This window comes from Pocillopora damicornis, chromosome 2 (assembly GCF_964200805.1).
Source record: "Pocillopora damicornis chromosome 2, jaPocDami1.2, whole genome shotgun sequence".
Lineage (NCBI taxonomy): Eukaryota > Metazoa > Cnidaria > Anthozoa > Scleractinia > Pocilloporidae > Pocillopora > Pocillopora damicornis.
Genome location: NC_142671.1, coordinates 10,038,756 through 10,106,616, shown reverse-complemented (window position 1 = coordinate 10,106,616; position 67,861 = coordinate 10,038,756). Strand labels below are relative to the sequence as shown.

At 38.5% G+C, this 67,861-nt stretch overlaps 10 protein-coding genes across 14 annotated transcripts in view; 5 read left to right on the top strand and 5 right to left on the bottom strand.

Moving 5' to 3' along the window:
- LOC113670851 (MIF4G domain-containing protein B) overlaps positions 1-992 on the top strand; it is a 2,355-nt gene extending 1,363 nt beyond the window's left edge. Inside the window, exon 2 of the mRNA XM_027187040.2 lies at positions 708-992. Coding sequence (XP_027042841.2) covers positions 708-890 — 183 coding nt within the window. The 3' untranslated portion in view covers positions 891-992. The remainder of the gene's footprint in view (positions 1-707) is intronic.
- Positions 993-1,666: 674 nt separating this feature from the next.
- Positions 1,667-11,952, bottom strand: LOC113670850 (uncharacterized). 2 transcript variants are annotated; one of them, XM_089195383.1, is made up of 6 exons: positions 11,259-11,574; positions 10,545-10,601; positions 9,296-9,428; positions 8,778-8,911; positions 7,677-8,559; positions 1,667-1,799 (listed from the first exon to the last, which is right to left on the bottom strand). In XM_089195383.1, the coding sequence occupies exons 1-5, from the start codon at positions 11,427-11,429 to the stop codon at positions 7,681-7,683; spliced, it is 1,374 nt and encodes a 457-aa protein (XP_089051509.1). In that variant the 5' UTR covers positions 11,430-11,574; the 3' UTR covers positions 1,667-1,799; positions 7,677-7,680. The 2 variants fall into 2 exon arrangements, with proteins under 2 accessions (XP_089051509.1, XP_027042840.2); XM_027187039.2 differs by lacking the exon at positions 1,667-1,799 and having other exon boundaries at positions 6,242-8,559; positions 11,259-11,952.
- On the top strand, positions 2,496-6,394 carry LOC113670852 (uncharacterized). The gene is made up of 5 exons (XM_027187041.2): positions 2,496-2,888; positions 4,475-4,531; positions 4,712-4,823; positions 5,181-5,305; positions 5,688-6,394. Exons 1-5 carry the CDS (start codon positions 2,727-2,729, stop codon positions 5,883-5,885), a joined length of 654 nt encoding a protein of 217 aa, XP_027042842.2. The 5' UTR covers positions 2,496-2,726; the 3' UTR covers positions 5,886-6,394.
- A 653-nt stretch (positions 11,953-12,605) lies between the features above and the next one.
- On the bottom strand, positions 12,606-17,397 carry LOC113670854 (riboflavin kinase). 2 transcript variants are annotated; one of them, XM_027187042.2, is made up of 4 exons: positions 17,185-17,397; positions 15,002-15,153; positions 14,664-14,766; positions 12,606-13,628 (listed from the first exon to the last, which is right to left on the bottom strand). In XM_027187042.2, the coding sequence occupies exons 1-4, from the start codon at positions 17,306-17,308 to the stop codon at positions 13,510-13,512; spliced, it is 498 nt and encodes a 165-aa protein (XP_027042843.1). In that variant the 5' UTR covers positions 17,309-17,397; the 3' UTR covers positions 12,606-13,509. The 2 variants fall into 2 exon arrangements, with proteins under 2 accessions (XP_027042843.1, XP_027042844.1); XM_027187043.2 differs by lacking the exon at positions 17,185-17,397 and adding an exon at positions 16,525-16,709.
- Positions 17,398-17,507: 110 nt separating this feature from the next.
- LOC113670849 (uncharacterized) lies at positions 17,508-24,468 on the top strand. The gene is made up of 7 exons (XM_027187038.2): positions 17,508-18,072; positions 18,813-19,019; positions 19,672-20,020; positions 20,583-20,647; positions 21,436-21,575; positions 22,056-22,143; positions 22,511-24,468. Exons 1-7 carry the CDS (start codon positions 17,586-17,588, stop codon positions 24,088-24,090), a joined length of 2,916 nt encoding a protein of 971 aa, XP_027042839.2. The 5' UTR covers positions 17,508-17,585; the 3' UTR covers positions 24,091-24,468.
- A 1,246-nt stretch (positions 24,469-25,714) lies between these two features.
- Positions 25,715-30,002, bottom strand: LOC113670814 (uncharacterized). Its single transcript, XM_089195384.1, has 2 exons — positions 29,568-30,002; positions 25,715-26,525 (listed from the first exon to the last, which is right to left on the bottom strand). The coding sequence occupies exons 1-2, from the start codon at positions 29,629-29,631 to the stop codon at positions 25,915-25,917; spliced, it is 675 nt and encodes a 224-aa protein (XP_089051510.1). The 5' UTR covers positions 29,632-30,002; the 3' UTR covers positions 25,715-25,914.
- Positions 30,003-30,995: 993 nt separating this feature from the next.
- On the bottom strand, positions 30,996-33,352 carry LOC113670813 (uncharacterized). Its single transcript, XM_027187006.2, has 2 exons — positions 33,111-33,352; positions 30,996-32,504 (listed from the first exon to the last, which is right to left on the bottom strand). The coding sequence occupies exons 1-2, from the start codon at positions 33,172-33,174 to the stop codon at positions 31,858-31,860; spliced, it is 711 nt and encodes a 236-aa protein (XP_027042807.2). The 5' UTR covers positions 33,175-33,352; the 3' UTR covers positions 30,996-31,857.
- A 9,741-nt stretch (positions 33,353-43,093) lies between these two features.
- On the bottom strand, positions 43,094-47,096 carry LOC113670874 (uncharacterized). Of its 2 annotated transcripts, XM_089195380.1 has the most exons (3): positions 46,999-47,096; positions 46,209-46,379; positions 43,094-44,799 (listed from the first exon to the last, which is right to left on the bottom strand). In XM_089195380.1, the coding sequence occupies exons 2-3, from the start codon at positions 46,267-46,269 to the stop codon at positions 44,183-44,185; spliced, it is 678 nt and encodes a 225-aa protein (XP_089051506.1). In that variant the 5' UTR covers positions 46,270-46,379; positions 46,999-47,096; the 3' UTR covers positions 43,094-44,182. The 2 variants fall into 2 exon arrangements, with proteins under 2 accessions (XP_089051506.1, XP_027042885.2); XM_027187084.2 differs by lacking the exons at positions 46,209-46,379; positions 46,999-47,096 and adding an exon at positions 45,406-45,645.
- Positions 47,097-48,143: 1,047 nt separating this feature from the next.
- On the top strand, positions 48,144-55,856 carry LOC113670778 (uncharacterized). Of its 2 annotated transcripts, none has more exons than XM_027186970.2 (5): positions 48,144-48,671; positions 50,920-51,027; positions 52,512-52,637; positions 53,418-53,531; positions 54,859-55,856. In XM_027186970.2, the coding sequence occupies exons 1-5, from the start codon at positions 48,605-48,607 to the stop codon at positions 55,083-55,085; spliced, it is 642 nt and encodes a 213-aa protein (XP_027042771.2). In that variant the 5' UTR covers positions 48,144-48,604; the 3' UTR covers positions 55,086-55,856. The 2 variants fall into 2 exon arrangements, with proteins under 2 accessions (XP_027042771.2, XP_089051507.1); XM_089195381.1 differs by lacking the exon at positions 54,859-55,856 and adding an exon at positions 53,688-54,100 and having other exon boundaries at positions 48,366-48,671.
- A 445-nt stretch (positions 55,857-56,301) lies between these two features.
- Positions 56,302-63,352, top strand: LOC149049838 (uncharacterized). The gene is made up of 5 exons (XM_089195382.1): positions 56,302-56,875; positions 58,413-58,520; positions 60,000-60,125; positions 60,916-61,029; positions 62,358-63,352. Exons 1-5 carry the CDS (start codon positions 56,809-56,811, stop codon positions 62,582-62,584), a joined length of 642 nt encoding a protein of 213 aa, XP_089051508.1. The 5' UTR covers positions 56,302-56,808; the 3' UTR covers positions 62,585-63,352.
- Positions 63,353-67,861: the final 4,509 nt, after the last annotated feature.

The following is a 67,861-nucleotide window of genomic DNA, read 5'->3' as shown; positions in this document are numbered from 1 at the left end:
TCAAAAATCCCTAAACTAACATTTCCATTTACGAACTAAGACCTGAAAGTTTGGAGATGTAATTGGAATGTTGAATCAATCGGTCACATGTGGCCTGTAACTTGGTCACCAACTCCAAGGTGGCATTGATAAAGAAACCCTGACAATGTTCTGTGCTTAGCTGTACCCTCTATGTAGTTGCCCTTCCCCCCACCTTGTGGGGGAAGGGTATGGCTACACAGACGCTACTTAGGGATCCCTGCAATATTTCAATTGGTTTATCATGCAATCGTCTTGTTAACATTTGCAATTAGCTGCTGTTTGAGATCAGTGGAGGCGCGTAATTGCCACTCAGATCGAAGAGAAACTGGAACCCAAATAGGTCAAATAGGAAACACCAAAAACCACATTGGATATCAAATCCAAAAACCCATTAATATTTTTAGCAAAAACCAAAAACCAATGGCTAAGAAACAGAAAATCAGAAAATAAGAATTTTAATTAGGACTTACTGCTGCCTAAGATAATTCAAATTGGAAGCTTCTTCCTCCTTGTCATGGTAGATAAAGATATTTTGAAAAGATGAACCTCTATATGCAAGTGAATCTTTCATGTATCTATCTTCAAACCTTGGTCTAAGGAGACAGTCCTTTTTTCTATCAGTGGTAGTCATGTACATTAATTTGGCTAACTTTGTGTAACTACATTTTGCTGATTCTTTTGGACAGGAGAAAGCAGAGGAACTCTTGGGAATGATGAGAGACACTATACTCTCTGATAACTCATCTGCCAAAACAAGATGTCTGTTATTGGAAATGCTTGAGTTCCATGCAAGACAAGGGAAAATTTCTTCAAAAGTTGAGGGCTATTTTAGTGATAAGCTAGCTGAAATAATGGCCAATGAATTATAGTATTATTTGAAACTTCAGAAATCTGGCATAGCATAAATGCCTTTTGTTTTGGAATACACAAATATGAAAACACAAGAAATAAAGATCTTTCACCTTGGGAAATTGCGTTTCTGTAGGAAGTACAGAGTATTTATGTGAAATTTTTTATCTTGGTTAATACAATGTGTGTAGTTTCTTAGGAAATAACATATGATCATTTGTTCACAAGTGTTTCAAAATCTTAACAGACACTTTACTGCACATGTGAACCACTTTGAATCACTGCATATGGTAATATATGATTTTGTGACCAAAACACAGGTTGGGTGGCTCAAGTTATAACCTTCGTAAGGGCTTTTGTGTTCTCTGGAAATATATTTCAGTCACAGTGCCTCTCTCCACCCAAGAACATGGGGGGGGGGGGGGCATCTATATGCAATGGACTAGTATTCTATAGATGGGGAGTACAGTTCGGGACTCATCTGGCCTAGCCCAAGCTTTTATTGGGAAAGAACAATTATAGATTACTGTATAAGGGCCTTACAGAGAAGCACAAATAGTTCCTCTCCAGCTAGCATATGACCTATTTAAATCAATAAAGTTAGAAAAAAGAGAGAGGGCTAAAGTTTATTATACGATAAAATGCTTAATGGTGGAGTAAGGTCGAATCGGAAGGGAAAACATTTGGCTTGGGGCCATATCGTATGGACCTCCAGCTAACAATTCTCCTATCCAGTCCTCCCTTTAAGTCAATTAACACGCGGTATTTTAGGTTATTGAGTTGAAATTCTTTACTTTCATCAACTGCATGTGCAAAGAAACTAAAGAAAGAGAAGACTTTCGTGTAGGAGACCTTTAATTTACATCTTCCATGTTCTCTTCGTGTGACTTTGTTGAGGTATTCGTTTGAACGGTTCGATTCTGCAAAATCTAAAAATAAAAGAAAAATAGTTGCTTTTATTTCTGTTAAGCGATAGGTGATATACATAGCAAAATAGTCTTAAAAGAAAGAATGCTGGCCATAAAAAAGGAAAGGTTAGAGATTCTGCTTCCATTTTCAAAAGTTTGGGAGGATCTTTCATACTGTAGTTTCGGATACTATCCGTTGCTACGGCATGGTCGCACCTTCGCCCAAAACAAAAAACAAAACAAAAAGAAAACAAAAAAAATATATTTATTTTAGCAATTAAAATACATATCTAACAGTCCCTACCCGTAAAATACCGAAGCCAATCGAGGCGGGAGGGAAACAAAACTTAAAAAAAAAAACCTTCAGATAAAATTACTAGTTGACACACACAAAAAAAGAACCTAAAGACACTTAAATAATATTGCTATCGTATTTTCAAATACTGAATATGAAGTCCTCTTTTTCACTTAATCCGAAATTAATTTATTTCCAATCAGTAGTGTGTGACTGTTCCTCTTGTACTGTCCTACAAACAACACCAAGCCCAGCAATGTAGAACGTTCACCGAAGAATAACACGGCGACTCAGCTGTGCAAAATTACTCAAGAAATTAAGAACACGATCTAATCTTTTCAGTGCCGAAGTGATAAACTAAACACCGATTCTCTTCAGTCAATCTGCCGTGTTGCTATGGAAACCTTGAGAATGTGTCATGTAAGACGTGATTACATTATGCAGCGATAATTACAACTTCATCAGAAACATACTTTGCATTTTCGATAAGAAAATTAGTGCAAATAAAAGCAAAAGGAAATGGCCTTTGTGCCCTTGGGCGAATATGAAGTGGACGCTTTCATTAGGCCCGATGTCCAAGTCTTGCGTGATTGACTCTGACTCTGGCAGATATATTTCCTGAAAGATTAAGTTTACCTCAAACAAGAATTTGAATGGCGTTTCAAGAAAACAGAGCGAACCAAGTCGTGTGCACAGGGATCTCCCAGATTGTTCTGGGATTTTGTGTCTTCGCCTTGAGTTTTGTTCTGAGCAACAGGAGCGATGACCTTGGGAAGATTTTTGAAACCGGTGTTACTTATTGGGGAGCTGTTCCCGTAAGTATCGTAGAGACGCAAGCAGCTTTAGAAGAAGAGCTTGAACATAGATTTCCCCCTATCTATTGTAAAAAGTTTTTTTTCAAGCCAGATAAATTTCGCTTAGAAGCAAGAAGAAATCACATGAAGTAACACAAAGTTCATTTCTATGCCTGGATTTTCTCACAAAATGAGCAACGACTTTTTTGTTAATATATAGAAACGTTTAAACTAGATCTATTCTTGTTAACAATAACAGCTGCACAGTAATATTTACACTGGAGAAAAAATATTTCTCATTCGAACAACAAACACGAATTTTACTTTATTTTAATTTTCCATTAATACTCTGTAAAGCTAAAATTTTTCTCCTGATAACTTCTACAAAGAAATTCAGTTTTAGTTTGCTACTTTTGGAAAAGCTTTTCAGAGCCGAAGGAAAACTAACGCTCACATCGGTTCATCTTTTCATTTGGGATCATCACACCTCTGTTTGCTTAGCAGCATTTTGAGTCAAATTTTTACCTCGTAAATTTGATTCTCACTCGAAAAACAGAAAAATTGATTAGTTCTTGATAGACTGGTCTTCTAATTTAGTCAGAAACGCATAGTACTACGCTGAAAATCTCACTGAATCGTCGATAAATTTTCGTCAGTGTAACTCTTTCAAATTACGTCCATTAATTTTTAAACATCTCATCAGAATTAAATGTCATCTTTTTCCAACCCACAAAAGGTTATTTTAATGCTCCATAGGCTAATTATGTAGCTCGTGCTTTTGTAATAAATCGATCTCTTTAAAAAGAAAAATTATCATTCAAAAATCATACCATAAGCTTCCTGCATTCACCTACAGTGATTGAACGAAATTTCTACTGTTGATTTTGTCAAAACGTGCAATTCCTGAATGTCAGTATAAATCGTAAGTTTCTTTTAATTACATAGATCATTTACATTTTGATAGAAATTTTTGCAACTTCGACTTGGTTCATTTATTGACAACTTGTTAACAGTTTTCACCGTAAAATTTAAATTGTCCTGTATTTTGCCATGCAAGTGGACCGCTGTTAGCTTAAAATCCATCAGAGATAGTGTTAACTTTCCTGATAAAATTTAAACGAGAAAAGAAAGTAAAACTCTGCGGGTTGTTCACAAAGAAATATTTTCTTTTTGGCAAAAATATCGGATTGAAAGCACGACGTAAAAGATCGAAAAGACAAATACAGCTTTGAGAAAACACATTAGCGTGTGTGAGTGGATAATGGATCGACTACTGAATAAATTACTGTTTCTTACTTTTGTTTCCTAGTTATTAATCAATCAATCAATCATTTTCGCGCTGAGAAGGGAAAGTCGACCGACTCCCTTAATTTTCATAGACTGTATGAAAACAGAAAGGTAATCAGTCGGTGATGTCCATGACAAATTGCTTTGCTGATTGGGCCTTTTGGTCTCTTACAAATCTTGTGCTGCACAACAAAAGATCATGAAAAAAAAAAATAATAATCGCAGGTTTGCCATAAAATCCCTTTTCGTTACCAAGAAAACGGCCAAACGGGCCGATGGGACGTGCAATACTGTGTACTGAACAGTTCGAATAATTTCAGATCGTCGTCGCTGGAAGTTTTGGAATATTCGGGGGAATAAGTGGCAAATTCATTGCGGTAAGTTTTTGACGTTTTTCTACGTTTTAACGCTTGATTGAGGCTTTCTCGTGATAACCGTGTCTACGAAAGTTTCTTCACACAACTCGATACTATTTCTATTGTATATTTACAATCAACCAGTTATATTCGTCAAAACTCACTCACTGAGAACGTATTTCTTGACATTTCTGTTATCAGACAGGTGTTTTTTTCGCTGCTAGTGTCATTTCGTGTATCCTCGGAGCAATCGTTGCCGCGTGCGTGGGAATCACGCTGACTGCGCGGAGATCAGCGGGTGAATGTGAGCACGGTGAGCTTTATCCGCATGATAATGCCTTGAGACTCTTAGGTTGTTTCTCGAGACGTGAAAGAAACCTAAAAATATTCCTTTGGTTCAATAGAAAAACACTGAGGAGAATACTGATGATAAACCTAAATTAAAAGGGAATAAAATTCAGATAGGAAGCCAGATCGTTGCGGACTTGAAAATGACTTTCGACCAGGATTCTGCGCCCCACTCTCTCGATCCGCTAAACAGAAATACAACTTGTAAATAAGTTTTAGAATTTGTGGCAGTCTAATCACACGATCACCTTGGCTCTTAACACTTGAAAACTCATTTACTGACAACCCTTATAATGGATGAATTTGTTTCTCATACGAACAGTACAATGCCCGTATGACACAGAATCAATTCTGATGATCGCCTTAATAAGCATCTTGATTCTCGAGTCTGCCATTTCCCTGTCAGGCGTGATAGAATCATCTCAGCTACTTTGCTGTGCTATTTCGGTAAGTTGCAGAATTGAGAGATTTTCTTTTGCCTTAGATAATTTAGCTCTTTAAACAAGCGGTAAAAATGGCAGACAACATTGCCAAGTTGAAGGTGAATGGTTATAATGTTAATTGTAAATACCGTGGTGCATTGCACTGTGGGACAAAAGGAACCTTGCAATGAACTCCGTTTATTTCGCTGGTTGCACCTGGATGAGATGGAAAATAGCTCCGGCCAAACGAACTCAGTTTTATCTGTAAGGTCCTTGGTGTAAAATTTAGAGGACTGAACGATTAACCATGTCTTACCACTCGAAAAGCTTATGGCAGGTTTTATCGAAGATGTCTGCATGATATATCGCACGCTTATTTTAACACCATGACATTACCTCTGCTACAGAGTGGCGATCAACTGGCCATTGTGTCACTAGGAACTCCGGAGCACGTGGACAGAAAATCCAGACTCAGTCGTAAACGACAGTCAAGTAACCAAAGCGTTTATTCTATAGACTTCGATGCGATGGTAGGGAGCTCAAGCATGTCACCAGTGAAAGACAACGGCTTTGGAAATGGAAAACAATTAGGAACTGTAGTGTGATGCTTTAGAAGCTTGTTGTTTCAGCAAATTTAAAAACTCTTCATACCTCAGCACCTCATCCACATATTAATTAAGTTTTACTCTAGGTTATAGAGCAGAATGTACCAACACGTTGACAGGATCCGACCCAGTATGGGGCCCTTCACCAGCCGGGTTGGAATCAAAGGATACCTTCGCCTTTTAATTAGCACCTTGGAGGTACTTTGCTGATTTGAAAACTGACGAAAAGGCAAGGGAGAGTTCATTCAAGAAATAAGGAAGGTGCTTTTTAAGGTTTCCCCGGATCTTGGCTAGATGTTATCATTTTGAGAGTTGTAGGACCACATTCGCGCATAAAGACAACACGAAGCTCATCCTAAAGTTTTAACAGCGGCACTTTTCAGCTGCTCTTTTTATTCGTGATCAGTTTCCCCAAACTTAACCCGTTGACAGACTGAAAGAAGGCTTTAAGTGTGACATATGTGTGCAAGATTGGACGAACGTGGCTGAATAAACACAATCAAAACACATGTCCTATAATGTCTTATTGCGTCCATGAAAACGAGCAGAAAGAGGGGCGCCTATTCTACGTCAGAGGGGGGAATTCAGATTTTGATCAAAACGGGATTCGAAGATTTAGGGATTATCAAGCTATTCGTGCGAAAACTCAATGATGGTTTTTCTAAATCCGTTGGAATTAGCAAGTACATCTAAGACTCCCCTTAGCTACACCTTAGTTTATCTAGCTAATTACACATTTTTTTTTAATTACAAAGATCCCCAAAAACACCTCTGTGGAAATTAATTAAGATTTTTCAGTTGAAAGAGCGTAATTTCGTAATCATACGTCACACTGATTTCTTACGCTTTTGGGGGGAAATCCCGAGCATTTTACATTTAGCTGAAAGGATCAAGGATCTGTACCTGTCTATTTATTCTTCTCCGTCCTTGCGCACAGACATTGGCACCGTTCACTTTTTTGGCTAATCAATACTCAAAATAATTCCGCCTCTCACATCTACAACTACATAAGAGAAAAGTAACCAATTTGTGGTTTCCTAGGTATCTAAATTGTAGACGTGTTTGGGTTTTCCGAGCGTAAGAACTCTTCCTACGCTTTCTGTTTTTTTAAAACAATGCGTGAAAACAAACTGGCTATGTGATCAACCAAAAAAGTACACAACTGATGTTATTCGAATGGTAAGACCACAAAATTGAACTGGAAACCCAAACAGGAACACTCGTGTGGATGAGGTCCAAGGTCAGTGTCAATTTCGAAGACATGCTCACTAAAAAAAATGGCACTCCGACTCTAAGTCAAAACAGTTCAAATCAAGGAACTCCTTATAAGGGTTTAACTTTGAATAGCCTTGGACTTAATTCATGAGATGAAAAATGAGAGACCTTGAACCTTAACTTATAAAAACTCATTACAACAATACTTAACGTAGGCTGCTAATTTATGAACGAATAGTTTGCCATTGTCTATTTAAAGCTTTGAATTGTGTATGTCCTTTTAACGACGACATCAGAAATTTATTCGCATAAACATTTACAGGAATGGTTGCATAAGCAATAAAATGGGTGTAAAAAAATTGATGATGGCAAGAATGCTTATGAATGCTGAAGAGATGAGAAAAAATGGAGTATATAATCATCTTATATCGAAACGTGCTAAAAGTCTTTCTGCGCCCTGTGTTTCTTGACGAAACGTTAGCGGAGTGACTTTTATTGACCTAAGCGAGCGAGCTCATAGCCTCTACATCATGTATTCGATTTCTGCGTTGTACAAAAGTTTGGCAATTTACACACCCTTTTATGCAGACGAGCTATCTGTCGTGTTCGATATACCTTTCACTACTCTGCCACTGGCCAATGGCACGTGACTTTTTCCAAACCGTGTCGTTGGTGCTCTGGAAACTTGATTCATGTTTTGCTGCTGACATATGTGCCTACTGTACCTCATGAGGTCACGGGAAGGTCTGTGTTCGAAAGGCTGTCTGCGATTCACGTCTCTGTCTGTGAGTTGCGCATCGCCATGTTTATATTTGTTATGAGGTGGTCGGAGATTCTTGGGTTGGGATTCACCTTTGCGAGGTTCACTTGACTCTCGATTGCCATGGTCAGGTTGTTTGTATCTGGGAGGAAGTCGCGTATTGTCATGAGAGTTCTTATGGTAAAGTGCTCGGTGATTCTGCGGTCTAGGATCAGTTTTAGATGGCTGATTTTCTGCCCAATTGTTACCTAACGACTGCTTGTGGATGGGCGGAAGTCGTTTATCGCCATGTGAGTTTTTCTGGTGAAGTGGACCCAGATTCTGCGGCGGTTTAGACTGAGCACTAGGTTTAGGAATTCCTACCTGATCACCCCGGTAAGGTGGTCGCTGATTGGGCGGAAGTCGCATATCGTCATGCGGCTTCTTATGGTGAAGAAATCGGTGATTCCGCACTTTATTTTGAGACGGATTAGTTGTTACCAGATCACTACCGTACGGTTTTCTGAGATTGGGTGGAAGACGCTCATCACCATGTGAGTTTTTAAAGTTTGCTAGTCGTTGATTCTCTGGTTTAGGCTCAGTTTTACGTGGATGATTTGCAGCTCTATCAAAAAATTGTTGATGCTGATGTTCTACTTGGTCTTCATTTGTTGTCTTAGTCGGAGATAGTTCGGGTTCAAAGGCTGGATTATTTGCTTCCTTTGGAATAGTGGAAATAAAAAATAGAAAAACAACGTTAAAAATGTTAAAAAGAAGAAGTTAATGGTCGTGTCGTAGGGATAGATCAGCGGGTAGAGATGTATCAATCTCTAAAATTTTTTTTACCTCAGAAAAATCGAGTTAATTGAGAAGGAGACTCGATAGAGAGGAGAACATATCAAAGCTTTTATGGTAATTAGATGTTTACCGTTACTTACCTGGACTTCATTGACGTTATACGCAGATATTTGCCTGATGACGGCATATGATAAAATTCCCAAAGGAGCCAACGTAATCGCTAGAACAGATAGTCCTGACATAGCAAGGGTTGTAGCGTATCTGTGGCAGTAATCTGAAACAGGACATACGCATCATATGATTATTGTTCGTGCTTAAACGATATTTAACGATATCAGAGCTGCGTATTTAACATTCATAGACAGAGAAGGCGATAGAAGAGTTTAATAAGTAATGAGCAGCAAAGTAACGTCTAGTGCCGGAGGAGGAACAGAGACACAAAGACTCAGTTTTAACTTAGGCAAGAAAAGTTTTGCCATGTTTTTACACTTCCATGTTCCAGTCGACATCGCCGCCCTAGACTTATCACTGGTTTGCTTATCAGCCCTTCCCTTATAAGGAAACCACCTATAGCTCCTCCACCACAAGTAATATGCGGTGTCAGTCCGGTTTTTAGATTACATAAACGCAACGTACAACAAGAATGAAGTAAGCTTACAAGATCCCTGGTAGTTGGAAAGACATTTAGCCTTATGAATATTTCTTGATTTAACCTCTCTCCCCATGAAAAGGAACATAAGATGAAGACCAAAGACTCCTGTAACCAAACAAAGACCCATGTGCAGCGAAATCTGTGGAAAGAAGGACAGTAGGGTTGCATACGTACGTATTGTCTTTGCTTCTTCCCTCTTTCATTGCAATTATGACACAAGTCAATGAAGAAAAAAAAAAAGGAAAGCGAACGCGTAAACCAGTCAAGTGATATTGGCTACATAAACACTGATAAACACGTCGGATTTAAGTCATGCAAGCGGTAATAAGGTCGGGGGAGGGGGGAGGGGAAGGGCAGCGAGTATTGGGCTGCGGGGTTATGATTCCGGAATGGGTTCCTATCGGTCATTTTCCTCTTCGAGGACTTAAACACAAGGCCCCAGTTGTTGTAAGGTCGGATAACGCTATCCACTGCTAAGATAAATCTCTATCCGGTAGATAACGCTATACGTTTCACCATCACTTATCCGCTGGATAGCGATTTATCCGTTGGATATTGCTATCCGCCCTATATACAACTGGGCCCTTCAGATTACAGAAACGATCCGACCTGGGTTTCACTATAGGCTTGTATATTTTACACACTCAAACTCTATCTATTGAAGCATCTATCAACCAGGCTAAAATGGCTGATTCTTTTTATTTATGGGTAATTTCTTATGGAAATTTCTTGGTTGTTAAGTTGAAGGGAAATGGGTTGCCGCCATGAATTCTTAATGCAAAGGTGCAGCTCAGTTTCTGAAATCGTGACCCTAATTTCAAATCATAGCGTGCCGTATTCTGTATCAGTTTTTAGAGAGCTGGTACTTGAAATTTTAATGGATATGCAAAACCATTAAGCTTTGTAGAACTGAGAAATAAAGCCTCGCATCAGTGGCAAAGTCATGAATTCATTCAAACATTCAGCTCGAATGTTTTATGTTCGTTGCTGCTCTTTCTCTTTTAATTCATTAGGAGTTGTTTAAACTCACTCGTGGTCCCATTAAAAAATTTAATTTAAGCCGCACTATCATCGTCAAACCTACACGCGTTTTCAGACCGAAACGGCTTACAAATTGTGCTCTTTGGGCGGAGCATTCCCAAGAAGCTCATGAAGGAAAGGTCTCCACTCCCTCGAATTCCCTGCCGGGCACTTCGGTTGGAACTGAATTACCAAGAAATTCTTTTTCGATAGAATACAAAACATGTTTACGTACCAGCCAACGTTTCCTCATTCGTCCTCCCACCATACCTGAAAGCCCTGCAGTTAACATCTAGATAAGAGAGAAAAAAAGAAAGAAAAATTACAGAATATTTTTGTCCCCATGCATCCCACACTCCACTCCTTTGATTTATCGTACTTTATTATTTTCATGTCTTTACTGCCTCTTTCAGGAAACAGGAATGTGCACATCTCGTGACGTTGTGTTTTTATTACATTTCATTTTTTCTTTCACTTGTCTTTGCAGTCTTCCATTATTCTTTATAATTCTATGGATTCCATTTCCACTCAGCAGGTGAAATTTCACTGAAAGGCTTTGGTAAAATCTCTTGAAATTTCAATCAAAAGATGGGAAATATTTCGCGTTAGTTAATTCGAAGTTAATTTTTGCTCTAGTGACCTAATATCACATTCGATGAGAAATATAAGTTTTAACTCTTATGTGATCGTTTATTTGTTTCTCACGGAAGCTCTTAAATTCAGCTTGCTGATTTCTGAGTCTAAAAGAGACTTACTGGTACGATAGAACTTTCGTTGATTTCCTAAGTACTAATCTGTCCAAAAATCGATCAATTTAAAGAAAACAACTCCATGAAACGTCATTGACGTTTTAAACCTGACAATGGTTTTAATACAATTTATTCTTTATAATTACGGTGCGCAAAGGATTTGACAAACACGTTTGTTATTGATTTGTTGTTGTACTTACTGGTATTGCAGCTATCATCGGAGGAAGACTAGGACTGTCCTTGTATTCTGACAGTTTCATCGCTGCACCAAAAGTTGACAATCCTAACGCAAACCCAAGCAGTCCCGATGACAGAGGAAAGCGCCATGCATTTTCACCTCTCACACAAGACAGTTCGCTCCCCGAACACATTTTTCTACAGCTCTTAATAAAGCCGAGAGACGTTTTCGGTTTCAATGACGAAATTTCTCTATCGTATTTCCCAGATATTACATGCTATCGAGTTTCAGGAGCTTGAAATGGCAGCGAGCATTTTCGTCGAGCACATATCACGACTGTCAAAATCTCACATATATGGCAACCGTCACCATCAAAAGTCACATATCAAGCCAAATATCTTGTTGATCTCGTATCGAAGTCAACATTTGGCGCTAATCAGCAAATTTGTCAAATCACTTCTCATCTCCAAAAAAAAAAAGTCATAAAATCAGTTGTGGTTAGATTCAACCACTTACAAATGGGCTTCGTTACGTATACATTTCTGACCATTTTTCTGGGAAGGGAATTGACACGTTATGTTTCCCTAATATCCCAGGAATAACAAATGATCCTTAATTATGAAATGTTAGCGATCGCCACTTCATAAGTCAAGGGCAAAAACATTTTTGTGTTGATAAAGGTCTTTGTCGTACCGATGTTAGATGCAGGACCACAGGATAACGTATCACGTGACATGCATATTGCTCAAGAATGTCAATGGCCGTCTAAACTTGGGAAAAATCCGTACAAACACTCGACATTTTTGCAGAGATCGTCAAATTCGAATCTTCTGTCAATTTTTTCTGCTGTTTAATTTTTCAATTCATTCCTGTTCACCAGTGCTTAGGCCAAAAAGAACCGTTTCCGTAAAGATAAGATTTCAAGTTTGAGGAAGCGGAAGTGATATTTTTATAACAAAAAACGTTCGCACGTATTCACTCTGTCTACAACTCTTTGACCTCTTACTCCTCAAGATTTGACTGAAGATTTTTTCTTTCCAGCTACTCTACACTTCATTGTGTTTCAGCATAGAGAATTTCACGTTACATTACGACAAGAACTCTGAGAACTCTTCGTTCGTGTTTAGGATGTAAAAATGGCTTACACGGATTGCAAACAACGTTCTTAAAATGTAGGCTTAATTCTTCAAAAGGAACAAACCACGAAAGTGCAGGAACCTTAGAACGACGGTGGAACCTCTTATGGTAAAAGATAATAATTCTGATGATAACATGCAATTATCACAAAGGTGAGTGCAAACGTCCTGTTCTGATAAGACTGCTCGATATCTATTGAAAAAGTGGACTTCATCCACAAGCAAACACTGCATAATCAAATCAGGTTTTTTTATTTATATATTCATTTCACAAATAGAAACAGCCCAATTCTTTATTTCCTTGAGAACAAAAACCACTAGGATAAGGTTTGAAACTTCCAATTGATTGAAGTTGAACTATAAATATATCCTTGATTGATGAGATAATTTAATTAATTTAACTAATAAAAGGTTTCGCTTAATTCTTTGTTATGATAACTTAAACACTCTGTTTTAGCCAAACAGGCAGACAGACAGGCCCTGAACAAACTGTCAAGATGAAGAAAGTCCATCGTTAATTATTCCCGTTTTAAATGGGCTGAACTGATCACATAGTTAAACACATAATATTTTTTCCTAATACATATTGTGCACCAAAATAATAATGGTAACTACTTCTTGGCACATCTCAAGATTATAATACAACATTTTTTGAGCTCAGTTCTATTTTGTAGATGGCTACAGTTTTAAACAACAGTATAAGAATTCAATTTATCGATATCTTTTTTCCTCGACCCTCAATCATTGGGTGAACCCTATCAAGTGTACAGCGTACTTGTGCATGATAAGTTTCCATTCTTTTCTCATCAGTGCAACCCAAAACATTCTCAGGTTTATGTATAATATTTTAGTGTTATTGTTCAAGCATAAATTAAAAACGTTTGCATATATGTTCAAAACTAAGCTACATGGCCGATATATTTCATAGGGGATAGAAGCCAATGTGTGTTGGGGGGGGAGGAGGGGAGGGGAGGGGGAGGGGGAGGGGGAAGAATCATAAGACAATTAGCAACTGCAATTGCATTTAACCCTTATGTACACTATCCCTTCCTTCCCCTTTGTACAGCGGCCATGCTTCCTAGCTACACCACTTGGTCATATGGCCTAAAACTACTCTCGGTAAATGAAGTTTATGAGCTATGTACAATCATCTGTTTTGTTGAAAAAGCTATGTGATGCATACTCTTTGTTTTCAGTCTTTTCAAGAGCTTGTTCAGCCTCCTTTATATCTGAATGAATGGCTTCTATGAGAGATTCTGAAACAGAAGTACAGCCATTAGTTCTTTTATCACAGAAGCTGAGTGTGGTTAACTCTGGTCACAGAATGCAGGAATCTAGGCAAAACTTGTTCTGTAATTTCTGACTCATATCTCATGGATCTACCATGTATTCCTCCTCTCTGACAACCTAAGTTCTAGTCCTGGCTGGGGCAAGGCATTGTGCCCTTGAGATGCATGAGAAAAAAAATGTGTGCTCTGCTTTTAGGCTTGGCTTAATCTATATATTATCTCAAGATCTACCACATATTCCTCTACTCTGACACCAAGTACATGTATTTGATTGTCATGGGCTTCTTTTCAAAATCAAGCACTATTTGCTCCATTATACTTCAATATTTACTTTAAAATTTAAACCAGACTCAAATGAAAAATATGCAACTGTATAAACTGTATATTATTTTCCTGCCACAAAGAACAACAAATTTGAATACTGCACTTATAAAAGAAGCAAATCTGGTCAACTTCAACAGCCTTCTTGAGACAGAGAAAATTAATTATTAAAAATAAGTGAAATAAATGTTTAGGAAACTATTTAAGCCCCAGTGAAACAGTAAAAGTCATGCCCTAGTATGCTGGAAAACCCCAGTTGAATCAAAACACATGTTACAAGTTCAATATAGATCCTGAAAAAGGAAATTGAGTGCCTGGTGTAATAATGGCACAGTTGCACCTATCACTTGGGGGATCACACCTACAATAACATTTTAAAATGTTTTTATGCAGTTGGTAAACAATTTCTAGAATTTGATATGTGGGTGAGAAATAAAACAGCCCAGTGAACAAGGTGCTGTGAACATCAACACAGGTGTGGGCCTTATTTTTTTTACTTTAAATATGATAAAAAATGACATCAACAGACAAGTAAACAGAAATAGAGAAACAACACTGAAATGTAAAAGGCAGCAAAGGAAATGATAGAGGGATAAAAAAGAGTGAGGAAAGTGTTGTGCCCTTTCCTTTTCTATTCATAAGCATATAGCATAAGAACTGAGAAATGTGACTAATACCAACCTAATGAAGGATAATTTCTTTCTGGTCGAATAAATCCAAGGATAACCACACTAAGCTCTGATCCATAGAAATCACTTTCAAAAGTATGAATTATATGAGTCTCCTGAAACCCAATAAATTAACAAAGTTTACCTCTGATCATACACTAGAAATAAAAAAAATGCCCAAATATGATTTTCACAAATTATTTTTTAAAACAGTTAAGCATACAGGGAGGATATTTGCCAGATAGGACTCTTCAATAGAAATGGCAAAATATATTTTACGGAGGGATGTTTCAAACTCCTTTGAGCTGCTATCAATAATCTGAATCCAAGGTATCCTTTTCTTTCTCTCACCATTGATTTTTTGGTGTTGTTGTAAAATGGATTCCAGCCTATACTCATCACCATCTTATACACAGGTCCTCTATCAACACTTGCCCAACCATAGTATATTCCAGTACTTATTGTCTCTGGTAAATTATCCACCACACTTGTAGGGAAGTTTGCTGCAAATAAAGAAAAGAAGGGTTATTTACCTGTGGGTTACTGCATGTATGCTAGGGTATCTTGGGGCCAACAGTCTATTATAACTCTCTGAAGCTCTATTAGTACTAAAAATGGCAGGTCAGCCTTTGAGCTAATCCAGAGAAGAAAGGATGATAGTACATTAATAGAACTTTTGACATTCCTGGATGAGCTTGAATATCAGCAAATCATCAGAGACATAAACCCTTTAACTCCCATGAGTGACCAAGACAGAATTTCGCCTTACAATATCAATACAATATTGAGCAGACAAGTGATGAGAATAAAGAAAAATCTTAATGAGGGGATTATTAGTCGATTCAATACCAGATTCCTCAAACTAACATCGCAAGAACTATATGGCAGACAGTCAGGAGAATTACTAATGAGATCTTGGGAGCTAAAGGGTTAAAAGAAGAAGCATCAGATTCTTCTGGATAAGGGATTACACATTTGACTAGCAAGTGCCATTAACCAGTTTCCTCAAAGGGAACTTAAAGTTAGTTTGGTTTTATTTTTAAGCAATGTACACTTGACAGCATAGATCCAAAAGCAAGTTGTCTTGATATATAAGAAATTTCAACTCTGCATTAATAATCAGAAGCTGGTTCAATTTAAACCCAGTGTCCAAATAAATGGCACACTTGAATCCTTTTAAAAACAAATTCTAATGAATACTCTCTCCTTTCTAGCGTATGTTACCCACTTTACTGAATACTCTGTGATAGTCTACTGTTCTCATATATAACTGATATCACTACAGCTGAAAGATTTTTATAACACATGGCTCACATGTGTCCTGTTTTGCAGAAAAAAAACCACAAAATCATTTTGACATCCTATTCTTTTAAGAAAAATGGGAATTATATTATTAGCTCGATCGTAGGTCACCTTGACTAAACAGAAGAAAAATAAAGAAAGAGAGAGAAACGCCTACGTAATCGAACACTAAATGCGAATTACATTTTTCAGTGGACTCTGTCAGTGCTATGTCACTCGAGTATCTAAGTCCAGGTTATCGGTCAGAAGAAATAAATGAAAATAAAATGCAAATAAATACATGACACAGCAAAATTTGCGCGAGTCGCGCAAAGTTTCGCTTCAAATAGCACAGCATGATGACCACACAGAAATTTAATCAACGGCCGATACAGCATCGCGACGAACTTCAATGAACACGACTTTTAGCGCTAGCTTAATCCACTTTCGGTCAATGTCAAATACGATTTCTCAGAACAAAATTGGCAACAAGTAAATCCGAACCGAATACGTAGATGTAATATTATTTTCACACTACGTGAAAAACGAACACTTGGATCCGCTTGACTCCAATTTCTTCGCACGACACTCACCGGTCGGAATTCCTAATTCTTTGCTTCCTCTGCCGAAACCTTTAACAACTTCTCCTCGACAAAAGTACGGCCAAAAGTTCGTAATGATATCTGAAGGCATTTTAGCCACCGTAAGAAGTAGGGGTGACTCTCAGCAACAGGATTTTTCAGATTGGATGTCGCTCTTCACGTGTTTGAAACCGCAGACCATAAAAGATTGCGCAGTAGCCAAACTTAGGTACCACGGAAGAGAGCCAGACTTGAGAAACCCTAACAGCATTGCTAAAATACCTCTCAAATTGTGACTGGGCTATACTACGTGATCTTTAGACCTTTTTTGTTAAATTAACACGTTCGAGTATCCAATTTTATAAATCTAAGGCAAGCTGAATATTTATCTATCTTTGTTTCGGGTTGTCTCGAGACAACCGGTGTCTGACAATACCACTAAGGCTATCTAAGTATTCTCTGAGCTGCGATCAAGTTGCAAAAAAGTAATCATTTCACGAAACCACCTCTGGTTATTTTCTGTTTATTTTCTAGCCTCAGACATTAAAGATGGCTCGCGTCTTCACAAGCTTACATGTACACTTACATGATCGATCGTATTTGTAAAGTCGGCTCCGCACGGAATCAGTAAACATAAGAATAGTATAGAAAACCAGTTATGTTATGTCATACCTGTAGGAATACCCAACTCTTTTCCACCCCTCCTCATTCCTTTTACGACTGCAGCCCGAAGAAACAAAGGCAGAAATGGCAAAGCCGAATTACTGACTTGTCTTCCTTGCCGTGTGAGGACCATTTCAGTCACGATCAGGCGTAAATTGTTGTTTTTGCTCACGTATTGTACTTCAGTCACGTATCCCCGTCGAGAGGACCATTTTCCGAACAGTAATCATTTGGGATCACTCTTTAAGTCCCTTTCATAGGGGACCTAAAATGTGGGGTCTCAGGAGGACTTTATGTACCATGATCCTTAGGGACTTACTAGTTTCCAGACAACTTGGGTCCATTTACCTGCCAGGTGCCACAGCTGCAATTACTTTCAGTTTGCAATATTTTTCGCGAAGCTATTAAAAATGCCTACCATTTCCGTCGAACAGAGAGCGGCTATTGCAATTGGGGTTCCTTTAGTGGCATTATTACTGTATCTGTGGTACAGGAGACGGCAGAATTCCCAATTTGGAGAGGAAGATGAGGATTTTAGCCACGTTGAAGAAAGCGATGTTGTGGCATCCGCTAACCAAAGAACTGTCGAGGTCAAAATCCCTCGAGCCGTGGTCGGTGTTATAATAGGAAAATCTGGAGCTAATATTAAAAAGATAGAAAAAGACACTGGAGTTCGTATGAATTTGATAGATGAAGATGAAGAAGGCCAAGGTAAGGATAGAACATTGCTTATTCAAGGAGAACGTGAAAAGGCCAAAAGGGCAGAAATTGTCGTAAAGAAAGTTATTGCAGAGCAACCAGTGATAAGATCGGAAGAAGTTTTCGTGCCCCAGCATGCTTGCGGAAGAATTATTGGTAAAGGAGGGCAGACAATACGTCATATGTCATCTGTTTCAGGTAAAGTTACATTTGTTTGTTTTCGGTAAATGTACTCACTCTAGAGCAAAATAAACTTCCTTAAGAGTTGAAGCTAAATCTTACAGTAAGCAAACATCAATATTCAACAAGGGAACCCAACGTGATTTGCAAGGAAAGAAGATCAAATGAAAAGCAACGATAATTCGACTGTAGTTTTCCAGAAAAATAGCTATAATTTACTCTGAAATTTAAGTTTCTGGATTTCATAACCCTTGTGGGACAACACTACTTTTTGAAAAAAAACTCAAAAATTTTATTGGGTAAGTTTTATATTCATTTGGAGAAAGTGAAACGAACTTTAACCCCAGATATTGTGAATACTAATGTTCCACTCAACATTTGTGATCTATCATAATTTTGTCATTTCTAAAGTTTCTTAATATTCATCATTTTAAGAGAAACTGAACATTTTTAACCCTTTAACTCCTCAAAGTGATTAACATGTAACTTCTTCCTATAATATCCATGCATTATCTAGCAAACAGCTAATGAGAATACTCCAGCTTATCAAGTAGAAGTTTTTAACTTGATCAAACACCAAATTCTTGTAACTATCCCAGAGGGAATTGTGTAGCAGCCAGAGAAGAGAATTAAGAATCAGATCCTGGGAGTTAAAGGGTTAAAAGCGAATATTTGTGATGGCTTATTTTACTTTAAGTTGGTGTTTTTTGTACAATGCTATCTTCTGTCATTAATTTTTGTTTTTAATCACTTGGTAGGTGCTAAAATAAGGATTGATCATAATGGTGATGACATTTCCAGCCCTATACGGAAATGCACAGTCATTGGGACTTCTGATCAAATAGCTATTGCTAAGGGACTACTAAATGAGAAGTTGGCTGAAGATAATGAAATTCGTGCTCGCAGGGGAGATGCTGGAGTGCCGAGAAATAGACGTCCACCAAGGAAACTTGAAAGTGCAGTTGGTATATCACTTATATATTTATTGTTTCTTTTTTTTTTGGTCTAGGTGAATGAATAGAAGACTTTTTGAATATATTCTAATATTGATTAATATTCTACATGTAAATTGTATGCTACTGTAATTTTCATCTGTCTGAGCTTGTGCTTAGCCTTTGCTGAGAAAACTGCAACATTGTGTTCCTCTGTTTCTTGATCACTTACCTGGTTTTCTTCCTTGTATTAATTGAATTACTAGATCAAACCCTTTCTCTTCCATTTATCTACTTCATTCATTTACCTCCTTTCCATTTACTCTTGTGGACAGCCTGTTTACACTTGAGCTATTAATTTGAAAGTAGAGAACTTTCCTTGCCATGTTTCCCTTTTAGAAAATTGTATATACATTAGTTGGAAATACTAATTATTGGTAACTGAGTTGTGCATTCTTCAACTTTCCAAGGAAGTTATAACAATTATGAGAGACATCATAGAAAGCTTTCAGTAAATGATTATGAGTTTCTAAAATAGTGATGCTACATATTAGTATTAGCTCAAACCACAATTAAGGAAATTTATTAAATGGTATGTGGCTCCTTACTTAAGTCACTGTAGTTTAAATCAGGGGTGCTGAAACATCACTTACTATTGAAATTTGAAATGTCTTTTGTCTTTTAGCTTCACCAACAACAGGGGTTGTACAGTTTCCTGCAAAAGACAACTTCTTTGAAGTATTTGTATCAGCTTTTGAAAATCCAGGACATTTTTGGGTACAGCTACTCACTAAGGACTCACCTCATCTGGATCAGCTCACAAAAAACTTGACACTATTATACGCCTCCTCTGAATCACAAGCCGTTCTAAATTCCTTTAAGGTTGGAGACATTTGCTGTGCACCCTTTGAGTATGATTCCTCTTGGTACAGGGCCCGTATTACAGAAATCAACAAAGAAGGTGCAGTGGATTTGTATTATGTGGATTATGGAGACTCAGGAAGGGTTGCCAAAGACAAATTAAGGGAACTACAGTAAGTGAAGTCTTGAGTATGTAATGCACTGTTCAGCAAGTGCTGTAAAACCAAATTAACATAACAGTAATGAATTATCTAAACAATGTCCACTCCAAGATGTGAGTGAGTACGTTAAGTATAAATGTTAAATGTTAACAGTTCGTGTTTGTTGTAGTTTTGTGCATGAATGGTCCAAAAGGTGACAGGAATTTGTCTCTTAGGGTATTAGAAAACAAAACCAGTTCAATTCTATATTTCTTTTTGATGCTTAAAGACAATTAGTTGGTAATGATCTCATTGTTGAAATACCAACAAGAGCTTTACATCTATGTGAGACTCTGAAATAATGGAACAGTTAAGCAGTTGAAATTCTGGAGAGTTATCAAGTATCATCATTTAATTATAGTCCAATAACTTGTCTTGATTCACAGCAACATTGTATCTGATTGAATTGAGCTGTAAATTAATGATTTTCGGTCAATTCATTTTAATACTGTTTTGTATGCTGTAGCATGAACCCAGTGTTGCTATCCCTCAGTATCACTGACTTTACTTAGTAAGGTTTTCTTTCCTTTTATAGACCAGAACACAAGCGGCTACCGTTCCAAGCTATTGAATGTTGGCTGGCAGGTGTAACACCTAAAGGTATAATATACACTACATAGGTTTCCAGGTGCTTAGACATACCAAAAATGACAAAACCAAAAAAGGCAGTCAAATTCATGGATATATATTTATCATTCTTGCTTAGTATTAAAATTACTGTTTAAATGAAGTATCAGAAGTTATTGTGAGATTAAAATTATCTGTATAGACTGAAATTGGGAGCTTTTTTTCACTTTATTTCAGATATTTTGGTTCATGAATGAAAAGTGTGTGTGTAATAGGATCGTGATTTTTACGTTTGACTAGGTTCACTGTTAATGTAGTAGATTATCAAACTAATGCTTCTTGTGCAAATTTTCAACAAGTGTTGCCTTCTGTTCTCACCCAACAAAGAGGAATAATCTTTTTTGGGTCACAAAATTGTTGACAAAGGTGCATTTGTGTATAACCATTATACAATAAATATTTTGCTTGTCTGGTTACAGGTTTGCCTTCTAATTACTATCATAGTTCCCTACAATAATTCTTATAGCCTTTGCTAGACTCTCAGTATGTAGAAATGAGCAGTAAATCAGGGCTGTGAAAAACAGAGGGCATCATGCATAAAAAAAAGAAAATGAGAAACTGTTTTCCTTAACAACAGCAACTGTTGTTTGTCTCTTGTGTGCTCTTTTTGGTTTTCTCAACTGACTGACTATTAACTCACTACAATATTTAATAAATATAATTTTTATCTTTTATAGAAAGAAAGGACTCATTTTATGGTCATAAGTGTACAAAATTTATATTATGCTTATTGCCTCAAAATCGCTCTTCATGTTGTTTAGATGGTGAGTGGAGTCAAGAATCAATTGATGACTTTGACCACCTCAGCCACTGTGCACAGTGGGTTTCTCTGATGGCAAGAGTGGTGAAATACAGAGGGGAGATACCTTGCCTTGAGTTGATTGACACCACAGGACCAACTGTAAGTAATGATTGTGTTTATCTTGGCTAGCAATGGGGAGGGAGAGAGAGCCTGTTGGGGTAACAGGCTTCCAATCACTTACTGATTTGTAAGGTTTATGCGTGTAGAGAGAGGAAAGGGTGAATAACGACATTCCATCAGATCTCCCTCTTCTCTTTTGCCTATCACTCACCCCCCTTAGTATAATTTTTTTCTCTCCTCAGCATTCCTCTGTTTTAAAAATCCCAGTTAGTAGCCAAACGTATCACGAGAAAATATGCTCTTGCTTGCCAAATATTAGATAGTTAGTGAGAGCACTTAATTACAACTGAAGGTGTCAAGATTCATTCTGGTGGAAGAATAGCTCGAACAACATATAATAAATAAAGACAAAAAAAATATTCACATAATTATCTAGAAATTAAAAAAGAAAAAATACAATCCTAGCTCTAACCATTTTCAACTGAAATTCAAAGATCTTTGCATGATATTCCACCGCAGGATGTGAACATCAACGAGGAAATGATTAAGAGGCAGTTTGCAGTTCGCGAGGTTGAGGTGTCATCAACTGCCAATGAACATGAAACGGGTAAAAGTCACACGCTTTTTCTGTCGTTATTTATTCAAAAAAATTCTGAATAATTAACTGTTCCCTTGGTGTTTTTCTGAAGAGCTTCACGATTGATATTTGAATTTAAGGAATCTAGAGATATTACTTTGAACAAATAGAATCGAGTGTATCACAGGGAACCAATTGGAACTGAAAACGAAGGCAAACGAAGCACGGAAAAACGTCTGTCTAATTCGCGAAAAGATATCGGTTTTGCAGGGAGACGCAGATTTTCTCCACAAATAAAAAGGCGACCTTGAAGTGAGGCAAAACAAATACGAACACTAGAGTTATCTCTATGGCGATTTCGTTGGATACTGACAATTTTCGCTTCGTTATTTTTTAGGACCTCCACCAGATGAAAAGACCGGTAAAAGTGGATTGCAGGAGACGCCGGTTGAGATCACTTCAGTGTCACATAATGGAGTCCTTAGAGAGGGAGCACCTCAGGAGGTTATGCAAAGCAATACTGAACTACAAGAAAGTTTTCCATTGGCTAAGACTAATGGAGATATTAAAGAAGAGGCACTCCAAGACCTCATCGAAACCGTACCATTACACAGCAGCACTGGTTTACAGTCTAAACCTGCTGGAAGCGACTTGCTGGATGGCGCTCTTCTTGTAGATGCTCCTGACGGTGGCGCGGAGCTGCATGGACCGGTGACTGCTGAAAGGGATTCGCCAGTGAAAGCTGCATTAGTAAAGACCATTTCTAAAGATTACGTCCCACCGCCCGCTTATTCAGCGCCAGGTATGCCTAATGAAGGGCAAGCAGCTCTGGGTGTCGTTAAGGAGCAAGAGGTCAGAGCTGTTTTGACGGATAGCGTGCAGTCACAGCCTGAAATTTCTGAGACTACCGGTCACGTAGAGTCTGTCATCAGCCAAGAAAAGGCAGGGGGATACCGAAGCAGTTTGAATATCGCACCTTCATCGCGAAGGACAATAGCAGCGACTTTCACTGGCAGCCGCCATGTGTCGGAAAAAAATGAGACTTCCGTGAAGACCGTAACAAGTACTGTTCACCGACAGGTGATTTCTTCTAAACAGTCCTATGTAAGTACCGTGACACTGCCTGAACGTGACACTGATAACGTCATTGTCTCCGTGACGCCAAGTGTCACGCAACTTCAAAGTCTATCACCGTCAGCCGACTCGGAAAGTCATGTGTTTAAAGCTTCTAACGAAAGTACAACAGTGACTCGCCACGTAGTTGCGTCCGAGGTACACCGAACTGTCACGCAAAGTAACGGACACGAAAATGCGATGGAGGTTTCCGCCTCGCGCCTTGAACAGAAGTCGTCTGCGCATTCTTCATCATCACAAGCAAAGCCGAAAGTAACCTATGAAATTAATTTTGAATCATTCAAAGGGATGCCTGGTAATAAACAATATTCAATCAAGAAGTCATTCAGTTCTGCTGAAAATGAGCCTAATAAAGTTACTGGTGATATGTCTCCTTCGGGTTCGCTCATGGAAATCTCCAAAAACACCGTCATAAATGAAGAAGACGAGTATGATGAACAAGCAGACCAAGACGGCAGTCCGGAGCCAGACAGTGATACAGAGTCCTTTATGAGTGCAAGGGAGGACATCACCTCCGATACTGATACTGCAGCTTACATGACCGCCGTACCAGGAGGTAGCTCTACGTCGCTGGATACAGACTATGCTCTTGTCGACAGCGCTGCGGATGAAACGATCACTCCGGTGAACTCTGACACCGAAGTGGAGGAAGAAGTGTCAGGAGGTCGAGGACTTGCTACACCAGAACCAACTACGTACACGGAAGAAGATCGTGGTCGGTCAAACACTCTGAAGGGTTTGAAGGAACAGATGGCATTTCTTGGCAGTGGTGTAACTTCAGAGGCTGATCTTGGCTACAGGGGTGATACAGAGGAAGGTGTGGAGTCAGCTGAAGACCTCTGAAAGACGGCCGCTTGACTTCATTGATTTCCTCCTATTTATGCCAAATACTACTCAAGGGGATGGAAGGAAAAGGTATCCAGCCGTGTGATTGTGCTAACGGTGTTGATCGGTGTGTTAGTCTTACTGCTTTGATTTTTCTGTAGAGAGTTTAAAGAGCTGACTTCAATTACTGAACTGTTATGAACAAACCAAATGTCAAACATTGTTGATGTATTTAATTCTTATGATAGTGTTAGGAATTGAATGCAAAAGCGAATTTTATGCGTAGGCATGATATAGCAAATTTGTAAAAGTTCAAGACAGCCTTTGGTTTTGTAGTTTGACTTTGCTGTACAATTTTGCGTCGAAATAAAACGCACGGGAGGTATTATACTTGAAGTGAAAGGTACTCTTCTCTTTTTGTCAGTGGTTACCTCATTCGAAATTCCCTTTTTGCTGTCCATGGCAGGGCTTTTAATCTTTGTTATATAGATGTAGTTTAAACTTAAAAGAAAAGACTTAAGTCGCACTTCCAAGTCAATAGAGGTACATGTAGGCTCTAGGAATAAGCCTCGTGTCTTTTCACGCGCGGAATCCACCTATGGATATTTCAAACTACATGACATACTGTTGGGTCTTCTGTCTGGAAATACTGGTTATAAGTTGGTAGAAAGTAAACAAGACAAGTTGAAGATAACATGTGCGATATTTGAATTGAAGTTTTAAGCGGATTCTTAAAAAATATGAGCCACAAAGGTTGTGCACTCACTGTTTTAGAAAGTAATAGAGGTCAAACCGAGATACTTTGCATATTTTTCATCCCGTTTGCATTTTTCATTTTGTATTTTGTAGAAGGAGGGTACAAACTCGAGTTAGGGAACAGCCTTTCCCAGTATGCTGTCTGGTGACTATTCCCTTTAGATCACTCGCGAGTACTCGCTAATTCCGATTTTCTCACCAACGAAAATCTTCACGCTTTGGTATCTTGCTTGCCACATTCATGAGGAAGTTGCGCAACCGTGCAGACGGTCATTTCGTGATTCCCGTCAGTTTAGCGTTGTTTGGCGTGCGCTCATTCTTTCTATGTCGGAAAATTCGAAATCGAAGTTGACCTCTCCCCTGCCGACACAGTCTCCGATTTTTTTTGTTGAATTTAGAATATCACAACCAGAAGATGGGTTAGGCGTTGTGGGGCAAATGAAATATTGACTTCACTGTTGAACGCGTTGGTGACGGAAAGACTCCAAAAATGTGCCTTTACTTGCCCTTACTGTCCAGCTCAGAACAGGTTGCAGCTTAGTTTAAAAATTTACATTGAAAATTGGTATAGGTAATCACATGATTTTCGAGTGCAATTGGGTATTAATAAGCACGAATAAATTTTTCAAAGACAACAGATTTGCACAAGCCCGTAAGGTGATTGCAATTTTTAGTCTTTGAAAAATTTACTAGTGCTCAGTTGCACCAAATTGCACGAGAAATCATGTTGTTACTTGTTAATAATTTACATGAAAAAAGCATCATAGAAAGTCAAGACAGACGAAATTTTGACAGCGCGCGTGCTAATTGTAATTTGCACTCGTGTTACAACTTTGCACTCGTGTTACATGAAAAATGCACTCGTTTTCAGCCAATCAGACGTGCGTAATTTTTTAACGTATATTATTACACATTTAACAACGCCTCATAACCATGAATGTGAGCGAGGTTAATTTTTGTCAGGGAACTTTCTACTCTTGGCTCAGATCCTCCCCTTTCACCTTAGTTAATGAGAATAAAACATCTAGATGTCTTCGTCCTACTTGGGAGTTTAAGAAGATCCTGGTAAAAACCGGTTTGGATTTTCTAACAAATACTTTTGGAATCAAAAAGGAATACCACAATGACAAGGAAAAGAGGACCAAATGTTACCATCGGAGGGCCCATCATAATCGCTTCGTTGCAAAGATGTTGACCACACAAGTGCATATCACGACGATCGGTTTCAAGCGTGTTACTGACGGACAAGTTGGTTTGGGGGACAGTGCAGCCTTTTAAATATTCAGTGACGCCGTCCTCCCGCTTATACTCCCATTTGAAACACTTTCTGTAGCCTGTGTTGCAGAAGATCTCTTCAGCTTTGTCAACGCAGTCGTTCCAAGATTTCGTGCTGTTACAACGGAAGCAGCGGAAGCCAGAAGCAATGAGGGTGGCTGATGGGGAGAGAGCAAAGTTACACAGGTCACTATCACATAAGGTGGATCTACAATCCTCAACGCGTTTTTCATGGCACGGATTGTGAAGACGGTCAGCACAGTCTTTCTTATAGTTTAATTTGTCTCTTGGATTCGGCCTCACCATCGTAGACGAACATCGGATTTTCTCCACTGGGCATTCTTCCATTGATTTGCCCTCATCGAGATCGCAATCCATCCATGAAATGTCGGATTCGCACTTAAAGCATCTAAGAGCAAGAACTGCAAAACAAAAATTTCCACCTAGATCAGTTCCTGTACAACTCTGTGAGACATGAAGGAGAGAGGCTGTACTTTCTATCGTCAGCTCTCAGGCGTTTGTTCACGAAAGTGAATTGTGATAAAGAAATACTCTGCTTTTCTTCTGAGGAGCTGATATTAGAATTTTAGGAGAGTATAGTTATTTTATTGTAAACTTGTGTCGTTGGCTGCTGAAGTGGGACTTACTTCAACTCACTAATAACTAGCATCAAAAATGGAACTTCTTGGGGTCTGCTTACAGCTGGTAGTAGACTGGATTGAGAATAATTTGCATTATATCAATCAAATATTTTTGCTCCGGCGCGATTGGTATAAATGCATCACGTGACCGAATAAGCTAAGCCCGCGAAGTATGCGGTGACATTCTGTTAGTGATATCCCCCAATTTTTCAGAATTTACCCTTAGTAAGATGAAAGTCCTCTTCTAAGTTTTAATTCAAAATGAGAGAGCGTTTTTCTTGTTCGGTTATAGAGGAAGGAACTTATCTTCTTGTTCATTAAGTGAACACCTAACACAATAAAAAGGAAGCTGTTCGTAAGCACTTGGCCCGCGTTCTACAGAAATATTTGAGGGATGATAAAAACAGTAGCCTCTACTTGGCGCGAAAAGTACTCGTATTATTGTCCTTGGACATTGTCTAGCTGTTCATCAAAGCTCACGTTCAAGTGCGTTATCAAGATGCCCCATAATCCCGTGCCCAGATCCTACCGTGTGACTGAATGTACAACCGCCTGGCCGTCGAAGGTCGGCGGGTACCAGACTAAATGTTACCAATTAGCTTTTCTGTTAGTCTTTGGTAATCACAATTGTGAGACAGTTGTATGTCGGGGGATAAACAGGGAGATAAAAGGTTTCAAATTAAATCTTTTTTCGAATTTAAACCGAAAATATAAGTGCGAAACTTTCATACATGTAATATTTGGTGACATGTAATTGGCAGCAGTTGCGATCTTTTCATTAGCACACACATCATCTTACTTTGCATGACCACATTGATTATTTCTGTGGCAAAATTAGCAAAAATCTTAACCTTTTGACAAAGTTGAAGCATTACGAATCAGCGAGTATTTCTTATTCCCTTATCTATCCTGATCTTAAATATGGTTGTACTGTGTACAATGATACGGGTTTTATAATTATTGTGCTCCTCTATCTTGAGTTATTAAATTGTAGAGCAAATTTGTTCGTATATTAATGATATGCCTTTAAATGCGCATCTCTAGGTTTAGTGAAACTTCCCGATATTGTTAAACTTCAAACATGCTTGCTGTTTTATGAATATCTTAATAACGACAAGTTTTTCAGCCTAAATATTTCTTTAGTATCTGAGCTACATGATTATAACACCTGCAATGTATCCTTAAATCAACTGGCAATACCGTCATATCACATGAGATTTTGTCCATCAAGTACCGGTAGAAACTTTTGGAAAAGTATTCCTCAAGCAATTTGAGAAAAATCAACTAAATAATTGTTCAAAAAGCTCAAGGCACTTTTAAATTACTTTTTATAGCTCAACACTGACTGTATGTATATATATTTATCACATAAACTGCGGTGTTATACAGGGATTTCCAGCCCTGAGAAAAGCCATAACAACACTGGCGAAAAAGTATCGAATTTTTTCACGTGTGTTGTTACACGTCACTCGCCTTTGGCGCCACTCGGTCAGGTTGATGAATGAACGGCAAAACCTTCACGATTCTCAATACATGTTGTTTGTCGGAGCTTTCTCGAATTATGGCGGCTAAGACACTAAAAAAATCCGTATCGCTGACAGGCAACGATGTTCAAACTTTCCTAGAAAGGGTAGAAAATCAATATAGTAAAAGGAAAACCGAAACTTGCGTATTCAGTGGCTTTGGTGTTAGCATTTCTGACGGCTGAGAATGAAAATCGACAACTGGAAGATTTGCCTCTGGCCGATTTGGCCGTTTACCTGAAAGACTTCTCCTGTCGGTAAGGACAAAGTCCATAAATGAGAATTTTATAAATTGAAAATTACGACCATTGTTGTTTTTGTAATAGGTATTCAACGCCCTTTTCCATCTTAAGAGTCAGCGCCAATGCACTTTACGATTGTTATTCGAGGATTGTCGATTCATTTATTTTCATTCATTGATGAAGTCGGCTTGTCTTCCCATTAAAGGGCTATTGTGTTTATATGATAAACAAAATAATACATGGTTGCTTGTAGATATGGAATTTCTCTTCGAGTGTTTAACTCGATAGCTCACGAGTGAGCGCAGCGCATATCTACGCGCGCCCATGTATTATTCCCTATATATTTCGATATTACTCTTTCTCCTCTCTTACATTTCTTTGAGCGAGTATTTCCTATCATCAGGATCTTTTAGGGGCACAACATTATTTTCCTCATTAGATATGTCTTTCCATTCCATTCTAAATATATAGATAACTCATCGGTAGATAACTTATTTACTACATACTAATTATTGCACATATATATTAACAAACTGGAGTGGAGGAACATACAAATATAAATACACCGGACGACTTTCCTTGTACCACCGAAAATAGTTCGCTCAATGAACCAGAATCAGATGCTCATCTGGCTTTTGTGATATTTTAATTCAAAATTTTATTAAAGTTACTGAGTTAGATCGTCATGCAACTGACCAGGACAATGATGAAAATTTCCGCGACTAAGAGATCTTGACATAGATCATCGCTATGATTACCGTTTCTCCAAACTTATTTGTCGATTTGCTTTAATCTTTTTTGTTGAAACACGAAGAAGCGTTTGCGTCGAGAAATAGTTAACCTGAATTTTCCACGTTTGGCATTTGAATCCAATTTCATCTATACCTGTTCCTTCATGGATTCTTCTTTTCTATTTTGTATTTCATTGAACTGATGGTGAGAGGTCGTCGAAAATGACTCGAAGTATTTGGCTTGTAAAGCATCTCTTTCGAAAATTAGAAGCGTGGCAACAATAAATAGAGCACATGGAGACGCTAAAAATAAAACTGTAAACTTACCGACTCGAAGAGCGTATGCCAGGAGGACTAGAAAATAAATTATTGACTGTAAATCGGGCTTCATTGATCCCAGAGGTTAGGATCATAAACAAAAGTTGAATGACACTTGAATGAGCAGAGTGTTGTATACAACAAGAGTAAAACATGCAGCGTACCAGTAATTTAGAAGACGAAGGGGGGTTTACGTCATTCATTCGACATGTGGTGCCGATACATCGATCTAAAATGGCAGTCTGTGGCCTTTGTAATGTTTACGAAGTTGGTTCGGGGGTAGTTCAAGACAAATTGGTTTCATCAACTGACTTGATTAAGTGAAATGGCCACCGTAAAGAGATTCTGAGGCTCGGACATTTCGAGCGGTAGTCCTACTTCAGCTCTGACAAATGGCTAATATTCTAAACGTCAGCTTTAGAATCACTTTACAGGGACCAATTCAAATTATCAAGTCAGTTGATCATCTTAGCTCTCAAACAGCTGTTTGCAAGAGAAGTCGAGCGTCGGTTTGTAAATTTTCATTTCGAGCATGTGTTATCGATGAAAGGAATATTTTCTGTTCTCAACCACGTTATTTGAGAATTTCCCTGCATTCAAATTGTAGCTGCGTTAACCATCATCGGGACGGTGGAAAGAACTATTGATTCCCAACCAAACCCTTCATGAGCGCCCAAACGATTTGTCATTTCACATTCCACTTTCACTTTCCAGGCATTTCTTATTTTATTAGTGAGACTGAGTATGAAAGGGAATTTTTTTCAGTGTCATTTTCAAGAGAAATATGATAGGAGGTAAGAAGAACGCCTTATAAAATAAATATTCTTTTAAAATAAAAGAATATTTCACATCTGGCCTATTTATATATAACATGTTTATTTGTATAACAGGGACATTTTAATCGACTTTTTGACTGATTGACAAGGCTAAACGCAAATTAGTGGCTCGAGATCATGACGTACGGACCTAAGCGCAGCCAAGTTCGTACTTCACAACCAAGAGTTAAATATGTTCCCTTTCGGACCGATCTAATTTAGACAGCGTGCGGGGCTGCACGTTGGGCTGAGTGGCGTTTTTCGGCCCTTCTTGCGCCAACGTGCACGTACCTCTATACGAGGATTTTTCTGTATGATGTTTTGCAATGAAAGTGCACGCGGAGCCAAATGGGTCATATGATAAAAACGAGTTAATTTCTTCAAAGTGGAATTGCTAAATTGATCTGTTTTTATCAGATTCCTGAGATTAAATGATTAACAATACTTGGTTTTAAAGTGTGCACCCTAACCAACATGTCATGGAGCCTGAGCACAGACAATGTTTTTAGTAAATTTAGAGCAACACGCTGAGAAGATGAGTTGGGAGCTGTCAGCTGTTGAATCCAGATTTTAAATAAGAAATTACTTGCACTACCTGAAATGCGTCAAAGACATGAAGATTTCAGAAATGGACCTTTACTAACTTTTTTTTTTGCTTTTACAAGCTGCAGCTTAGTTTAAGAAGCCCCGTGAACAACTTACTGCCGATTAACCTCATTAAAAAAAATAAACCGCGGTTCATCACGCCCAAAAGACATTGTGACTGTCATGTAACACACTGTTGTTATTCAAATTAAACAATTGATAATAAAACTTGTTTCCTTTTTGAGAAATATCCAATCAAGAAACGAACTCCACACCTGAGGGACTGCAATGATATTGATTCATTGCAGCTTCTTTGACGCTGACATTTGTTTCCACTCCGATATTAGCTTTTTAAAGAAAGTATAGGCGGACAAGAGAAACATTCAGTCGATCACTGGGAAGGAATCTTGGGAAGCTGACACCTTGAGCGGTGCTAAACTTTTGAGGTCTCTAAGAGAGGGCTGACCAAATGTCAGCTTACAGCAGCGTCTTTACAATTCCCGAAGCTGTTTTTATTCTTAGGCACCACAGGAGTGCAAACTGGTTAACTTTATATTGAGAATTACACATTTGACAAAGCCTTCGTAGCCATAAATATTAGGGAGAGGCACAATACTGTGGAAGGGAACTGTCTATCCCTTCCTGCTTAGTTGATTTCACATTATGACATCTACATCTCTACTGCTTCTATCTAGGACTTTAACCCTTTAACTCCCAAGATCTGATTGTTAATTCTTCCCTCTAACTGGTACACATACCCTTAAAAATAAGTTCTGAGAGTTTGGTGTTAGATCAAGATAACAACTTCTTTCTGATAAGTCTGACTGTTCTCATTATCTGTTGGCTGGATAATGTACGTATATTGTGGGGAGAAGTTACAAATAAATCACTTCTGGGAGTTAAAGGGTTAAGGGGATCCTGATTACTAACAAATCGTTTTGGACATCAAAAAGGAATACCACCGTGATGACAAGGAGAAGAAGACCAAATATTGCCACAGGGGAGCTCTTGATACTCGCCCCATTGCAAAGATGTTGGCCACAGCACTGAATGTTGCGACGTTCGGCTTGAGGCATATTGATTGACGAGTTTCCACAGGCCAGAGGGACAGTGCAGTCTTTTATGTATTCAGTGACGCCGTTTTCCCTCTTAAACTCTAGTTTGTAGCACTTTCTGTAGCCTGTTTCGCAGATGATCTCTTCAGCTTTTTCAACGCAGTCCTCCCAAGATTTCTGGCTTATACAACGGAAGCAGCGGAAGCCAGAAGCAATGAGGGTGGCTGATGGGGTGAGAGCAAAGTTACATAGGTCAGTATCACATAAGGTGGACCTACAATCCTCTACACGTTTTTCATGACACGGATTTTCAAGACGGCCAGCACAGTCTTTCCTGTATTGCTCCCGTTCTCTTGGATTCTTCCTTTCCTTCACAGCTATACATCGAATCTTTTCCGCTGGGCAGTCTCGATTGGCTTTTTGATTCACACGAAGATCGCATTCCGACCATGACGTTTCTGATGTGCACTTGAAGCAATGAATAGCAAGAGCTACAGAACAAAAATTTCTATTTAGATCAGTTCCTGTAAAACTCTGGGAGACAGGAAGGAGAGAGGCTGTACTTCTTGTTGTCTGCTTTCTGGTGATTGTACACGAAAGCGAAAATTTTTACATAAGTTGTGATAAAGAAAGGTTTTTGCTCTTTTACAGCAAAGCTGATTTTAGAATTTTAGGAAAGGTAAGTGATATCAAATGTCACTTGTGTCGTCGCCCTTTGAAATGGACGACATGCTGATAACTAAGTGTGAAAGTTATCAAGAACGTCAAAATTTCAACTTCCCAGTGTGTCATGCCCTCCTGGCAAAATGAGCTTTCTTTTTTGTCCTGTTTAAACCCCGATTGTGCGAGTAACTTGTGTTTCTTATATTTCTCGCAGCATTTAATAAGTGCTTTGTCTTGTCGTGTCTTTGTATTTATTTTTCCGGGTTATTTTTGTTAGTATATTTTGTAAAGGTTGTTTATCTGCTTTTCGGGAAATTAACTTCTCCACACATGCTGAGTTTGATCATAAGTGTTTTTATTTAAGCGGGCTCTTACTTCTTCACATAGAAAATATATAGAACATGGAGACGCTAAAATTAAAGCTGTTCACTTACCCACTTGAAGAACATATGCCAGGAGGACTAGAAAATAAATTATTGACTCTAAACCGAGCTTCATTGATCCCTGAACTTATGATCTTAAACAAACGTTGGATTACGCCTGGCTCTACAGAGTGTTGTATACAACAAGAGCAGGAAATTCTTCGTAACCGTATTCTAGGAGACAATTTCAGAGAGCTCGTGTCATTCGATCGACATGTGACGCCGGTATTTCGATCGAAAAAAAAGCGATCTGTGGCCTTTGTAATTTTATTGAAATGTTTATGAAGCTGGCTCGCAAACAGCTGTATACAGGCGAACTTCAGTGTCGATGTGCTTATTTTCATTTTAATAAAGTTTTTATTGTTACAAGGAATAACTTCCGTCCATACTCACATTAATTGGGAGTTGCTTGTCACAAAACATCAAATTCTCGCATAAATCATCATCAAAAAAATGCAAAGAACTGTGAGGAATTTTCGTAGTTGCCCTGTCACTTGTTTCCAGTATTCCTAGAGACACTGAAGACACAAAAGTATTCGAACACAATCTATATTCTTCTAATCACTACTCCCGAAGATTACACAAAAAGAACTAACCGATCAATCAACTCGCAAAACTTATTTTTAGCACCTTTTTTTAAATATTGCGGTACATTAGAGTGCCGAATCACCTACACTGCTTCTCTGTTGTGATGAATGCGAACGAATCAGCGTTAGTTCTCGGCGCAAAACTGAACCCTTTCTTCTGTGACGATGACTGATACAAATTGGTCCCTTAAGGAGCGATGCCGGCACAACCGAATATATCCACAATTTCTGCCAGAATTCCCATGATCTTGCTTTTCCTGACAAGATCCTTCGAGGAGTTCGAGAAGAAAAGTTGCAGCTCAGAGACCTTTGGATTTTCTCAAACAAACTATCACTTGAACGAGGGATTTCCTCATGTTTTCATCGCTTATTTCGTCCTTTCAGAGAGCAACAGCTCGGTAAAAATAATTTCCATTTTCGTAGACAACAACTTCTCTCCTTAAAGGAGGTATATTTTCAAACGTCGTAATTTGTTCATTAAATACCTTAAAAACATGAAAAGAGGCAGTACATATATAAATACAACTGAAAAGACTTAAATAAGTTATTTCCTAGCGATTCCTGGCTAACTTTGTAATATTTCGAGACATTAGGCGATGACGATTTCACAACAGACCTTGCGCAAGGAGAGAGGGTTTTCGGTATTTTTTATGACATATTTCGTGATAATTCCAACAAGAACTTACACTTCCCTCGTATTAACATATCTTTATCTGTGTATAATAAAACTGCGGCGAAAAAGCCATAATCTCTCGCAAAAATCGCTTTTTGGACGTTGATAGAACCTTTCACCATACATTCCTTTGTAGCGAGTTACAATGTTCGCCTCGTAGCTATTCCAGAACCCTTTGCGCAAACGCAAGGATCCGAGTATTGGCAACTCATTCATTACGCGCCTCCACTGATCTCGAATACCTGCTAAACGCACATGTTATTAACAGGCAGGCGGTGTGCGCACATGGGCGGCCGTCACCACCAAAAATACATGGATGTCAAATAGACCAGCAAATACAAAGCTGGTCTAAAGATCAGCTGCAGGATAGAATAGCTAATAAAGGAATGGCATGGCCAAATTATAGACGGTTTAGTTTTCCTTCGTGAAACAGAACACCCTAAACATGGATCGTTTAGCCAAATGATAAACGGTCTAGTTGCCCATGTCGAGTTGGAACATGAGATTGTGAAATGGACTAGCTCAATTGCGAAGAGCTTAGCATTCATTTGCAATACAGTACTCAAACGTCACTCGTCAAATGGCTCAAGGTAACGTCGAGTAGCACAGCGTACGCACAAACGGTGTAGCGTTGCGTGAAATGGCTCAGCGTAATGTCGAATGGTATAGCGTACACACATGGTGTAGCGCTGCGTGAAATGGCTCAGCGTAATGGAGAATGGTACGGCGTACACGCATATGGTGTAGCGTTGCGTGAAATGGCTCAGCGTAATGTAGAATGGTACAGCGTAAATACAAACAGTGTAGCGTTGCGTGAAATGGCTTAGCGTAATGTCGAATGGTACAGAGTACATACAAACAGTGTAGCGTTGCGTGAAATGGCTTAGCATAATGTCGAATGGTACAGCGTACACACAAATGGTGTAGCGTTGCGTGAAACGGCTCAGCGTAATGTATAATGGTACAGCGTAGACACAAATAGTGTAGCGTTAGGTCGAATAGCTTTGCAGAACATCAGACGCTCTATCTGAACATTAAATTGCTTAGTATTACTTGAAATATTTCGATGTTGTGGCGCATCGTCGTGGCGTGACGTGAAAGCCATGCCATTCCTTTATTAGCTATGCTATCCTGCAGCTGATCCTTAAACCATCTTTGTATTTGCTGATCTATTTGACATCCTCGTATTTTTGGTGATGACGGCCGCCAAGGCTAACTACATCACGGGCGACGAGCGGGGGATGAGGAAATGACCGAAATACGAGTGGTCAGCGGGGAAACAAATTTAATACTTCATATGGAGACATATCAGTTGTAGTTGCAGAAAACAATAGAGTTGTAAAGCCAAAATGTTAACAGTATACCTCGCTAAATAAAATGTGAAGCAATTTTTCAAAAGTGTTGATGTCACATATATCTTTTACTGCTGTATTAAACAATGGAGGTATGGGGAAAAGCATCGGTGGCATTCGGAAAGGCACCAAGAAGAATTATATTTACGTTTTGTAACTTGCAAAAAACAATCATACTGTAAAGCCAAAATGTTACCAAGTTATACTTCGCTAATTCAAAAGTTTAGCAATTTTCTAAACGCTTTGACCGAAACAATATTTTTATTGCTATATTAATCAACGGAGGCATCGGGAAAGGCATCGGTGACACTGGGAGAGGCATCAAGAAGAATGATATTTACGATATGTAACTTGTTGCATAACGGAAAAAAGTATCTTGACTTGTTTAAGGCGTAAATCACAATCAGTTTGCTTTTCACTTGAATTTTGCAATCTCGACTTTCGATTCCGGAAAAATGAAAAGCTAAGCAACTCTAAAAAAATTTCGTTCTAGATTTCTATATTTTTAGAGTCATTAATAAGTTTGTTTCCACAGCCTTTAGATAAGAAATTTTAAATTTCCATCAGCTGTAGTTCTTTTAGTGTTTATTATATATATATTCAATCGCCTCATTTCGCGTGAAAAAGGCATGTAAGAAAACACTGAGCTTCGAGAAACAGCCAAGTTAAGGCTAATGTGTTTACCATGCTTAAATATTTATAATCAGAGCCACTCGTTTAGGAGACCTTTTTTCAGAAGATCCAGGCGTTAAAATAATTCTGTTTTCCGTGCGAATTGTTTTTTTTCCTATTTTATTTAACAAATGAACTCGGGATGAAAACTTAATTTTCGAAGCGAACGCTGGTGAAATGTTGTGTTGGTGCCTCTGTCCCCCCACGTCTCTGCGAAAGGCACATCCAGACAATCTGCATGGAAAAACTGTCCACAGCTATCGCACCAAATTTTACGAACGGTAGTTGTAAAATTTCTTTATTCTCCGACGCGTTTCGTTTAACTGTCGTAGACTTCTTCGGGGAGTTTTACAATTTAACACTAAACACCTGTATTTATAAGCCATAGTTAGTGGCTATACGGGAGCCAATGACCATAAAGGCTTGGCCGGACCTACGAATAGGAAAAGGTGAAGTTGTAGAAAATTTGAAAATTTTTTGGGGCAAGGTGGGAGAATTCATTTGGAGACCACGGTTTTGGTTTTCTTTTTTCGTCACGCAGCAAGTTACAAAACGTAAATATAATTCTTCTTGGTGCCTTTCCGGATGCCACCGATGCCTTTTTCGATGCTTCTATTGTTTATTACAGCAGTAAAAGATATATGTGCCATCAAAACTTTTGAAAAATTGCTTAACATTTTATTTAGCGAAGTATACTGTTGATATTTCGGCTTTACAACACTATTGTTTTCAGCAACTATAACTGATATGTCTCTATATGAAGTACTAAATTTGTTTCCCCGCTGGCCACTCGTATTTCGGTCTTTTCTTCATCCCCCACTCGTCGCCCGTGATGTAGTAACTCCCGAGCGGCTATCTCGCCGAAACCAACAAAAATACAAACCGCAAACGGAACAGCGATCTGCTGGGGGCATGACGTCATCGAATGTGAAGACTGCCGCGAAACTATCACATGACGTAGTCGCTGTATTGAATAGTCTTCTCTTCGCTTTGCCGTAAAGCAGAGCCAATTCGGTAAGTTTCTCCGCTTTTTTACCATGCCGATATTGCATTTATTCGTTGTCGTTCATGAAAGCGTCAATTAAAATAGCAACGAGACTGAATTCTACCACGGTTTGCCGGCCTCCCAGTTTACCACAGTTTGCACGCTTTGGTGGGCCTGAATATGTTTCTAGTATTTTAATACGTCATAACACTACTTAAAAGTAGTGTTATGACGTGCATTAAATGTCGATTGTCGAGCTCTCTTTTCTTTCTCTGACTTACTTTTCAATGAGAGTTCAACTTCAACGGCTCTTTGAACATTGGAGGAGTACGCATACTTTTAGCTACTCCAACTAAAGATGCCGATATCGACACAACCTATCAGAATATCGAAAAAGCCTGAAACACTTTTGTTGATTGATGGCTTGTGAATGAGACTGTGCAGCCATTTTGCTCATGATGCAGCATCCGATACCCGATGAATTCAATAGAGGAACCTTCAATCGTTTCACGCCTTACCGCCTCTTGACACTTCATTACAGAAAGTCCCTTAAATTATATTTTTATCGTAATCTGCAGTTATAAAGCTTTCTTCTGACATATAGTTTGCTAGGATTTTAGTGAAACTAGCGCGCGAACGAATTTTTCCCGAAGGACACCGGCGAAGATGGGAAGCAACTTAAAGCATGTCTTAGATATATTTTCAACACCCCTTATGAAGCCGATTCTATTTTTCGTGAATTGTAAAAGCATCGTCCCCCCCCCCCCCATTTTCCCTTTACCACCCTCTTTTATGTCTGAACATTTTCTTACTAATTTTATGGCAGACCTGCCTCATCAAGGAAGGTATGCATGTGCTCAAAACCAACTCGGAAAGAAAGTTCCTTTGGCAAACACTACATGTTTGATTGAAGAATGTCAAAACAGATCAAGGATATCAGTTTTCTTACCATGGCGTCTAAGGCACATACAAAATCCGACTTCTCACGTACTCCTCCAATGTTCAAAGAGCCGTTGAAGTTGAACTCTCATTGAAAAGTAAGCGTGAGTCAGAAAAGAAAAGAGAGCTCGGCAATAGACATTTGATGCACGTCTTAGCACTACTTAATACTATAAAAATCCAGGCTCACCAACACGTGCAAACTGTGGTAAACTGTGGTAGAATCCAGTCTCGTTGCTATTTTAACTAACGCTATCATGAACGACAACGACTAAATACAATGTCGACAGGGAAAAAAAGAGGAAAAACTTACCGAATTGGCTCTGCTTTACGGCAAGGCGAAGTGAATACTCTTCCACACAGCGACTACACTATGTAATGGTTTCGCGCCAGTCTCCACATTCGTTGACGTCATGCCCCCCAGAATATCGCTGTTCAATTTGCGGTTTGTATTTTTGGTGGTTTCGGCGACATAGCATTCACGTCACGCCACGAGCAAGCTCGACAATTCGCCACACCATCGAAATATTTCGTGTGATGCTAAGCAATTTAATGTTCAGCTAGAGCGTCTGATGTTCAGCAAAGCTATTCGTAATGCTACACCATTTGAGTGTACGCTGCCGGTACCATTCTACATTACGCTATGCCGTTTCATGCAACGCTACACCATTTGTGTGTACGCTGTACCATTCGGCATTACGCTGAGCCATTTCACGCAACACTACACTGTTTGTATGTACGCTGTACCATTCGACATTACGCTGAGCCATTTCACACAACGCTACACCGTTTGTGCGTACGCTGTGCTACTCGACATTACCCTGAGCCATTTGACACAACGCTACACCGTTTGTGTAGTGTATTGCAATGGTCGGCCAATCGAATACGCGTCAGCCTTGGGCTTTTCTTATGAACGTTGAAAACCTCGAAATGAACAACTCGCTAAAATGGGCTCTTTTCATCAAAGTAAGCGGTCAGATAACAAATGATACACTGTGGAAGTAAGGTGAGGTATTTTTTTGAGAATTTGACGTATTTTTTTTATTCCTGAGCGCGGTCGTAAATATGCCCATACAAACTCTTATAATTCCGCTATGACTGTTATTGCGCAAGATGATCATCTCACAGCTGGAGCTTGGGCCGCCTGTGATAAGAAAAGCCCAAGGCTGAACACTCTATTTCCGAACGCCTGATCCGAGAAGCGAAAAATCCAAGCTCAAAATGACCGGGCGACCACAAATCCAACGCAGAATCCAGGCAAATATACTGTAGTTTCATTTCAATTCACTAAAAACTCAATCTTCCCCGCGCAACCGACACTAAGCCGCAGTTTGCTTCAAAAATTTCCAAAAATTAGAGGTTTCTAACAGCCCGCGGCCACATCAACCTTGACACACGACCGTTGAAACCAGCTTGGTAACCCTACCTCCTTTTCGAACTGAGCCTCGCCGGGGACCATGCCGTCAGTTACTGTCAATAAATTGTTTTAGAACCACGGGTCCCCTCAAAAGAAATCGATCAAGAGGCTATTGTTTCGATCGACCAATCGAATTCGCCTCCGGAAATGTTTACAAATCTGTGATTATTTTTGGAGTTAGAGGAAAACCTTGGAAGGATTTATTCCAGTATTCAATTTAGTTCTATCTGGACATACTTAGTTTAATTTTGCCAACAAGACAACTGTTATTTCGTTTCGTCCGCATGGATATCCAGCAATAACACTTACCACGATTTCCATTTCAGATACAAGTTCGAATTGATTACGTCCTTGCTGCAACCGTGGAATAGACTATTTTTTACCGACGACATTTTTTTCTTTTGAAATTAAAAGGAAATTATCGAGATTTACGAGATCAGCTGCGCGGTTTGTAACTATGCCTGTAAATTATTTTGAATTTGTAAACATTTCCGGAGGCGTATTCGATTGGCCGATCGAAACAATAGCCTCTTGATCGATTTCTTTTGAGGGGACCCGTGGTTCTAAAACAATTTATTGACAGTAACTGACGGTATGGTCCCCGGCGAAGCTCAGTTTGAAAAGGAGGTAGGGTTACCAAGCTGGTTTTCAACGGTCGTGTGTCAAGGTTGATGTGGCCGCGGGCTGTTAGAAACCTCTAAACTGGAAATTTTTGAAGCAAACTGCGGCTTAGTGTCGGTTGCGCGGGGAAGATTGAGTTTTTAGTGAATTGAAATGAAACTACAGTATATGTGCTTGGATTCTGCGTTGGCTTTGTGGTCGCCCGGTCATTCTGAGCTTGGATTTTTCGCTTCTCGGATCAGGCGTTCGGAAATGGAGTGTTCAGCCTTGGGCTTTTCTTATGAACGTTGAAAACGTCGAAATGGGCAACTCGCTATAATGCGTCCTTTTCATCAAAGTAAGCGGTCAGATAACAAGCGTTACGCTGTAGAAGTAAGGTGAGGTATTTTTTTTGAGAATTTGACGTATTATTTTTTTCTTTAGGGCGGCCGTAAATATTCCAATACAAACTCTTATAATTCCGCCATGACTGTTATTGTGCAAGATGATCATCTCACAGCTGGAGCTTGGGCCGCCTGTGATCGTAGATATTCATTGAGACGACCTAAATGCCAATTGCGAGATTATCTGGACTCAATGCCAGATTCAAAATAAGTAATCAAAATAGTTATTCCTTGCCTCCTTCTATCGTTCTAACTCGAAAGATATGCATAGATAGCCTCCAAGAACTTGAGTTATCTTTATTCAAACTGGGTGATAGATTGAATTCAAACAAAAGTAATTGTGGCGGGAGACTTTAACGCTCCGGATCTCAAATGGAAGAACTTCGAAGCCATTCTTCCAACTCTAAGCTACTTGAAATCGTGGTTGAGCATTGGCTTACCCAACCAAAGAACCCACCAGAAAGGCTAATATCCTTGACATCATACTAGCAAATAACGTTGAAATCGAAAATAATGTTAAAGTAATTCCGGGGATAAGTGCTCACGACATGGTATTATTTGAGGTGAACTTTGCATTTAGAAGGAAAAAGCCCATTAAACCTAAGATCTACATCAGGAAAAGAGCGGATGCTACCCGTAGACAGAAGGAACTACAAGGCCTTGCTTATGAATTGGCTGAAACTGGAAACTCTGACACAACAATTGTTGAAATGTGGGACCATTTTGGAAATAATATTCACCGAACAATGGACACTCGCATACCACAAAGAGAGGTATAATTGTTGGAGACTTTGATTCGTGCGTGACACATGTCAGATGATGAGTATGAACATTATGTCAAAAGCTAAAAGCACTGCCTTAAGTGATTTTGGAACATTGATCGGTTTACATGATCAACGCAACCTTGAATGACCTTTTAAATCAGTACTTACCAACGACCAATCACAATGTGGAGAATATCGTATAAGAGAGTGATTTCTTACAAGTTTTGCAGAGTAGCTTTTTACACACCCGTTGTACATAAGCGAATACGAGAGTGGAATAAAACAGTTTGATTGAGTCTAGTTCGTTAGAATTCTATCCCTAGTAAACAGGGCAACACACCCGTTGTACATAAGCGAATACGAGAGTGGAATAAAACAGTTTGATTGAGTCTAATTCGTTAGAATTCTATCCCTCGTAAACAGGGCAAAGCTTGTGAAATAATGTCCCCTGGTTCCATCGGTCGCCAAGAAGACAAACAAGAGCTAAACAACGGCTTTACAGCTTAGAAATCGGGAAATACTACACACTAGAATAATTTCCGAATAATTGCCAGAAAACGCTTACCCAAGAGCTTGAAGTCTGCAAGAGAAAATTACATTTCAAACTACTTGGGTGAGGCTATTGAGGAAAATCCCATGCGTTTCTAGACATATATTAAGCAATTAAAGAACGACGACCCTGGCGTAGCAGATTCTAAAGTTGATAGTCAAATCTGAAGGTGGAACTCCTGAGCAATCACTTTTCGAACGTACATACTTGTGAAGACCTCTCTGATATCTCAGTTGTTAGTATCGACATGAAACCAAACATTGGTACCCTTACTGTTACAGTTTCTGGCGTCGTTAAGCAACTGCCTATACAGCCATAGTTCGTCCGAAGCTTGAATATGCCTGTGCCGCTTGGGACCCATACTTACAAAAGGACATTGCTTCCCTTGGGAGGATTCAGAGAAAAACGGCTCAGTTCTATCCTACAGCTAGCGTTACTGAAATGTTTGAAGATCTAAGTTGGGAAAACTTAGAATTAAGAAAAAGTATGACTCGTCTGAACCTTTTATATAAAATGAGCCGTGGATTGATATTGATGTAAATAGCTATTTACAACCCCATTCTGAAGTTAGAAATCGAGGCGGTCATCGTTATAAATATGGGCAAGATATGGCGACAAAGAGCATTCATTTTTATTCCTTTTTCTCAAGGACCATAAGATTATGGAATAAGCTACTTGCGGAAATAGTTGAGTCAAACTTCCTGACAGTTTTTTATTCTAAGTTACTCGCCTATTTAGTCAAAAATCACCAGGCACTTTTATTTCTTAATCTTATATTTACACTTATAAAAGTGCTATCCCAATTTCTTTATTAGTTTTATTCGAGTATTGTATATATTTTATATCTTTTCATAATGATAGTTGATGTGATGTCTGTACAGATTTTACAAACTTAATGAATGTAGATGTGGATGTCTTATTATTGTTCGTAACAATTTCAACTTGAGAGCTGTCAGCTGTTGAATCCGTTGATCCAGATTTTAATACCCATGCCCTAACGAGAAATTAATTGCACTACCTGAAACGCGTCATAGACGTGAAGATTTCAGACATGGGCCTTTAGCAACTTTTATTTTTTTTGCTTTTACAAGTTACAGTTTAGTTTAAGGAGCTCCGTGAATAACTTACTGCCGATTAACTTCCTTAAAAAAACATAAACCGAGGTTCCTTACGCCCTAAAGATAAGGTGATTGTCGTGTAACACACTGTTGTTATTTAAACTAATTCGAATATAAACAATTGATAATAAAACTTGATTACTTTTTTATAAATAACCAATCAAGGAACGAACTCCACACCTGAGAGAATGCAATGATATTGATTCATTACAGCTTCTGTGACGCTGACATTTGTTTCGACTCTGATACTAGCTTTTTAGAGAAAGTGTAGGCGAACAAGAGAAACACTCAGCCAGGATCACTGAGGAAGCCAGGGCAACTACCGAAAGGAATCTTGGGAAGCTGACACCTTGAGCGGTGCTAAACTTTTAAGGTCTCTACAAGAGGGCTAATCAAACATTAGCTTACAGCAGCGTCTTTACAATCTCGAAGCTGTTTTAATTCATCAGCACCAGAGGAGTGCAAAACGGCAAACTTTACACTGAGAATTACACATTTGACAAAGACTTCATAGCCAAAAATATGAGAGAGAGGTACAATATTTATCAATAGCGATTTATAAGTATAAAAACTAACCCTAAGCAATAAGAACATACAAAGAGAAGAAGTATGTTCTTATATTTTCCGTCTACACTTCCAAAAATTTTAAACTTCTTACACGCATATATATCTATATATATTCATCGTGACATTCTTACTATTCCCTTGAAAATGACCGAAGTTTGGTCGAAACGTCATGTTTTACCGTTCGTTTTTATTGTCAAAAGGTACAATATTGTGGAAGGAAACTATCTATCCCTTCCTGCCTAGTTAATTACATATTATGACACCTACGTTTCTATTCCTTCTACGTGCAACTGTAAATAGGTTCTGAGAGTTTGGTGTTAGATCAAGGTAACAACTACTTTCTGATAAGTCTGAGTATTCTCATTACCTGTTGGCTGGATAATGTAGGGATATAATAGGGAGACGTTACAAATAAATCACTTCTGGGAGTTAAAAGTTTAAGGGGATGCTGATTACTCACAAACTGTTTTGGGCATCAAAAAGGAATACCACAATGACAAGGAGAAGAGGACCAAATATTGCCACAGGGGAGCTCTTAGTACTCGCCTCGTTGCAAAGATGTTGGCCACAGCACTTAATGTTGCGACGTTCGGCTTGAGGCATATTGATTGACGAGTTTCCACAGGCCAGAGGAACAGTGCAGTCTTTTATGTATTCAGTGACGCCGTTATCCCTCTTAAACTCCAGTTTGTAGCACTTTCTGTAGCCTGTGTCGCAGATGATCTCTTCAGCTTTTTCAACGCAGTCGTCCCAAGATTTTTTGCTTATACAACGGAAGCAGCGGAAGCCAGAAGCTATGAGGGTGGCTGATGGGGTGAGAGCAAAGTTACACAGGTCACCATCACATAAGGTGGACCTACAATCCTCTACACGTTTTTCATGACACGGATTTTCAAGACGGTTAGCACAGTCTTTCCTGTATTCCACCCGTTCTCTTGGATTTTTCCTTTCCATCACAGCTATACATCGGATCTTTTCCGCTGGGCAGTCTCGATTGGCTTCTTGGTTCACAAGAAGATCGCAGTGCGACCATGACGTTGGGGATGTGCACTTGAAGCAATGAATAGCAAGAGCTGCAAAACAAAAATTTCTATTTGGATCAGTTCCTGTAAAACTCTGTGAGACAGGAAGGAGAGAGGTTGTACTTCTTGTTGTCTGCTTTCTGGTGATTGTACACAAAAGTGAAAATTTTTACATAAGTTGTGATAAAGAAAGGTTTTTGCTCCTTTACAGCAAAGCTGATTTTAGAATTTTAGGAAAGGTAAGTGATATCAAATGTCACTTGTGTCGTTGCCCTTTGAAATGGACGACATGCTGATAACTAAGCAAGAAATTTATCAAGAACGTCAAAATTTCAACTTCCTAGCGTTTCATGCTCTCCTTGCAGTGTGTGTGTTCTTTTTTGTCCTGTTTAAACCCCGATTGTGCGAGTAACTTGTGTTTCTTATGTTTCTCGCAGCATTTAATAAGTGCTTTGTCTCGTCGTATCTTTGTATTTATTTTTCCAGGTTATTTTTGTTAGTATATTTTGTAAAGGTTGTTTATCTGCTTTTCATGAAATTAACTTCTTCACAAATGCTGAGTTTGATCATAAGTGTTTTTATTTAAGCGGGCCCTTGCTTCTTCACACAGAAAATATATAGAACATGGAGACGCTAAAAACAAAGCTGGTCTCTTACCGACTTGAAGAACATATGCCAGGAGGGCTAGAAAATAAATTGTTGACTCTAAACCGAGCTTCATTGATCCCTGAGGCTATGATCTTGAACAAAAGTTGGATTACGCCTGACTCTACAGAGTGTTGTATACAACAAGAGTAGGAAATTCTTCGTGACCGTATTTTAGAGGAAAATGCCAGAGAGCTCGTTCAACATGTGATGCCGGTATTGCGATCGAAAAACAGCGATCTGTGGCCTTTTTAAGTTTATTGAAATGTTTACAAAGCTGGCTCGCAAACAGCTGTATACAGGCGAACTTGAGCGATGATGTATTTATTTTCATTTTGATCAAGATTTTATTGTTACAAGGAATAACTTCTGTCCATACTCACATTAAATGGGAATTGCTTGTCACAAAACATCAAATTCTCGCATAAATCATCATCAAAAAAAAAAAGAAAAAATGCCAAGGACTGCCAACTGCCATCATGTAATGAAAATAAAAACTAATTGCGAGGAAGAGACGCAAAAGTATTTTCTTGAAGCTATGACGTACAAACCCAAACACAACGAAGTTCCTTCTTCGTGACGAGAGCCGGCGAAATTAGACCACCTCCTTTAAGACGAAGCCATCGCGCGAGTCCGAAAAAAAACAGCGAAAGAAAAGTGATCTTAACGCTCAACTCGGAACTTTGGAAGTAAGGGTACTTTTCGTGCGTCTCACTACCAGAGTTCTGCGTTCAATGATTTTTAAGACTCGCGCGACAGACTTCGCCAAAAAGGAGAGACTGCTCGTAGACTAGAGCGAGTTATGCTGGACTAACCTTGTTCAGTAAGTACGTTTTTTGTTATATGACCCCCGCTATTTTTCTTCTCTCCTCTCATCCGGCGGGGCCACACGCTAGACAGAATGGCTTTTTCGGGCCCAGCTCATACCATCGTGTAGGTCCTCTTAAGCGATGCAACCAAACTTGGTTATCTTGCAAAGTTTATAACTGAAGAAAAGTTTAGTTTTATTGTGTGTGTCCTTACAAACATGTTAGAGAGCTTTAGAACAGACAAAAGTAAAGAATTTTTTTTCCGTAACGTTTGCTAGAAGTCTTTATGGGTCATGCATACGTTTCACACACATCAAAAAGTAGAAATAGTGCATCACGAAAAAATCGAATATAAACAACTTTACGAATCACTAAAAGCAATAAAATTACGGTTCACTGATTTTTAATTTCATAAAGTACGATCCACAGGAATGTACGTCGCATCCCTCAGATGTTACAAAAATTGTTATCATATTTTCTTTCATTTGTGAGATGGCTAAGAAATACGGTGCGCTGTCGCCCACAACTTGATACAATTGCGCATGCCCGATGTTTGACCGCTGTCGTTGTATCGCTTTGCAGAAACTGGAAAGTGTACTCCGACATCCGTCAGAAGGAGGTCATCTCGGGTAGATTCCCGATAACGAAATCCGAGCTCGCCCGATGTTGTCCTCGTGATGAAGGCCCTATTTAGCATATTAGACCCGCAAAACAGAGTAGAAACGAACACGTGCTTCGTTTTCGCTCATGACTTCGTATTAGCCGTAAGATATTTGCTTTTTTTTTCGTTGCTTACCTTTATTACAGACTCCACAAAATTTCTGCGATGCCTCCTTTTCACGGATGGCCGATTACATCTACAACATAGTAACACCTCCACGAAATCTGTCAAAACTGAAAAAAAAAACTGATTCTCAGAACTTCCCGTTAATTGTTTATTAAGATAATCGTCGAAGTGAAATATATCTATGTAGTAATTTTTATCTATGTAGAAGTCAGCTAACAGAATTTTTAAAATATATTCATGAGAAACTGTTTCTTGTAGATGTTTCCCTAAGTACGCTCTTGCGTTTAGAATTGAAAATCCTCATCTAAATATTGTAAAAAATATTATCGTAGAATTTTTAATGATGATCATGGCATAACGCAGAAAGAGAAAATGTAATAGGTGAGACAAGTCACGGATTATCCTTATCGACAAAAGTAATATCGCCTGCTACATTTTATTCAAACTTAATCTCCGTCCAATCGAGGTAATGTACAATTTTTTAATCAATTACCATATTAGAAATAACAATATATCGCTTAAACTCTAAACGTAACTGCGTTAAATTTATTTCATCAGAAATCCAGAAGATTTCCGGTGTTTTAAAATCCTCCTTTTGACAGATTTCGTGAAGATGTCATTACGTTGTAGTTGTGATCGGCCATCCGTGAAAAAGAGGCGTCAAATGTATTTTGTGGAATCTGTCATATAGGTTAGCAACGGACAAAAAAATGCAAATATCTTAACGCTAATACAGAGTCATGAGCAAAAACGAAGTAAGTGTTCCTTTCTACTCTATTTTGCGGCTCTAAAATGCGAAATAGGGCCTTCATGACAACATTGGGCGAGCTCGGATTTCGTCATCAGAAATCTACCCGAGATTACCTCTGGTGTTTTAACATCCTCCTTTTGACAGATTTCGTGGAGGTGTCACTATGTTGTAGTTGTAATCGGCCATCCGTGAAAAGCAGGCATCGCAGAAATTTTTTGGAGTCTGTAATATAGGTAAGCAACGGAAAAAATGCAAATATCTTGACACTAATACGAAGTCATGAGCGAAAACGAAGCACGTGTTCGTTTCTACTCTGTTTTGCGGGTCTAATATGCTAAATAGGGCCTTCATCACGAAGACAACATCGGGCGAGCTCGGATTTCGTAATCGGAAATCTACCGGAGATGACTTCCTTCTGACGGATGTCGGAGTACGCTTTCCGCAGAAACTTGCCGTGATTGCGTGATTTTTATCTACTGCCGACGACAATCCTAATTCATGATTGGCAAATAATTTTCTTTCTACCTAAGCTGTACTGAATATAGATGAAAACTTCGGGTCAGCCTAAACCGCAAAGTGCAGGTTACTTACTAATATTTTAAGATATGCGTCCATCGGATTCGCTCTCATGACTTTTTAATAAGTGCAAAGGTGATACTAGTATGATTTACGTAATAGCTAACTAACAAAAGATGTCATCCATGATTCATTGTTAAAAAATTGTATTCCCTGTTGAGCGAAGAAGTTTTAGTTGAGATCACTGCTGAAAATTATACCGCGTATTTATCAAACTGAAATCATCCTGACAAGTTATTAACTCAAAGGATTCGCCAGACATCGCGCTTCGTCACCGATTATCTCAACATGTCAAGAGCAAATATATTCTTCGCTATCATGGCCGTCATTTGCTTTTTATTAAAAAGTGGAATGGGTAAGTAAATATTTCTAGTTTACTTGTTGTAACTGGACTAAGCTTTATATGTAGTTTGCTCTTGAGTCGATCAATGAAAATTTTACCGCGTATTTACCAAACTGAAATCATCTTGACAAGTTATTAACTCAAAGGATTCGCTAGACATTGCGCTTCATGACAGTTGTCTCAACATGACAAGAGCAAATATATTCTTCGCTATCGTGGCTGTTATTTTAAGATGTGGGATAGGTAAGTAAATATTTCCAGTTCCCTTGTTGTAATTGGATTAAGCTTTATGTGCAGTTTGCTCTTGAATCGATCTTCATTCTGACAACAGCGATCAGTGACGGAAAAAGCTATGTTTCAAGTGATATTAAAGTATGGTGCATGAAAGCACATGATAACAGCGTGCTAGACGAACTGTATAAAAACATTTCTCTACACAAGAAACGATTTACGGGATAGACGAATAGTACTGAGTTCGCTTTATAATGATATTTGAATCACTGTGTACCTTCTTCGTCACATCAATGTTCTGTCGCGACAATTTGAAAACGGACACGTAACTCGTACAGTGTTAATATATTGATATTTTTAATTTGACAAATTTTCCCTTTCTTCGAAAAGCAATGAATTAGGGAGACCATAAAGTCCTCTGGAAAGTAAAACCAGTTTAGTTACAGGAATGTTTTTTTACGCACTCTGTCCGCTGTTTCGGCGAGTTTTATAATTTTTAAAACGGTGATCAAATAAAGGGACTCCGTTACGAAAGTGCATTTCGCAACAACTCAAATTACCCGTCAGACTAGATGGGCTTTTAGTCGGCTTCCGATCCTTATAGCAAACTGATATTTTACTTCTTTCACTCATTGTCACCTTAACAATCAGTAATTAGCTCCTACAGAAGCGATGAAGTTGAAATATGATACTTTAAAAAACACAAGTGGAATTAAATTAGGATAAATCACCTCCTAACAAAAATACATTATATATCATCAATTCAAGATGACGTGAAGTACGTAACGTGGACGAGTTTCCTCGAGATTTCAAAACCATCTACAGAAGTTGTGATCTGATTTGACTCCTTTCCAGTCGTTTTTAACTTGAATAATTCGAGTTTGATCTAAGAAATCATTACGGAATCGCGCCCATTGAAAAGCGTCGCCCGAGAAAAGTGGGGTACTCATGATGCTTTGCGGGCGCAATGACCTTGGAATGAGGTTGCAAACGCTCACCGCCAACTTCGGTCGCTTTAGATCTGAATTGACAAATTCCCAAACGGGAGTTGTAAAATTTCGCTTTGCGTCCGTTTAGAGACAATGGAGATACAATTGGAGCAATTAGCATTGTTTCAAAGTGACGAAATGCTCTTTTCGTCGGTAAAAAGCGAGGGCCGCGTTTGCATATCAAAAGAGCGTGAAGTGTTCATCCGTAAGCTTATGAGCGTGAGCGTGCACCTACGTGGAGCGGGAATCTACAACGTATACTTAAGCTTTTCGAAAAGTAATTAGACTACCGACGTGTTATCTGAAACTGACGGCAATAACGGGCCAAAAAGGAAGGTAAAATTCCGCACAGCCCCACACTACATTATACGTTCAGTTCTTGGATAGAGTGACAAAAACAATACTTTACCATTGGGAAAACAGATTTGTTTTACGATAGTATGGGGCAGTACGGAAATTTTACTAAAAGGAATATTTCTGTGATGTTTTGCTTTCTTGGCGAAGTTGATGGTCGAACCTCGCAAATCTGCCGCATTTGAGTCTTAACACAAATTGAAAACCCGGCAATTGAAAGGTAATTTAATTTTACATCTGACCGATTTTTAAACAATATAACCTAATCAAGATAACGTCACTAATTACGTCTATTCTTCTTCGATGAAAAGCGCTACGTTTCGGTTGTCTGCACAAGAAACAATACTTTCGAACACTGCGTACACGGGGGATTACATGATTAACAGTCGGATTGACAGGCCTGCGTGAAGTTACGCATGCTCTCTTTCTCTTTTCTAGCTTATTTGCATTTTCCCGTGCGACGTTTTTCAATGGGCGCGATTCTGTAATGAAACGAAAGTATTGCTTCCTAAAGATGTTCTTCAGTAAATGGGAAAGAAATACCTTGGCAACACCATTAGAGTTGGAGCCGCAAAACGAATCTGACATTAGTCAGCCGACTGATGATTTTTATCCTATCAAACAAAACAGTTGAATACACCTTCACTAGTTCTTGTAATGATAAATTTAATACTCTTCTTTTGAAGGCTTCCTTGCAACGGTTCACACCCAAACCGGATGTAACGCAACTCTAATCTGCAATCAGTCTGGGGACGTTAGGTGGATGAAAGCAGAAAATTCACTGGAAATTAAAGGTCAGACGAATCAACAATTATTTGCTTCCTCTTTTATTATGCCTTCTTATACCGGATTGTTTTTCTTCTCTCTTGGTTGCGTGGTGTAATATAATTCTTAAAAATGTTTTAGCCATGTTAAGTTTGTATAATAATGCCCTCTACTAAGGTCTACCTTTGGGACGGTCTTCCACTTGATTCGGCGTTGTTTGTCCTCCCCTAAAAACTCGCTGCAAACGATTGACTGGACTAACTTACTGGACTGGATCAGGGTTGATTGGACTTGGCAAGCCTAGTCTGAACCCTGTTTGGACTGGACTGGGCTAGCGTAGTCTGGACTGGACTGAACTCAGCTGGATTAGACTGGACATAACTAAATTAGACTTGCTAGAATGGACCAGCTTGGATTGGATTCGACTTTTCTGGACAGGAGTAAACTCGACTGAACTGAACTGGACTGAGCTGGAAGAGACTGATCTGCTCTATATAACTCTGGACTGGACTGAACTGAACCTGAATGTAAGAGAAGGGAGTTGCCATTATCCTGTTCTGTAATAGATCACAAATGATTTAAAAATGTGATAAGAACAAAAAAGTTGAACACGAGGCGCAACCGAGTGTGTCACGGATGTCCTTACCACATTTTGATGTCTTCTGTGATATATAACTGAACAAACCATGACTTTAAATTAAGGCCTAGAGCAGCCAGGACGGACTATTTTAAGTTTTCATTTTTTAACCGTTTCGTTGATGACTGGAACTCTTTAACTAAATTTGTTATGTCAGCTTCCAGTTGAATTCCTTTAGAACTCGATTACTGAATTATCTTTGTACGTAGTTTTATTTTGTTATCTCGAAATGAGATTTATTCAGATTTTACTTTTTGTTTATTGTTTAGTTGTTGTCCAGTTTCTTCTTTCTTATACAACGTACAGTTATTTATATGAGCCTTGGAGAGCAGTTTTTATGCGGGAATTCAGTTTCCCCCTATTACTTTCCTTTACCTACTGTACTTTTATATGGTAATTAAGATTTAATGAATATTATATGGTTATTATTAGTTGTTAATCATTGTTGTGATTTTTGTCAGTAGGTTATTTTATTAGTAGGATAATAATACAGTGGTAAAAAGCATTTTTAAACTTAAACCCAAGGCAACATGAAATCTCTTTTTTTAATATAATAAAGAAGCAAAATGCTGTCAGTGATGACGTCTCTCCTTCCCAAGTAACCAATAAGAACTCCAAGAAACAAAGTAACATCCTTAAGCTCACCAAGTCGCGATTGGCTTTAGCACTGAATCTGATCGGTTTAAGAAATAGTGCAAATATTCTGGTCTAATCACAGAGAGAAGTGGAGCAATCCCGAATTACTTTGGACGCTCATTGAAAAATTGGCCAAATGTTGCAATCTGTATCAGTATTGAATTTAATGTTAACATTTGTTATTGGTAAGATTTGTTAGTATCGGTGTTACTATTTTTATCTCTACTGTTATTTACACAGACCCAAGATTCGTCGCTAGAAAGTATTCATTTTTTTCAACTTTATCGATCGTCGACGTCACCAAAAACGATGGTGGGAAAATAACTTGCGTTGCAGAGGGAACTAACATCACTTTTAGCTTGGAAGGTATGTCTCTTACGAGCCTTATTGCATCTCAATAGATAGCGTTTTTGAGGAGATCGTGCTTATTTACTTGCTCTTCTTCCTGATACGTTCTTATACAACAATGTTCATGCCAAGTTTTAAGGACATGAGGTGTAGAAGAATCAGGCTGAAACTTATTAATTTTCTTGGAAACACTTTGGGTCAATCGTTCAGCCTTCATTAGTCCGTTTGAGTGTGACTGGTTACACAGCAATAAGCCATGCAAGCACTCGCTCAGAGCGACTCTGTGATGGGAGAAAGGTTTCGTAAATCTTTTGAAGCTTAAGCCCCTCCTTATCTTGCGGCTGAGTTATGTCGAAAGTAAATTGTAAGGAGAGTTTCGCAATATATTGACTCTGACAGTGTTTTTCATATTAATCTTTGAGCATGACATCTGTAATCTGCTAAGCACGTGCGCAAATTGAAAAATGTCCAACTTTGATAAAAGGGAGACAAACTCTTCATAATACGTTTCTGTCAGATTCTTCAACACAGTTAACGTTGATAGTGATGATGATGATTATAACTATGATAATAATAATAATAATAATAATAACAATTTTAACTTTTATTTACCTTTTTTTTATTTTTTAAACCGCGCTTTTCTAATAATGCATTTATAAATCATAAGCCCGCGCGTAAATAATCGTGCTGTTTGTTTAAAATATAAATGAAATCACGTATTTGTACGTGTGTTTTAAAAAAATTAATAGATAAGCTGGACACAGCATGTATTGTACTTACAATACACTCTATTTACAGTTTGCTACGATAACATTCCAACAAAACAATGTCAGGGCACCATTACGAGCAGTACAAGTTGTTCAGAACCCTATTTACAAAACGAATGTAAGAAATCCTGTAAACTTTGTCCAGGTAAAGGCTTTATTCCAATTAATTTAACAATTGATGTTAGGGCAACGAAAAAGAATAGTTTAATTCATTTATGGTTGGGCTCCACTCCTCTATACGTCACGTGTGGTAGACTTGCGCAATATGGCAGTGTTAATACCATACATCGTTTCTTTGTAGCCTCAACCGCATCCCACAAGTACGCCAAAGTGGTGTCTTTTCATTATTCCCGTAGGAGCCTTTTGTAGATATGGTCTGATCGTGGTTGTTGACGCGATGGCCGACGTCATTTAAAAGGTTTTTTTTTTGATAGCGAAGCCTTGGTTCCCCCACCACTGTAGCCTCAGTGTACGTTCTGTGGCCACAGAATGTAATTTATTTCATACAGAGGGAGATTAACACTGCGAAGTACTATCGTTCGTGTTTCTGATCGGACTAGCGAGGTATTTCCATGGTCGTTCGCCTCCAATCTTTGAAATGTGTCGGTCAGTGAGAAAAAATCTCAGTATGTATGAAATAAAAACATCATACCATGGAAAGTGCTTGAACGATTTTTATTCACGAGTTGCGATGCATTAAACAACTCACTCGGATTGGATGTATCGGAACTCGTGAATAAAAATCGTTCGTGCGCACTTTCCGTGGAATGATCTCCATTTTTTTCATATAAATTTCCTTCCTCGCCACCCTCTCGTTTCAATTTATTAATTGAAGTAGAGGAATAATCTCTATTTGTTTTCATATGAATTACTAGTCCTTCTCGTTTCAATTTATTCTATAACAGCGATAGAGGAATAATCTCTATTTGTTTTATACAAATTTTCTTTTCCCCTTCTCCTCGTTTAAATGTATTCTATACCTGAAATAGAAAGAAACGTTCTAGTGACAACTATGCCAAGGAAGTTGAAATGAATGGTCTGAGCCCTGGTCAAAATGAAAGGAGCCACGGTCGGGAATGGAGAACGTAATGAGAGCTATTTTTACCAAAAAAAATTGCCTTTCGAGCAAATGTGCGTTTGGTGTGGATGAGTGAAACTCAAAGGCCAATAAAGGCCTCCTCCTCCAAAGATCAAACGAGCACGAGGACTGGTAGCTAGCTCGAAGCGAGCGGTTCTATGAGGAAAGAAATTTAAGCGCGTGCTGAACTGAGAGCTGCGCGCCTATTTAGCAAACTGAATAATAGGCATTGAATATTTCTAACCTAAATAACTTTGATAGTTTAGTTAGGTTTCTTTCCCAACCCAGTTGTTACATGTGTTGTATCTTCATCATTTGCAAGCTTCTCATCTGCTGAAATTCTCTCATTATTCACTTTCACCCGTTCTGTCATGTTTCATTTATTCAAATTCAGAGCCAAATTGCACAGAGACAATCCTGCCTACAACAGCGCCACCTACAACTACAGCGCCACCTACAACTACAGCACCACCAACAATGACCGAAACACCCACGACCCAAGAGGAGGAGAAAGACCGGGTCTTCAACGGTGGAGTTAATTTAAGCTCCGGTTTCCATGATCTTTTACTCCTCGCATCCATTCTCTTTGTTATGATGTCATTACTGTTCTCAAGTCTGTGAATTCACTGAAAAAGTAGCGTACAGCGCTCAGTTTTCAGAATTTTTGCATGTGATTCCCAGATGAGTACTTTACCCGGCTACAAGTACTTCATCTCACAAGCTTCTCTTATTTTGCGTTATTCCTTCCTTTCTCTTTTTTTATTTTAGAACATCATTTACAACATTACGATAGCAATTCAACTTTTTTGTAATTTTACAAGGTTTAGGTATAGTTGCAAGGTCTTAACTGTTTTAGGAAATTATAAGTATAGGTGCATCAAAGTGTTGCAATCAAAGCTACAGCTAACTTACGACCTGTTTAGAATAACTCGAATGTAATTAGGTACTGCATTGTAAGTAGTTTTGGCGTTGTATTGGAATAATTGAAAGATTAATACCAAATGAATAGAAGTGTTGTTTTTTAAAAGGATAACGCTTTTATCTCATGTCAGTGTCGTTAACTCACAAAATATGTTTGAAAATTGGACGCATTCTAAAGCTCTTCCATTTCTTATTACTAGATGCATTTGCCCGTGTACTTGGGCGCTCGTAATGGTAACATGTAGGCATGTACAGTCTTCAAACAGTTTTCACACTTACGAATTCAAAGCCCCTCTTAAATGATACACTTGTACAGTTGCTAAGGTAAGGGAACTCTGACTTGAATGGACGATTTCATGATGTCAATTCCATTTGTCTGCAAAAATTTTTAAAGTAGTTTAAAAGGGGCAGGATGTTGGATATTTGTACTGCTTTGAGATGTAGCTGCAATAAATTGTGTTTTGTACAAAAGCCTTCTAATGTTCATGCATCACACCTATTGCACCATCTCAATTGTCACACCATGCCTTAGTTGTCTTACATAAACGTGAATCTCCGACATGACCCAGGGGTCAGGTTGAACGTGACGCATAAATCTTCTCGATATCAGCCTAATATCTAAAAACTTCGCTAAACGTAACTGCGTTAAATTTATTTCATGAGAAATCCAGAAGATTTCCGGTATTTTAAAATCCTCCTTTTGACAGATTTCGTGAAGATGTCATTACGTTGTAGTTGTGATCGGCCATCCGTGAAAAAGAGGCGTCAAATGTATTTTGTGGAATCTGTCATATAGGTTAGCAACGGACAAAAAATGCAAATATCTTAACGCTAATACAGAGTCATGAGCGAAAACGAAGTAAGTGTTCCTTTCTACTCTATTTTGCGGCTCTAAAATGCGATATAGGGCCTTCATGACAACATCGGGCGAGCTCGGATTTCGTCATCAGAAATCTATCGGAGATGACCTCCTTCTGACGGATGTCGGAGTACGCTTTCCGCAGAAACTTGCCGTGATTGCGTGATTTTTATCTACTGCCGACGACAATCCTAATTCATGATTGGCAAATAATTTTCTTTCTACCTAAGCTGTACTGAATATAGATGAAAACTTCGGGTCAGCCTAAACCGCAAAGTGCAGGTTACTTACTAATATTTTAAGATATGCGTCCATCGGATTCGCTCTCATGACTTTTTAATAAGTGCAAAGGTGATACTAGTATGATTTACGTAATAGCGAACTAACAAAAGATGTCATCCATGATTCATTGTTAAAAAATTATGTTCCCTGTTGAGCGAAGAAGTTTTAGTTGAGATCACTGCTGAAAATTATACCGCGTATTTATCAAACTGAAATCATCCTGACAAGTTATTAACTCAAAGGATTCGCCAAACATCGCGCTTCGTCACCGATTGTCTCAACATGTCAAGAGCAAATATATTCTTCGCTATCATGACCGTCATTTGCTTTTTATTAAAAAGTGGGATGGGTAAGTAAATATTTCTAGTTTACTTGTTGTAATTGGACTAAGCTTTATATGTAGTTTGCTCTTGAGTCGATCAATGACAATTTTACCGCGTATTTATCAAACTGAAATCATCTTGACAAGTTATTAACTCAAAGGATTCGCTAGACATTGCGCTTCATTACGGTTAAGTTTCCGCACAGCCCCATACTATTGTAAAACAAATCTGTTTTCCCAACAGAAATGTATTGTTTCTGTCATTGTTTCCTCTGTTCAAGAACTGATTGCATAATGTAGGATGGGGCTGTGCGGAAATTTTACCGAAGTGGGATAGCTAAGTAAATATTTCCAGTTCACTTGTTGTAATTGGATTAAGCTTTATGTGCAGTTTGCTCTTGAATCGATCTTCATTCTTACAACAGCGATCAGTGACGGAAAAAGCTATGTTTCAAGTGATATTAAAGTATTGTGCATGAAAGCACATGATAACAGCGTGCTAGACGAACGGTATAAGAACATTTCTCTACACAAGAAACGATTTACGGGATAGACGAATAGTACTGAGTTCGCTTTATAATGATATTTGAATCACTGTGTACCTTCTTCGTCACATCAATGTTCTGTCGCGACAATTTGAAAACGGACACGTAACTCGTACAGTGTTAATATATTGATGTTTTTAATTAGACAAATTTTCCCTTTCTTCGAAAAGCAATGAACTAGGGAGACACAAGAAAACCGGCCTCTGTAACCACTTTAAAATCAAGCGACTGATACCTGACTTAAAACTAGAATTTTTGTCCAATGCTATGCAAATGTCCATATTGTTTTGAATGCCTTTTTTAAGGCATTCGCACCACCCTGCCAGGTGAACCATAAAGTCCTCTGGAAAGTAAAAACAGTTTAGTTACAGGAATGTTTTTTTTTACGCACTTTGTCCGCTGTTTCGGCGAGTTTTATAATTTTTAAAACGGTGATCAAATAAAGGGACTCCGTTACGAAAGTGCATTTCGCAACAACTCATAATCACCCGTCAGACTAGATGGGCTTTTAGTCGGCTTCCGATGCTTATAGCAAACTGATATTTTACTTCTTTCACTCATTGTCACCTTAACAATCAGTAATTAGCTCCTACAGAAGCGATGAAGTTGAAATATGGTACTTTAAAAAACATAAGTGGACTTTGATTAGGATAACTCACCTCCTAACAAAAATACATTATATATCATCAATTCAAGATGACGTGAAGTACGTAACGCGGACGAGTTTCCTCGAGATTTCAAAACCACTTACAGCAGTTGTGATCTGATTTGACTCCTTTCCAGTCGTTTTTAACTTGAATAATTAGAGTTTGATCCAATAAATAAACGAAAGTATTGCTTCCTAAAGATGTTCTTCAGTAAATGGGAAAGAAATACCTTGGCAACACCATTAGAGTTGGAGCCGCAAAACGAATCTGACATTAGTCAGCCGACTGATGATTTTTATCCTATCAAACAAAACAGTTGAATACACCTTCACTAGTTCTTGTAATGATAAATTTAATACTCTTCTTTTGAAGGCTTCCTTGTTACGGTTCACACCCAAACCGGATGTAACGCAACTCTAATCTGCAATCAGTCTGGGGACGTTAGGTGGATGAAAACAGAAAATTCAGAGGAAATTAAAGGTCAGACGAATCAACAATTATTTGCTTCCTCTTTTATTATGCCTTCTTATACCGGATTGTTTTTCTTCTCTCTTGGTTGCGTGGTGTAATATAATTCTTAAAAATGTTTTAGCCATGTTAAGTTTGTATAAAAATGCCCTCTACCAAGGTCTGCCTTTGGGACGGTCTTCCACTTGATTCGGCGTTGTTTGTCCTCCCCTAAAAACTCGCTGCAAACGATTGACTGGACTAACTTACTGGACTGGATTAGGGTTGATTGGACTTGGCAAGCCTAGTCTAAACCCTGTTTGGACTGGACTGGGCTAGCGTAGTCTGGACTGGACTGAACTCAGCTGGATTAGACTGGACATAACTAAATTAGACTTGCTAGAATGGACCAGCTTGGATTGGATTCGACTTTTCTGGACAGGAGTAAACTCGACTGAACTGAACTGGACTGAGCTGGAAGAGACTGATCTGCTCTATATAACTCTGGACTGGACTGAACTGAACCTGAATGTAAGAGAAGGGAGTTGCCATTATCCTGTTCTGTAATAGATCACAAATGATTTAAAAATGTGTTAAGAACAAAAAAGTTGAACACGAGGCGCAACCGAGTGTGTCACGGATGTCCTTACTACATTTTGATGTCTTCTGTGATATATAACTGAACAAACCATTAAATTAAGGCCTAGAGCAGCCAGGACGGACTATTTTAAGTTTTCATTTTTTAACCGTTTCGTTGATGACTGGAACTCTTTAACTAAATTTGTTATGTCAGCTTCCAGTTGAATTCCTTTAGAACTCGATTACTGAATTATCTTTGTACGTAGTTTTATTTTGTTATCTCGAAATGAGATTTATTCAGATTTTACTTTTTGTTTATTGTTTAGTTGTTGTCCAGTTTCTTCTTTCTTATACAACGTACAGTTATTTATATGAGCCTTGGAGAGCAGTTTTTATGCGGGAATTCAGTTTCCCCCTATTACTTTCCTTTACCTACTGTACTTTTATATGGTAATTAAGATTTAATGAATATTATATGGTTATTATTAGTTGTTAATCATTGTTGTGATTTTTGTCAGTAGGTTATTTTATTAGTAGGATAATAATACAGTGGTAAAAAGCATTTTTAAACTTAAACCCAAGGCAACATGAAATCTCTTTTTTTAATATAATAAAGAAGCAAAATGCTGTCAGTGATGACGTCTCTCCTTCCCAAGTAACCAATAAGAACTCCAAGAAACAAAGTAACATCCTTAAGCTCACCAAGTCGCGATTGGCTTTAGCACTGAATCTGATCGGTTTAAGAAATAGTGCAAATATTCTGGTCTAATCACAGAGAGAAGTGGAGCAATCCCGAATTACTTTGGACGCTCATTGAAAAATTGGCCAAATGTTGCAATCTGTATCAGTATTGAATTTAATGTTAACATTTGTTATTGGTAAGATTTGTTAGTATCGGTGTTACTATTTTTATCTCTACTGTTATTTACACAGACCCAAGATTCGTCGCTAGAAAGTATTCATTTTTTTCAACTTTATCGATCGTCGACGTCACCAAAAACGATGGTGGGAAAATAACTTGCGTTGCAGAGGGAACTAACATCACTATAAGCTTGGAAGGTATGTCTCTTACGAGCCTTGTTGCATCTCAATAGATAGCGTTTTTGAGGAGATCGTACTTATTTACTTGCTCTTCTTCCTGATACGTTCTTATACAACAATGTTCATGCCAAGTTTTAAGGACATGAGGTGTATAAGAATCTGGCGGCAACTTATTAATTTTCTTGGAAATACTTTGGGTCAATCGTTCAGCCTTCATTAGTCCGTTTGAGTGTGACTGGTTACACAGCAATAAGCCATGCAAGCACTCGCTCAGAGCGACTCTGCGATGGGAGAAAGGTTTCGTAAATCTTTTGAAGCTTAAGCCCCTCCTTATCTTGCGGCTGAGTTATGTCGAAAGTAAATTGTAAGGAGAGTTTCGCAATATATTGACTCTGACAGTGTTTTGCATGTTAATCTTTGAGCATGACATCTGTAATCTGCTAAGCACGTGCGCAAATTGAAAAATGTCCAACTTTGATAAAAGGGAGACAAACTCTTCATAATACGTTTCTGTCAGATTCTTCAACACAGTTAACGTTGATAGTGATGATGATGATTATAACTATGATAATAATAATAATAATAATAATAATAATAATAATAACAATTTTAACTTTTATTTACCTTTTTTTTATTTTTTAAACTACGCTTTTCTAATAATGCATTTATAAATCATAAGCCCGCGCGTAAATAATCGTGCTGTTTGTTGAAAATGTAAATGAAATCACGTATTTGTACGTGTTTTAAAAAAATTAATAGATGAGCTGGACACAGCATGTGTTGTACTTACAATACACTCTATTTACAGTTTGCTACGATAACGATCCAACAAGACAATGTGAGGCCGCCATTACGAGCAGTGCAAGTTGTTCAGAACCCTATTTACAAAACGAATGTAAGAAATCCTGTAAACTTTGTCCAGGTAAAGGCTTTATTCCAATTAATTTAACAATTGATGTTAGGGCAACGAAAAAAAAATAGTTCAATTTATTTATGGTTGGGCTCCACTCCTCTATACGTCACGTGTGGTAGACTTGCGCAATATGGCAGTGTTAATACCATACATCGTTTCTTTGTAGCCTCAACCGCATCCCACAAGTACGCCAAAGTGGTTTCTTTTCAGTTAACCCGTAGGAGCCTTTTGTAGATATGGTCTGATCGCGGTTGTTGACGCGATGGCCGACGTCATTTAAAAGGTTTTTTTTTTGATAGCGAAGCCTTGGTTCCCCCACCACTGTAGCCTCAGTGTACGTTCTGTGGCCACAGAATGTAATTTATTTCATACAGAGGGAGATTAACACTGCGAAGTACTATCGTTCGTGTTTCTAATCGGACTAGCGAGGTATTTCCACGGTCGTTCGCCTCCAATCTTTGAAATGTGTCGGTCAGTGAGAAAAAATCTCAGTATGTATGAAATAAAAACATCATACCATGGAAAGTGCTTGAACGATTTTTATTCACGAGTTGCGATGCATTAAACAACTCACTCGGATTGGATGTATCGGAACTCGTGAATAAAAATCGTTCGTGCGCACTTTCCGTGGAATGATCTCCATTTTTTTCATATAAATTTCCTTCCTCGCCACCCTCTCGTTTCAATTTATTAATTGAAGTAGAGGAATAATCTCTATTTGTTTTCATATGAATTACTAGTCCTTCTCGTTTCAATTTATTCTATAACAGCGATAGAGGAATAATCTCTATTTGTTTTATACAAATTTTCTTTTCCCCTTCTCCTCGTTTAAATGTATTCTATACCTGAAATAGAAAGAAACGTTCTAGTGACAACTATGCCAAGGAAGTTGAAATGAATGGTCTGAGCCCTGGTCAAAATGAAAGGAGCCACGGTCGGGAATGGAGAACGTAATGAGAGCTATTTTTACCAAAAAAAATTGCCTTTCGAGCAAATGTGCGTTTGGTGTGGATGAGTGAAACTCAAAGGCCAATAAAGGCCTCCTCCTCCAAAGATCAAACGAGCACGAGGACTGGTAGCTAGCTCGAAGCGAGCGGTTCTATGAGGAAAGAAATTTAAGCGCGTGCTGAACTGAGAGCTGCGCGCCTATTTAGCAAACTGAATAATAGGCATTGAATATTTCTAACCTAAATAACTTTGATAGTTTAGTTAGGTTTCTTTCCCAACCCAATTGTTACATGTGTTGTATCTTCATCATTTGCAAGCTTCTCATCTGCTGAAATTCTCTCATTATTCACTTTCACCCGTTCTGTCATGTTTCATTTATTCAAATTCAGAGCCAAATTGCACAGAGACAATCCTGCCTCCAACAGCGCCACCTACAACTACAGCGCCACCTACAACTACAGCGCCACCTACAACTACAGCACCACCAACAATGACCGAAACACCCACGACCCAAGGCTTCAACGGTGGAGTTAATTTAAGCTCTGGTTTCCATGATCTTTTACTCCTCGCATCCATTCTCTTTGTTATGATGTCATTACTGATCTCAAGTCTGTGAATTCACTGAAAAAGTAGCGTACAGCGCTCAGTTTTCAGAATTTTTGCATGTGATTCCCAGATGAGTACTTTACCCGGCTACAAGTACTTCATCTCACAAGCTTCTCTTATTTTGCGTTATTCCTTCCTTTCTCTTTTTTTATTTTAGAAAATTTACAACTTTACGATAGCAATTCAACTTTTTTGTAATTTTACAAGGTTTAGGTATAGTTGCAAGGTCTTAACTGTTTTAGGAAATTATAAGTATAGGTGCATCAAAGTGTTGCAATCAAAGCTACAGCTAACTTACGACCTGTTTAGAATAACTCGAATGTAATTAGGTACTGCATTGTAAGTAGTTTTGGCGTTGTATTGGAATAATTGAAAGATTAATACCAAATGAACAGAAGTGTTGTTTTTTAAAAGGATAACGCTTTTATCTCATGTCAGTGTCGTTAACTCACAAAATATGTTTGAAAATTGGACGCATTCTAAAGCTCTTCCATTTCTTATTACTAGATGCATTTGCCCGTGTACTTGGGCGCTCGTAATGGTAACATGTAGGCATGTACAGTCTTCAAACAGTTTTCACACTTACGAATTCAAAGCCCCTCTTAAATGATACACTTGTACAGTTGCTAAGGTAAGGGAACTCTGACTTGAATGGACGATTTCATGATGTCAATTCCGTTTGTCTGCAAAAATTTTTAAAGTAGTTTAAAAGGGGCAGGATGTTGGATATTTGTACTGCTTTGAGATGTAGCTGCAATAAATTGTGTTTTGTACAAAAGCCTTCTAATGTTCATGCATCACACCTATTGCACCATCTCAATTGTCACACCATGCCTTAGTTGTCTTACATAAACGTGAATCTCCGACATGACCCAGGGGTCAGGTTGAACGTGACGCATAAATCTTCTCGATATCAGCCTAATATCTAAAAACTTCGCAGTTAGCTGTTGCCCTAGATCTTTGCGTTTGTGAATGGTATTTGCGAATCGTTCGCACAAAGATCTAATGGATGCAATTTCATTGATCGTTGGCTCTAAGATTTAAGCCTGATTTCGGATATCGGAAACAATTAACCTAATCTTGGGCAACCATTATGGAGATTGGATACTTGGCTCCGTTGATAACGACGTTGTTCTTTTTATTAGCCACCTTGGCAGGTATTTATATTTATTGTTGCTACTTTAGAACTGACAAGAAAGAAAACAGAGCTAAAGCACCATCTACAGACATAGAGGAGAAATATATCGGAAGCTTTTCACCAAACTTCTTCAATCATTTGTACCCATTCACTACATCTCTTCCATCAAGCGACCTTTGCAATTGTGCTTTTGTTAACGTCGAGTTTTCAAGTTCACTGCCGATTTCACCATCTGTTGTGGAGGAAAGAAAAGCGAAGGGAATGGAGGGTTTTATGGAGAAGGATGATGGAGAAAAGTTCCATGACAGACGGTTGTCCTTTAGAAGCATGAGCCATGATTCAAGATTGGTCAACTTTCACTGCCAGCTCCAAGTTATTCAAGAAGTAAATGAAGAGGAAATATCGGATGGAGAGTTTGCTGTATGTAAATATGAAGCGTAAAAGAATATCGGGGAACTGGCAGAAAAATAATGATATAAACAGGATTTTTCAAAAACTGCCTTAAAGCACCATTTCAGTTTCCCATGTGAAATTAAGTTTTCGATGCTTGTGCCTTCAAACAGTTTAAAACTCATGGAAGAAATCTTGTCACAAACATGTCTTTCGTATTGTGTCTGTGCCGAACCTGGCCTTGCACGACAACAACACAGCACACACTTATGCAAGGCTAGCATTGCCTAGTGTTGGTTTTTTTCTTCGATTTGTTTGTATTCAGAACTATGCGTGCAATTACTTTTTGAGTTCACGACCTACAGCTGTTAGTCAAAATACTAAACACGGAAATAGGCGGGGGAAGTTTCTATGCCTCTAAACGAACGCAAGCTGCTTATCATAATATAAGTATAGGAAATCGTATGAAGGCGAGTGCATTTCGTGATTTATGGGCACGAGTGATGTTTTGAAAGTTCTCAAAATTGCACGAGCCGTAGGCGAGTGCAATTTGAGAACTTTCAAAACATCATGAGTGACCATAAATCACGAAATGCACAAGCAGGTTCATACGATTTTTTATTTATTATATTCTCGATTTTTTTGTAATTTGGTGTTCAAATTTGGCGCTTCCCCGGTGTTTCCATGGCAACTTCTCCGTATTGCACTCTATAACCTCTTTTGCACTCTATAACCTATTTATGCATTCATCATTGACCAATCAGAAACGCGATATTTTGTTGAGTATATAATAAAAAAATAAATAGATAAGTAAAGAAGAAGTATTAGAATGAAGATTAAAACAAAAAACAAAACAGAAACAAAAGCATTAGTAAAGAAAATCTTACAAGTATTAAATGTTTTTAAAATCCAACTTGGCGCGTGTCCGATCCGGAAACGTCTGTGGGCTCCGATATCATTATATACAAGAGTTTTAGTTCATTACATCGATCGAAGCTTCATCTAAAGACAAATTCTCCTTGTACAAAAGGATGTACTTTACTTTGTTATATTTTGAAACTTGCATTCTCAGTCTTCAGGATATAAGATTTGTGTACACCAAAGTTAGCCATCCTTCAAATTGTGAGGTATATTTTTAGCTGGTTATCCAATTCAGGCCAATATATCGATATTTTTCACAAGCCAAGGCCAAGTATAGGGCACGATTCTATCAAAGTTCACGACGACAATTCGAATGAGCTAAAAATATCTGCAGTTTCTTGTAGACAATTTAATATGTTAAACTCTTTTACAGAATTATTTATGGAAGACTATATCTCAAAATAAAACCTTGTAAACAGATCAGCTAAATCATTTTAAAGCACAGTTCCGTATCTTTGAGCTAACCGCGTATAAGCGCCAGTTTCAAATAACGGAGGGAAAACGTTTGAGGAAAAACCTCTATCAAAACTGTTTTAATCTCAGTGAAGAATATAGTTTGAGAAGGTACCATATAAGCAGAGAATCGTACTAAAAAACAAAACATTGATGGTAAAACAAACTGCAAAGTCACACAATTCAAGGAGTCGGTGATGTTGTTGATGTGGTATATGATATGCTAATTAGCTCTATCTTACAGCCCCTCGCAAACGAGGATTAACAAGCGTTTATGAGTAATCGTGGGCCACAGCGAATGACAAATTTACTGAAAATTCTAGCATAAGTAAAAGTACATTTATCTTGAGTGCAACAGTAAACTCACTTTCCGCAATACTCGTCAATATCTAGTATGATCGAAGAAAAACTTGAATTTAATCCCTTGTCACAGGGTAGTCACGATGTTGTGTTGTTAGGGTGATTGAGAATCAGTTTTCTAAGAATCGTACTGATTTAGAAGTTGCTCGCTGTTAACTTGGACATGCAACTAATATGCGAAACGTATTTTCGTAGTCTGATTTAGACATTTATTTTTCCTTTGTCCACTTCCTCGATTTCTTCTTCCACAATGACCTGCATATGACACGATGACTTGGGTGATATTTCGCTACTGGTTCTTGTACAAACGCGTTTTTTCTCAGGTGGCTTAACACAAGGCTTCTCTTGCCTAAAATGGCACGGCGACTGCAAACTCCTTGAACTTCCATTCCCTTCATCTGTGCACGATGTTGTACAAAACTCCAATAGAACAGGTCCCATATAAAATATGAAAGGATTACTATTTAACTTGAACGAAGAAACTTTAGTGCATTTCGATTGTCCCTCGTGCTTGTGTTTTCCATTGTTTTCTTCCTGTATTTTTCGCGTTTTCAAATGATACCAGTAAAGACAGAATCCTGCAATAGCAGTGAAGACGATGAACAATCCTGCAAGGATGGGCACGGTATAGTCTGGGATATCACCCATTGTTTTTATGTGCTGCTAAAGTCCGTGACTTTAACGGAGAATCCTGCGGTGATTTTCCAAATGTTCAAGAGAATCACTGAGTATCTTCCTCACAAATCTCCTCTACGATTTAACATAGAGTGAAAGAAGTGTTCCTAACCGACTGTAAATAATAGTTTATCACAGAGATAAAATTACAAACGTATTGTATTCATCACCAGCGTAGCTGCACGTCTGTTTGCTTTTCAGGACTCTAGACAGGACTGCAACGTGACCAGGCTTGCACGTGTAGTCATGTTGCATTTTATTGTTGGTTACAAATTTCAATTTACATCCAGAGCATGAGAGATTTCAATATTTCTTATGTAATTAAATCGTCATTGTAAACTCCTGGCGTTTTTTTTTTCTTATGTGCAGGTTTTAAGCAGTCTCACCACAAATCGCTTCCGTAGCCGTACAATTGAAGATCGCGTGATTCAAATTTCGCAGCCATTGGTTTTCAGAGGCTTGTCACGCTATATTTCTGTCAGAGGCATAGGTGTTTTTTAGTTCGATATGTAGTAATTATCTATACGATGTTGAGAACAAGCAGCTTCATGTTTTGTGTCACGATTTCGTGTGAAGCTTGATTTGATATAAGGGAAGTTAGACACACACAAGCCAAGACTTGACTATTTTCGTTGCAACCCACAACATGAGATGAAATGACCCAGGTCACGTACTCAAAATTGAATCAAGGTCTTCGGTGAATGGCTTATGTAAAAACACGTGCAGGGGCGTTCCTCTTCTTCTTTAAGTGTTGACGTCTATAATAGGATTTAGTATAGTTCAATTCAAATATTGACAAGGCGCCTAACCACTTCTTGTCCTGAATGACATAGGCTATTGTTTTTTTTCATTATTTCAAATTTTTTTAAACTTGCTCTAATCTCTGGGAGGGAAACTTGAGAAGCCTTTCCTTGCGGGGGGTTTGGCGCTAAACCTAAGTATATAGCATGATTTTGTTGTTGGCAACCGTCTGTCTCGGAAGACAATGGAAATCTGCACCAAAGAAGTAGAATCACGTCAAGCTGCACCGCCGGCTGTGGCTGTGAAGCCCAATACGGGAGCCGCAGACCCGCTGGCATTTTGTGCAGGTAAGGTCATTTGTGGGGGTTGGTTGAATGGGGGCAGACTGGAGCCTCTGTCGCCTGTGAGTCCTCTTCACCTCCCACTGGCTCTCCCTCTTCAACTCGGCTTGTTTGACGCCGGCCTTGACAGTCGATCGCCAGAGTGTACGGTCGGCTGTTGCTGACTCAAGGTTTCCAGGGCTGATGCTGCAGGTCTTCAAGTCACGCTTGCAGACATCCTTGTAGCGCAGAGTTGGTCGTCCTGTTGGCCGCGTCCCTGTGGCGAGCT

Bases quoted from the DNA above. Each gene is read 5' to 3' on its own strand.
- LOC113670850 (XM_027187039.2), bottom strand. From the start codon at position 11,429: ATGTGTTCGGGGAGCGAACTGTCTTGTGTGAGAGGTGAAAATGCATGG. The intron at 10,602-11,258 runs GTAAGTACAACA...TCTCTTATCTAG, and splicing joins CGATGATAGCTGCAATACCA to ATGTTAACTGCAGGGCTTTC. The intron at 8,912-9,295 runs GTAAGCTTACTT...GTCCTGTTTCAG, and splicing joins TTCCAACTACCAGGGATCTT to ATTACTGCCACAGATACGCT.
- LOC113670814 (XM_089195384.1), bottom strand. From the start codon at position 29,631: ATGAAGCCCGATTTACAGTCAATAATTTATTTTCTAGTCCTCCTGGCA. The intron at 26,526-29,567 runs GTAAGTTTACAG...TTTGTTTTGCAG, and splicing joins GGCATACGCTCTTCGAGTCG to TTCTTGCTCTTAGATGCTTT.
- LOC113670778 (XM_027186970.2), top strand. From the start codon at position 48,605: ATGTCAAGAGCAAATATATTCTTCGCTATCATGGCCGTCATTTGCTTT. The intron at 48,672-50,919 runs GTAAGTAAATAT...CTTCTTTTGAAG, and splicing joins TTTATTAAAAAGTGGAATGG to GCTTCCTTGCAACGGTTCAC. The intron at 53,532-54,858 runs GTAAAGGCTTTA...ATTCAAATTCAG, and splicing joins ATCCTGTAAACTTTGTCCAG to AGCCAAATTGCACAGAGACA.
- LOC113670852 (XM_027187041.2), top strand. From the start codon at position 2,727: ATGGCGTTTCAAGAAAACAGAGCGAACCAAGTCGTGTGCACAGGGATC. The intron at 2,889-4,474 runs GTAAGTATCGTA...GAATAATTTCAG, and splicing joins CTTATTGGGGAGCTGTTCCC to ATCGTCGTCGCTGGAAGTTT. The intron at 5,306-5,687 runs GTAAGTTGCAGA...CCTCTGCTACAG, and splicing joins TACTTTGCTGTGCTATTTCG to AGTGGCGATCAACTGGCCAT.
- LOC149049838 (XM_089195382.1), top strand. From the start codon at position 56,809: ATGTCAAGAGCAAATATATTCTTCGCTATCATGACCGTCATTTGCTTT. The intron at 56,876-58,412 runs GTAAGTAAATAT...CTTCTTTTGAAG, and splicing joins TTTATTAAAAAGTGGGATGG to GCTTCCTTGTTACGGTTCAC. The intron at 58,521-59,999 runs GTCAGACGAATC...TTATTTACACAG, and splicing joins AAATTCAGAGGAAATTAAAG to ACCCAAGATTCGTCGCTAGA.
- LOC113670874 (XM_027187084.2), bottom strand. From the start codon at position 45,469: ATGAAGCTCGGTTTAGAGTCAACAATTTATTTTCTAGCCCTCCTGGCA. The intron at 44,800-45,405 runs GTAAGAGACCAG...TTTGTTTTGCAG, and splicing joins GGCATATGTTCTTCAAGTCG to CTCTTGCTATTCATTGCTTC.
- LOC113670813 (XM_027187006.2), bottom strand. From the start codon at position 33,174: ATGAAGCTCGGTTTAGAGTCAATAATTTATTTTCTAGTCCTCCTGGCA. The intron at 32,505-33,110 runs GTAAGTGAACAG...TTTGTTCTGTAG, and splicing joins GGCATATGTTCTTCAAGTGG to CTCTTGCTATTCATTGCTTC.
- LOC113670849 (XM_027187038.2), top strand. From the start codon at position 17,586: ATGCCTACCATTTCCGTCGAACAGAGAGCGGCTATTGCAATTGGGGTT. The intron at 20,021-20,582 runs GTAAGTGAAGTC...TTCCTTTTATAG, and splicing joins GACAAATTAAGGGAACTACA to ACCAGAACACAAGCGGCTAC. The intron at 21,576-22,055 runs GTAAGTAATGAT...ATTCCACCGCAG, and splicing joins TTGACACCACAGGACCAACT to GATGTGAACATCAACGAGGA.
- LOC113670854 (XM_027187042.2), bottom strand. From the start codon at position 17,308: ATGGTCCTCACACGGCAAGGAAGACAAGTCAGTAATTCGGCTTTGCCA. The intron at 14,767-15,001 runs GTGAGAGAAAGA...ATTGGGTTTCAG, and splicing joins ACAACACCAAAAAATCAATG to GAGACTCATATAATTCATAC. The intron at 13,629-14,663 runs GTTGGTATTAGT...CTTCTGTTTCAG, and splicing joins AAGAAATTATCCTTCATTAG to AATCTCTCATAGAAGCCATT.